We start from the raw sequence: 72089 nt of genomic DNA on the forward strand, positions 1-72089 counted from the left end.
CTAGCCAGGGGAAAGCAGCTCCTCACCACCACTGTTCCCGATCTTTGCCGTGGATTGCATCTCTTTGTCCCTGTCCTCGGATCTGGGAAATCTCACTCCTCTTCCACCGCCTGCAAGCCTCCCTCTGCTCAGCAGCGGACACCTGCTTCTTAGTACTCCTTTGAGCTGAGATGCCCTGTGCCTTCAATTCACTCCACTATCTCGGCATGCCCAGCTCTCAACCTTCTGCCTAGACCTCCCGTGCCAGCCGTTAACACTCTTTTGTCCAACCCAGTCTATGAATGACCAGAGAGTGATTTTTGGCCTGCTAGGCACATCTCTATTTCAAAACCATCCATCTTCCTCATGGTTGATGAAACCGAATATTCTGTCCCTGGTGCAGGCAGGTAGGGGCCTCATTTAATGCTCTCCCCCTAATCTTCCACAGTCAAATCCACATTCCCCCCCCACACACACTCACCAAATGTGCTTCATCCTTTCTGCCTGGTGTTTTCACAGGCTTCTTTCTCAAATCCAGTGCTGTGTCTAACTTATTTGTTCTTCAGGCTTAGCTTAGCTTGGATTTCTCCCCTTTTAGGAAGGCTTCTCTCATTTCCCTGTCTGAAATAATCCCAGCTTAGCCATCTTTTTATCTGTGTAGCAGATGTCTGAAATAAGTCAACTTTTAAGGAGAAAGGGTTCACTTTGGCTCATAGTTTCAAAGACTCAGTTCATGGCAACATGTAGCTGTTAGTTTAGCCCACCAAAACATAGCCAGCCAATCATCACCGAAGAGCCGGTGGAGGAGTCCCATGTGTCTCCCGGCAGCCACAGACAGGAAAAAGAGGAGCACAAACCCTTTGAAGACACCCCCATTGACCTGATTTCCTTCTTCCAGAGTCTACTCAAAAGATCCCACCACTTCTAAGTAGCCCCAAGGCCTTGAAATTTAACCTGCACCATGAGGGCCTTTGAGGGACAGTTCTGATCCGAACTATAGCACACCCCTGAGAACGTCTCACTCTCTGACCCCCAAAGCTCCTTGGACTCCACTGGATGCTGGGAATAATTTAGCCCAATGAACATCTATTGACAGAAATGTAGAGGAGGAGTTGTCCCTGGTTACTGGGGGAAGAAGATAGGTCCCTGACTCATCAGTCAACTCTAAGACCCAGCCAAGCCGGCTGGAATGGAGGGAGTGAACGGTTAGTACAAGGTGGCAGTGCCTATTAGCCTGCAGAAGGCTGGGCGCTTGGGGAAGAGCACAGAGGCATGCGGGAGTCCTGGCTCCACCCCTGCTGGCTGCTGGCCAGTCACTTCACCCTGGGAGCCGCAGTCTCCTAACCTGTGCAGTGAGCGGGGTGGTAACGTGTGGTTACTACTGTGAGGGCTGTACGGGAGAGCGTGCGCGTGAAAGCGCTCAGCGCCTGGCACATCGGCAAATATTCACAAGTCACGTGACCTCAGGAATGTGCACCACGTAACCCCTTCAACCTGGAACAAAGTTGTTGTGAAGATTAAATGGATTAGTGTGTATAACACTCAGAGCAGAACCCGAAACAGGATTCAAGAAACACCCGCTCTTTGGAGGAGACGTTGATGACAATAAGGATGTTGGGTGTCGGGGAGGAGGCCACGTGGAGACAGGAAGCTGGCAGCTCCCACTGAAATTTCATGTGCACGACCTTTTCCCTCCTATGTTCTACATGTGAGAACCAATAATATTGTTATAAATGTATTAGTACATCCCCAGGTGTGACTAGTGGAGTAAATGGTGCTCTTTGTCAGGAGTCACCAAATGTGTCTGTAAATGGCCAGAGAGCAGATATTTTAGGTTTCCAGGCCACATGTCGAGAGTGTTCAGCTTGCCCACCGGCATGCAGGAGTGGCCACACACCGTATATTAAAGAGGAGGCCTGGCTGGGTTCTGGTTTGTTTACAAGACATGCTGAGAAAGCAAGGTTGCCCAATGTGCCGCAGTCTGTTGAACCTGGCCCTACGCAATACGTAAGCAAGCAAGCCAGGAATGAGTATACAACGGGTCATAATGGATCATAATGAGGTCTTCCATTTCTCCCCATTGAAGCTTTAGAGTGATCCCCAGCACACAAAGAAGCAGGATTCTTCCCCATCCATCCCTTCTATTCAGAGACACCTGGGCCTGGAGACAGAAAGGGAGCATGGATTCTACAGTCTGGCAAGATCAAGGCTGGTTGTGTTAGTAGGAGTCAGGAGACCTGCTCTCTGTCTGGTCAGTGTGGTCGTGAACCAGCAACGTCAATAACACCTAGGAGTTCATGGGCAACGCCTCACCTTGGGGACCACCCACATCAGTGCTGTGAGGCCAGGCCCAGCAGATGGATCCTTTCCTTCAATGAGACCAATTTCACATAGCAGCAATGCGCTTGACTCCATTCACCCCTTTCTAATGTATGAGACCACAGTGAGAAGGGCCGTGAGCTGGCTCTGTCCCTTTGGTTCACCGTTGGAGATGGTCAACAGCCATGCTGTTTGCAGTGGTAACGAAACTCTCTTTCAGTCATGTCATCTGGGGTAAGCTGGAGTGGAACCTTCGGTCTAGCTCTAGCCAGGCTCACACTTACCGGTGGCACCTTTTCTGCAAGGTGGTCAGCATCCATTTTGTCCTCACATCCCCAGTGCAGAGTCCTTTGGTCTCTCTTTTGCAAGCAGCTCGGATTTCTGTGGGAGTGCACCCAGGTTTCCTGGAATCATTTTGGAAATAGGCTACTAGGATATTTTGTGAGTATACTTTCTTATATTATGCTTTATATATTGCAATAAGATTATTTCTGAATCCAATTTCTTTCTCTGCCTTCATTCAAATTACACCCACAAATACCTAGAAAATGTTCATTTTCTCCCCAAAGCAAAGACTGGGCCAGAGAAATAACTGAACCAAACTGTCACCCAGAGGAGGAAAACGCATAAGATTTGTCACATTGTGGTTTAGGAAATAAACAATGGAAAATGAAAAAGAATTGCTATTATAACTTTTCAGAACTTCTATTCTTGGCTTTAATATATCGATATTTTATTTTTATCATGCTCTCCAGACACTCCTCCTTCTCATCCGACCAGCTCCTGACTTTTTGCCAGATTAACCACGACCCCCAGGATCCCTCAGAAAACACCCTGCAAGGCTCTTGGGAACCCAGGCAGAAGGGAGCTACTCACAGGCATACCTATGTATTTCTCTTCTCATGTTGAGTGTTAATTATTCCAATTAAATTTACGTATATTCACATGAACACCAGATAGAAAGATCTAAATGAATAATTAGAAAATGACCTTGAAGCCTTCTATGACAGCTCATTGCTAGAACCCAGAAATTCCCTGTGACCTTCCCAATGGCAAATCCACCCTCTCCCACAACCTCCAAGGTATATATCACCAAGAGATATCACAAGTTCTCTTTATCAGCTTTTTTTTTCTACTAAATGGGTCCTGCCTACATAGCTTAGGCTAGCCTTGAATACTTGAACCTCCAGCCTTAACCTCTCAAATTCTGGGATTAAAGTTGTACACCACCACATCTGACTTACTTGTTGCAAAATTGTGCATTGGAAATCATGTTTAAGTCTGCTTGGCAAGCCTAGCTACAAAGAGAAATAGCCAAAAATTGAACGAATGCACTTGGATGTTTTGAGCTAAACTGGAGAAGAATCATGTTTAGCAATTCCTCACTTTAATGTTTAAATGAAGTATTTAATGATCGGCTTTATTCATATAAAAGAGTTACAAGCTAGTGCAAATAATGCTTTACCAGCCTTATTTTGTGGACCAAATTTAAAATACTGGTATCTATAAAAGTTCCAATGTTTGCTTCTTTAATATATTTTTAATTTATTCTTTGAGAATTTCATACAAATATGCAATGTGTCTTGACCAAATCCATTCCTATCCCCTCCCTTCCAACTCCTCCCAGAACCCACCATCATACCTCCATTCTAACTTCATATAGTCTTTTTTTTTTTTTAACCATTGAGTCCAAATAGGTGCTGGTCACATGCACATTGGTGTAGGGCCATCTACAGTTGTGGGAAAACCTACCTAGGGCCACATCCCTAAAGAAAACTGATTCTCCCTTCCCCAGTAGCCATCAACTACCAATCACTTCAGCTAGGGGTAGAGTGTTTTAAGTCCCTTTTCCTGCCCATGTTGGAATTTTTTCTGACTTGATCTTGTGCAGTTTTTGTGCATGTAGCTACAGTCCTTATGCATGCAGGTGCACAATAGGCCTTTCATGTCTGGGGAAAAATGACTCACAGTCATCCTCTACAACCTCTGTCTCTCACAGTCTTTCTGTGTCCTTATATACAATGATCCCTGTGATGGGGGGCATGCATTGTGATGCAGATGTCTTATTTAGAGTTGAGCAGTCCAAAGTTTCTTGTTCTCTGCAGTTTCACCAGTTGTGGGTCTCTATATTAAGCACTGTGTACTGCAAAAAGAAGCTTCTCTGATAAGGGTTGAGAGCTGCATTACTCTGGATATAAAGATAAGTATTTAGAGAGCAATTTGATACTGTGTCCATTTAACAACATTAATGGTAGTAGGTCTCCTCTAAGGCATCTGACTTACCCAACCACATATTTTTGATGTAATTAATGGTAGCAGGTATGAGTTCTGGAGTGCCTCATAAAGCCAATCAGAAAGCAGTTGGTTACCCCCATTAACATTCAGGCCACTATTGCACTAATAAGCATGTATTGCTAAGCTGGTTGTTACCGTAGCTCTCAGCGTTCACAACTGGATAAGACAATTGATTACTATTCTCCCACAGCAGCCTGAATAGCTCCTTCTAGCACTATGAAGCCAGCCCAGAAGGAAGATGCTTCCAGGTTAGTGTCATCTTGATTTTTCCACGCCGTGTGACCATCAACTTCTGGCAGGCAATCGTATTGTTTGAGAGGGCTTGTGGAACCCTTTGACGAACAACCTGAAGGTGAGCATCCCAAACCTGGCACCAGTACCCCTAACATAACATTTATCATGTTAATTTTTCAAGTCTACACTTAAATGATGAATTCACATTTTTGTGCAGCCATTGCCACCACCCAGAACATTTCCATCTCCTCAAGCTCAAACTCTGCACCCCTTAAACAGTAACCCCCCCTCCCCTTCCCTATCCTGTGCACGCCACCGTTCTATTTCTTGCCTCTAAAAATCTGGCAGCTCACAGAAGTTGAGCTAATCAGTATTTGTCCTTTTGTGTCTGACTTATTTTGCTTAGACTAAAGCTTTCAAGAATGGTCCATGCTGTAACATGTCAGGACTTCTTCCCTTTTTAAGGCTGCATGTGCCGTTGTGTGCACACACTCCATCGTCTTTACCCATTCTCTTCAATGGAATCATGGATTACTCCTGTCTATTGCAGAATGCTGTCCTTCAGGGATGGCAAAGCCACTTCCCTTTAGAATTGTCAGAAACTCTAATTATTAGGAGACCTGTACAAAATTGGACCCATTAATGTTCTACCATGGAGAAGAGAAAGGGATAATAAGGCCCAACCCATCCCCGAGGATTTATATACAGTTAATGACTGCTAGAGAAGAGGTTTTTTTTTTTTTCTTTTAGTGGTATGGCCACCCACAAGTTGTCTGTGTTCCTATACGTAACCACTGGTCTCTGCTTCTGCAAGAAGCACTGCTTAAACTATAGTTTCACCAAGATAGAGTTGAGTAGAATTGTTTCTTTGGTCTGTCCCTTGTTCTACCCTACCTAGAGTGAGGAAACTTCTCTTCATCTCCCTAGGAAAATTTCTTATCTCACCACTTTTTGGGCGCTGTGAATATAGCTTCTGTGAACAAGAATATGCAATTTTCAGATGGAGTCCTGCTTTGAATTTGTGTGTGTGTGTGTGTGTGTGTGTGTGTGTGTGTGTGTGTGTGTGTGGTACACAGAAGTAGAATTGCCAGATTTTATGATAATTCTGTTTAAATTTTGAGAAATGCCATACTCCAACACTGCTTTTTATGTGAGTGTACTAAGGTCTCAAAACATAAGTCACTGTTCCCCCGACTTCAGCCATATATGCATATATGCTGTATAGATATAGAAACTAGTTTGGATCATAAATCAGTCCCAGGCTAAAATGAAAGAGATTTTAGAGGTCACTAAGCCAACCTCATCAATTTACCAGAGAGTAAAGTGATGTGGATGATGTTGGCTACACTGGGGAAGAAAACTAGTTCCCAGGTGCAGAACAGCCTGCATAAGAGTCACCTGTAGTCCGGGCGGTGGTGGCGCACGCCTTTAATCCCAGCACTCGGGAGGCAGAGCCAGGCAGATCTCTGTGAGTTCAAGGCCAGCCTGGGCTGCCAAGTGAGTTCCAGGAAAGGCACAAAGCTACACAGAGAAACCCTGTCTCGAAAAAACAAAAAAAAAAAAGAGTCACCTGTAGGGGCAAGTCTCCCAACCCAAACCCTGCCATTAGACAGGAAAGATGACCTCCAAAGAACAAGGTGTTCTGGACCTCTCCCAGGCTGATTTCATGTAGCCTGGGGGCTGGACATTATGGATGCCCTGATGGCTCTCTTGTCGCCACACTTCAAACTCTCCCTAGGTTCCTGCTGACACCCCATCAGTCCAACCAAGGAGGCTGGGCTCAGTTGCACACAGCCTTTCTTTGTCCTCCCTCAGTGTCTCCAGTGGCACTTTCCCTACCCACTGCTCAATTGTGGAGGCCCAAGTTACTCAAGGTCAGAGAATCTGAGCTTGCTTTACCCAGCAGGGCTGCATAATGGAATGATTTGACCATAATGGTTACCAGGTGTTTTAAAGGGTCTACACTTGGCTGTACATTGTGCTTTGATCTTGAAAGGGGGAATATCTTTTGCTTCTCCCCTTGGCATTGTATAAAAAGCCCTTTGGAATAAACCTTGAGGTGACTGGGTATTGACCCAGGGCCCTCCCGAAGCTATCCTGTGTCTCTTTCTTATCCTCTCCTTCTATCTTTCTGTCTTATACTTCCTCATTCCTCTCTCCTTCCTGCAAGAACCCTTCAAAAGGTGGGAGCAGGTGGGAGCTAGTCTCCCACGGATTCCCACAGAGTGGCTTATATGTAGTTTTCTGTTTGTTTGTTTTTTTTTTTAATCACCTGTCAGTGGTCAACTAAACTAGCCCCTGATAAAATTAACAATGAATGATGTTATCTTCTATTCCCATTTAATTGTCTTTCCTCCTTAATTTGACTATCTTCTTCAGGGGCAGCCTCAGGATATCATGAGCTTCCTATATCAACAACCCAGGTCCACCTGACCTCCATGGACTGCATCTCTTCTAACTGGCATACTGGTGGTACCCTTTGCTCTCAGTAAGCTGCCAGGTTGGAAAACAGACCGACACATGTCTTCCCTTGCTGCAATAATGAAACGAGCGTCTATGTCATCAAACAGGCTTTTCTGTACAAACATCAATTTTTTACCTACTAACTTACATGATCCCAGCAAGTAATAGAAATATGTGAAAAGATTAAAATCTTCATTTCATTAACAAGAACAATGACACTCAGGAAAGGAAACAATTTGTCCCAGAGCCCACAGCTAGGTCGCCAGACCTGAGAGCACTCCAAGGACCTTCAAAAAGCTCCAAAGAGGGTAATGTTAGATGATGGGCACATGGACGAACCTTCACAGACTATAAATACTAGGGAGCAGAGCTCCTAAGGATGTGACAGTGTGGCAAAGGAAAGGTTCTCCAAAGGTGGGAACTTTGGGGATCTGATAAGTAGACTCAACATGGGGTTCTTTTCTGCAGAGCTTTTTCCAATCGCATCAAGATATAAGCTGTCTAAGACCCAACAAGTTGAGGCCTTCTTGGGAAGATCCTGTGTTCTGAGCTGGATAGATGTGAGTGCCCATTCAGCCTCGATGTGAAGCTTCGGCTGCAGAATACACAAAACTGCACTGCAAAGGATCTTGGGAATTGCATGCTCCTATGAGCTGCAAGATTGTGAGCCTCCAGCATCCCTGAGGATGTACAGAGTGTGGATGCTGCTACTATGAGATAAGGAGGAGGCAGGAAAGTCCCATTTCCTCTCCCACCTCAAGAAGCCCCAGCCTGAAATAGCAGGATTCTGAGGTAGATGGCAGGTATCCCCCTGACCACAGCCTGGCAGAGATGTCATGGTGTCTTCCAGGAGATCTCCGTGTTCATTTGTAGGCACTGCACCGGGCTTGGGAGGAAGTGGACCTGGCTTCCATTTCAAACACATCGCTTCTCCCCTGTGCTGCTGAGAATCTAGCTGAGCCCCAGAGTTCTCAGAGGCAGCGGGGGATGGCTACACCCACAAGGAACATCTCAAGATGGATGGAGCCAAGATTGTGGGCTTAGACAGAATGCACAGGAACATCCATGAAACATTGCATTAAAAAAAATCTTTTATTCATTCTTGAAAATTTCATACAAGTATCCAATTAAATATGACCATATTTACCACCCCAAACTCCTCTCCTATTCCCTCACACACCCCTCAATATATCTCCATTCCAGTTTCATGGGTTGTTCTTTTTTAATCTAAATCCAATCCATGCTGCCATGTGTGCGTTGCGGGTAAGGCATCCATTGGAGCATGGGAATTCTATCAGTGGACATACCCCTCCCCCAGAAAAGTGATTATCCCTCTCCAACTATCAATAGCCACTCAGCAAGGGGTAGAGATGGAGATCATCTACCCCATCTATGCTGGAATTCTGACTGGCTTGGTCTCGTACAGGTCATGTGTAGGTAACCACAGCTGCTGGGGACTCATGAGTGCAATAGCCATACCACGGGCTGAAGACAGCACTTCACAACTTCCCACCCATCTTTTAGCGCGTGCATCCTTTCCATCTTCCCTTCCTTGTTCCCTGAGCCCGGAGCTGGGAGTTTCATACAGATGTGCTATTTAGTATTGAGCTCTCAGTCTCTTAGTCTCAGTTACGCATCTCTGCATTGACTGCTTGCCCACAGCAAAAAGAAGCTTCTCTGACCAAGAATGACAGCAGCCCAGGTTTATGGGTATGAACATAGACATTCAGAGGTACCGACAGCATGACCAATTAGCAAAATAACAGTAATAGGTTCTACCCTTGGGCCTGTGACCTGCTCAGCCACTGGCTTTGGGTGAGGCTTACCGTACTAGGCATGACGTTCCCTTCTGTGAAGCAGGCCTCAAATCTAACCAGAAGGTGCTTAGTGGCCCCATCAAGAGTTGTGCCACCAGAGCATGAGTGAAATACCTTCCCCGGCAGATGAGTATTACAGCATGCAGTGCAGTGTTGGGTAAGACCATTGACGCCTTTTATCCCTCAGCAGCCTCGATAGCACCTTGCGCTACTACAGAAGCTTGCCGGCAGGGAGGAGGTCTGAGATTGATTTTTCTATGCCAAAGTGGGTGGTATCTTCAGCAGTAGGGTCCTACAACATAATGATTGAGGGTAATCGAGAGCAATGGTGACCATTGGTGTTGTTTTAGACAACCCTAGGGCCTACATAATCAATAACTCATAGACAGGCATCCCATACCTTTCATTGCAGTTTTCACTTAATAGCCCATGCAATCTGGAAGCAACATTGTCTACCCATGTAACAAAGATGTAAGATGAGTAAGACACAGCAAGAGGATCCCTCAGTGAGACAACAGAGTCAGTCACTGGCTCACTTTTTTTTTTTAGATCAACTTTCAGGCAACACAATGCTTTTTTTAAGGTGCACATTATAATTAATGGGTGTATAAAACACTGCTGGCTAGGCCTTCCAGAGGTTTTAATGTTATCATAGGGAGGTTCCTGCATTGGATCCCTGCATCAGGACAATAAACATTTTCCTTAGTGGTTCCAATGAACAGCTGTGGATGCAGACCCCTGGCCTGGGAGGAATGCCTAATGGTGAGCATTGTGAGAGAGAGTGGAAGCAATTTCATGCCTAGAGAATGGGGCATGTGAAAGACACCATGGCCAAAGAGAAGACAGGACCCAGGACAAGGACACTGAAGAAGGAGGGCAAATGGAGTATCCTCTAGGCTGTTCAGACCTGCTTCCTGTGACCTAGCTGGACGTTTAGCAAAGGGGGCATTGGTCTTTGCTTCCATGAGGGAGGAACTAATGGACAATTGTCTTCCAGTAATGCAAGGTGATGTGATGAATGTATGACCACTCTGAACCTGCCTCAGGAGACTCAGCCTCCTTCTCTGGCTATGATCACCCAATGTGTTTGCAGTTCACATTATGTGTGTCCCCATCTCACCAGAATCTCCACAGAGCCTAAGAGAGGCAGTATACCCACAGAGCCTCCTCTTTAACAAGTAGGAACGTGGGGTTTAGAAAATCCAGGCAGGTGCCTGCTGCATGCCAGTTCAGTGGCCAACCAGGATGGAACTCCACTTTCAAGAGGCCAAACTGCTCTCGAAAGGGTCACACTTTCTGTGGAGCCTTTGGTTACCATGATTGCCACTGTAATCATTCATAAAGCTGAGAGATTTAAAGCAGGTGTCTGAAGCATCCAGATTTTCTCAGGACTTCATGGTTGTCCCAGGACAAGCCATGTATCCTCAGAACCCCCTCAGTCTCAGGAAAACCCCAATTTAAAAAATACACTAAGCTCCTTGATACATGTAAACACATTCAAAGAAGAATATATTTTCTAGCAAATCATTCATATACTCATTGTCATACAATTTCCAAATCATACTCTCCTTTGTAGACACAACTTTGCTTGATACTGATAAAGAATACAAAGTGGCCATTGAACATTTTATTATAGTAGATAACTCATTGTGCCTATATGAAACTTATAGTTACATTTTGCCTGATTGAGCACTTAACTTACAAGTGAAGTATTTTATAATACTAACCTGTTACTTGAGACATTTTAGTCAATGATAGATCTCATATCCTACAGTGTTCTCATATGATGGTATTTATTGCCTCCATATGTCACACGGTCTTAGTCTGTGTGCATAAATCTATGATGTTCACACAGCTACCAAGTAGCCTAAGGATGCATTTCTCAGGATGTGTCCTTGTCATTAAGTGACACACAACTGTATCTGTTTTTGGTTTATTTATTAATCATATTTTAATTGTGAAAAATGGAGAAACTATTCATGGCAGGGTAAACCCTCCCATAGGAAGCTGAGGACTTCAGCCCTCAGGGGCCATAACTGGGAACGGCGGCTCTTCCCCTTTTTGAGCCATGAACAAGTACTTGGACTGTTGGAGCCTGACACTTCTTCAGAATATCATTTTCAAATGCATAAAAGAAAACACAAAGGATTGCAAAGGAGACCAACGATGTTGGAACACACCTACTGGAGTATTAAGACAGATTTGTGCTACAGTGATTCTTGTGTTTTCTCATTAACGCTGTGAGATGAAAACAGCTGAGATTTCTGTCTGTGACAAACCCACATGTGCTCTGAATATTTTCATGGCTTACTCCTTCGTAATGAAGGAATGCTGTTTTTAAAGATTCTTCTCCTCTAAAGCCAAGCACCTTTCACATCACGAAAAGAACCCCTGACTTAGTGGTTTGGAATATTGCTAATCCAAATCTCTGAAATCTAAAATGCTCCAAAATCTGAAATGTTGTGGGTACCAATATGACACCAAGAATGGAAATTTTCATATCAGAGAAGTCACAATCAGAATACAAGCACATTGGAAGTATTGTATAAAATAACCTTCAGGTTTTGGGTAAAAGATAAGCATGAAGCATAAATGCTTTTGTTTGTACTGGGTCCCTCCCTCAAGATATCTCATTATGAGCACACAAATTTTCCAAAGTGTTTATAATTTTAAATGATATTTATTTTATGTGTATGGGCATTTTGCCTTCATGTATGTATGTGCAGCACATGTGTGCAGTACCTATGGAAGCCAGAAGGAGGCATTGGAGCCCCTGGGACAGGCGGTTATGGTGACTGTGTGGGTGCTGGAAATCAAACCCAGGTCCTCTGCAAGAGCAGCTCTTGAGCACTGAACCATCTCTCCAACTATCCAAAAGTTTTTAGAAATCAGAAACCTGAAGCACTTCTAGTCCTAAGCACTTTAGATAAGGGATACTCAGTCTGAACTTAATTAGTAAATCCCAATTACAAAACTCACTTACCCAGGGCCCTAAGCCAGCACAATTACTGTCCCTATAAGAAGAAAGAGACAGAAACACAGAGGAGGACCCCATGGGGCAATGAGCAGAGAGAGACGGGGGAGGGGGGGTGATACTTCTACACTCCAATGAGCCCCAGGGAATCCTGGCAATGCCAAGAAGAAGCCCTTCAACCCTCAAATTTGGACTTCCAGCCTCCAAAACTATAAAAAAAAATAAAAAATAAAAAGTATCTGTTGTTCTGAGCCACCTGGCTTATGGCACCTTGCCATGGCATCCCTAGGAGACAATGCAGTGTTCTTTGGAGAGAACAGATTTGAAGTTAGCTTGGGACCCATGAGCACTGTTCTCTGCTAGACCATACAGCCTAGAACAGCAAAGATCTCAAATAAGCCTCAAACTCCTAGTGTAATCTATGGTCTCCCTAAGTTTGTTAGTCTATATATATATATACTATTTAGCGCAGCTAAATAGTGATGCTCAGTGGGACATTAAGTGTCCCAGAAGTATGAAAACCAGCAGGCAAACGATAAAGGAACTGGGACTCTCAGAACAGTGTGGAGAAATGAGAGCCATGGGTATCTGGGAAGCCCAGCAGAGAAAACCATGTGTAACACTAGTTCATTTCTGCCCTTCATTTTTTGCACGTAAGAAATTTGAGGTCCAGATTTCAAAGTGGGGGATGGGGACTGGAGAGATAGCTTGGCAGTTCAGAGCACTTCCTTTTCTTCCAAAGGACCTAGGTTTGAGTCCCAGCACTCACACTGACGATCACAACCTTCTGTAACTCTAGTTCCAGGGGAAACTGATGCCTTCTTCTGACCTCTGTGGGCATTGTACATATGTTAGTGCACAAACATACATACAAGCAAAACACCTGTACATATAAAATTTTAAAATGATATAAAAGCATATTGGTCAAAATGCAGATACAGTCCTACACCTTGCATGCCTGGAAGAAGACTTTATTATTGGCCACCGAATTCTTCTAGTTGCAATCACAGGAATTTCTCATGGCATAAGCCCATCTCATAGTCCTGGAAAGCCACACAGTCTATACGCTGGATTCCACCTTCCTAACGGGTGAACTGAGTTGCTACTCTATTGGGCATCTGTTCTACAATATTCTTGGGCCCACTTCTGGATGCAAAACCCTCCTTGCACAGGGACAGACCCACCCTCACCCCAGCAGTTTCCCTCCAGGAGACCAGCAGTGTGGTCCTCCAGTCGCTCTGCCTGCCCAGTTACAGCAGGCAGCTCTGCACCCGCTCTCACGACAGGCACTGTGACATTTGCAGCGGTGAGGCTGGAGTAGTTTCCAGAAAGACACAGGCTCTGGGTGCTTTTAGAGCAGCGACAGAGAGCCCGGTGTTTCCAGTCAGGGTATCTGGACCTTGATCTTGGGCCTGGGAGAGCCAGCCACATATAAATGGGTTGAGAGAGGAGAGGATGGGGCCTGGACCTCCCAGAGATATTCACTTCTGGCCCAAATCCTTATATTTCAACTTGTGTGGTGCATTTGCCCTGTTTCAGTGTTGGAGCCCCTGAGATAGTACACTTAGCTGACACGTGCTCTGCAGAGATTATCAAACACCCAGAAATTCTGCAAGCCAGTTGTTAAATTAAGGCACTTCAAAATTGGCCACAATGGGATTATTTTGACACCATGGAAAATCAGCAAAGGCCACAACTGGAGGTTGGGTTTTCTTTTTTCCACAGGGCTGGCTTCACACTGCTGTCTTCTCACTGATTTCAGGAATATTTTGCATCCCTCCCACATGCTTTCCAAAATTCTCACCAGAACCCTGGCCAGCTATCTCTGTAATGTTTTTTGCAATGTTAGCCTGGGGTTCTGCTTTCTTTCTGAGAGATGCTGGTTTTCTGTCCAGGCCTTCTGTGAATTCCCTCTGCTTAGAGTGCAAATGGAAATCAAGTCCCCACTTCAGAGCAAGATCACTGAGGCAGACCTCAAGGACAATTTCCAAGTCGGCAGTACCGGAGGGCTCCCAGCTTGATGTATTTTCAGGCCCCACATCAAGTGGTTCACAAAAATATCATGTAACCCGAAAACACAGAAAGAGGGCACTGTCCTCATTTCTCAACCATCTGCAGGAAGCAGGCGGCTCTACCATCTTGCAGTGGTGGCTGTGGCCCTTCTGCCAGGCAGCCCCCAGCCCTTTTGCCAAGCAGCCCTCACTTGGCGCTTGTCCGTTCCTGCTTTCTGGTGAGCATACCCTGACTTCAGTCCAGATGGTGGAAGCCAGGCTGGTGGAGCAAGACACGAGCTTCTGCCGGATGGCGAAAAGGAATGACTGACGCTAATAAATATGTCTTTGGTCACTTGAATAGCCTAGCACTCAGCCAAGATGTCCTCCTGAGTGCTGAGACCCCCTGTAACGGCCTCAGAAGTGTCCCACTCCCCAGCACGCATTATTCGGGTCAGATAAACAGCGGAATACTAATCGAATTCCTTTCCCTGCAGAACCAGAACAGGCTAGACCTGTTGAAAATTCTCGCCAACTCTTCAACTCCGTGAGTCATATTTGTATCACCCTGAGTGACTGGGTTTGGGGTTAATTGCTAAGTTTGGCCAGCCGCCTCTGCAATTGGCTCAATTAGTTATGGAGGCTGCTAAAACAATGATCTGAGGTCACCGGCAGATTCAGACCAAGGGGCAGCAAAATTGAAAATGAAGAAACCAGCCAAATTATACCCAAGAAAAGGCCAGTTTGCAGCTATGTGGGAAGTGTGCCCAGCATGAAGCCGGGGAGAGCAATTAGTTAGAAATATATCAAGTTGTTGATAATTGAACATCTTAATTTTTAAATGCCAATTTTATATACTTTGGCCTGATAAGATGACCCTATTGATTTTCAAGGAAGCACTGATTTCACTTTTCTGTGTTGCCAGGGCTGCAGATGGGAAATGCAGCCCAGCAGGGGGAAAAAAAGCTACATCATGTCTCACATCTCTTCCCTGATTCTGACATGCTCTTTACAAGCATGGCTCAGGGGAAGGAGCTCTGGTTTAAGGCTCAGGAGACGTATATTTTCACTTCAATTGACTCGCTATATGGCCTTAGTCGAGATATTCCCTTTAAGTCTCTTTCTTTTCAACTGAAGTGATATCACAAACACTCTCGTGACGCCCCAATGAGCTGATGGATGGCAACGCGGTGTTTCCAGGTGGCAAGTTCCGCATAGATCATTTATAAAGGATGCACATATAATGGTTATCAGCCCCTATTGATATGTGAGTGTATATGCTCCCAGGGGAGAGAGTAAACTTTGAATGCAATTGTAACTGATTGCCCCTGTGTTCCAGTGTCGTTTCTGATGTCAAACAATGCCAACACAGTAACAAATTGCCATAGAGTTTTTCATTAGTCATCAGAGTGTAAAAGATTTGATAAATAACGAGAAAACATTGACTCTTTGGGATGGGAAATCCATGTTATTGGCATCAGCAAATTACATTTCTTTGAAAAAGATGGTGTCACGGTTCTTAGAGATTATTTGCCTTGCTGCCGGGACAGAAGAACACTCCCTAGGAGCTTGTAAAGACTGTTTCCCCAGCCAGCCCCACCCCCACATTGTTCCACCATTTGTGTGACATGGCTGAGCAGCTGCCTAGTGCGGGCCCTGTCTGTTCAACAGGAGACAGAGAAAGAGAAGAGAGACTCAACACAATGGCAGAGGCGACACTGTTTGAGAGGTCTGCACAGAGGTCTGGGGCTGTTATGGCGTCCTCCGTGCTTGTCCGGTCTCCGGTTCCACAGCAGCTGCCCCCTGCTCTTCAGCTCTGGCACCGGGCCGGTCCATGCCTCTCTCCAGAGCTGCTGCCAGCCCCACTCCCCCAGCAGCTGTTGCCACAGCCCCGGGAGAGCAGCATGGCCGCTGGCACCAGTGTGAGCGGGGCACATCTGCAGAGCGTCCCCTGCCCTTGGCTTCGTGCCTGTGGCTCCGCGCCCTGCTATGCAGGAGGTTCCCAGATGGTGCCACTTAACAGGACCCTCTTCTTCTCCGCGGAGGCTGCAGTGCCTTAGCTTTTTCACCCCTGCGATGTTCCGCTCTGCTGGGAGCAACGTGGTGTTTTTTCCCAGACACATGTTCATCTTTAACATTTCCGGGCTTAGGGGGTGAAAAATTCCGCTGGTGACCTTTGCAGAGTTTAAATGGGTTAGCCCTCGGGTGTTAAGAGGAAATGGTATTTTAAAGACCCAAACACCAAACACATGAGGACATTATGCTAAGTGAAATGAGCCAGTCACAGAACAACAAATATGGTTATGATCCACTTATACGAGATAGCTAGATAAGTCAAACACACGGAAATAAGATGTAAAGTGGAGGCTGCTGCAACTGAGGAGGAGGGGCTTTGGGGAGTTGGGGATAAATGGGAACAGGTCCCTGGCTCTGCAAGGTGAAGCCACACTGGAGCTAAGCAGTAAGGTTTATGTTACTAACATAAATGCCACAATTAAATTTTTGAAAAAAATTTTAAAGGTCAACAAGATGCCTCAGTGTGTAAAGGTGCTTGCTACCTACCCTGATGACCAGGATTTGATCCCTTGGACCCACATGATGGAAGGAGAGACTCCCAAAAGTTGTCCTCTGACCTCAAGTGTCCCCATGAAGTACCTACACATAAATAAACAAACAAACAATAAATATTTTTTTTATTTTGTAAAGACATTTTTAAACAGAACACTAGATGTAAAAGTCATAACATCCACAGAGTGACAACCATAAGGGGAGTTACAATTATAGTGTCATTAAAATAATAATTGAAAAAGAATCTTTCAAATAGAAACACATAAGGTTTTTAAAAATTAAGTCTTGTTTTCACTGGTTGGAAATTTTCTCTCGGAAAATAGCTATTCCTAATTACATTTATAAAATAATTACAGGAGCTGGAGAGGTGGATCCATGGTTAAGAGCACATTGTCGCTCCTTCAAAGGACCAGAGTTTGGTTCCCAGTATCCACATCAAGTTTCTCACTATCATCTGTAACTCCAGCTCCTGGGAATCTAAGGATCACTTATGACCGCCCTGGAAACCTACACACAAACACACATAAAACAGATATCTAATGTTATCTAACAACATTTGGATAAAAGTATATAAATCCATGTCTCATGGTTCCTTCTCCTCATCTACAAGGCTTTGTAAAAATGAGACCAGAAATGGAAGTTCAATTTATAGTACCTGTCCAAAATGTCAGAGGATGTGCCTCACAGATAGACTAAAGGCTACGCTGATTTTTTTTTTCAACTAACTGTACCTCTCTCAGGATTAAAACCACAGCTCTTAATACTGAGTTGAGTCTTCCTATCCCTACTTTAATCAAAACTGTAACCAGACTCATAAGACTCCTCAAAGGCTTTTGCCTGCTCTTGCCAAAGCCTCGGAAACAGCCCTCTATCCATGGCTGATTCCATGTGCCTGAACAAATGCCACCTCCTACAATATTTTTTCAACAGAGAAAGACAATCCCTGATGAGACTCTAGATGAAAGCTTGCCCTTGGCTCAGCATCAAGGAGACACCCTGGATATTCTGAGCTTCACTCCAAAACCGAAGCCCTGTAGAAGTTAGCAGGACTTCCTGTTTGGAGCAACACACTAGGAAATAGACCACAAATGGCCTGGTCTAAATTCAGCCATGTGTCAGATTCACTCTGACTTCTACAGTGACCCCTCAGAAGTCCTCTCTTCCAAGTACCTACCTGCAGGCCTCTAGAAAGCTCTGTTCTCAGGCCACTCTTGCTGCTAAGAAGTTAAGTGGGTGAGGAGTTGTCTGGCCTGCCCATCCAGGAGGCTGCCTAAGTATCCAGGAGGTTTTGTTGGGTGGCATTTCTAGGCTCTGTATCTGCTGACTTCCAGGCTTCCTGCCGCTGGCTAACTTCTGTCCTGCTACCTTTGCAGCCTGGTTTCTGTCATGGCCCACTCAGGATCCTTGTCTCTTCCTGATGTCAGTTTGGGGCTTTTCCAGACTCTACTTTCTCCATGCCTCTCAGAAGTCCTGGGTGTGCTCTGTCTTGGTCCCTGATTTGAGGGACAAACTTTGAGAAGACCGCTGCTCATAGACTATTGTTGCAGGAAGACAGAGAAAATGAAGGAAAGGTGAGGAACATCTACAAAAGAAGAGAGAAACTTAGCTGATGTTTCCTCAAAGTGCACAGCTAAGTTCTAACTTACAGTATGCAGTATATATGGAAGAGCAATCATCAGAGTCCCAAAGAATGAGCCCAAGTAGCTGACCACGCCCATTCTTGCCTTTCCCATGGTAGACAACCATCCTCTGTGTTGTCAAAGAATTCTGGTATACCCCTCATTATACCACTTATTCAGTAATCCTGTGCTTATTAGAGAGGTTTATAATGTTAGGAACTGTACCCCAGCTCCTAACACAGGCAAAGGCATGGAGGAATCTGTTAAAAGCTAGTTGAATGAGTGAAAGAGTTCAAAGGCCCATAGGGTCAGTACTGTGGGTAAGCCATACAACTTCAGTCAGCAGAGTTGGGTTTTCCCAAGAAGAGCTATGGGCTTAGAATGCAAATGCCTACTTCCTATATTGGGGTAAGGCTATGATTCCCATTTTCTTGAACAATAAAATACAGGGCATTAGCAGGTCTGTGTGGCTGCTAACCTGCTGTACATGGACAAAGTACTCATCCCCCTGCCTTTCCTCTCCAATCTCACCCACCCTGCTCCCAAGGGAGCCATCAGGTACAGTGCATATGACACTAAATGGTGTTTATAAATTGAAATTACTTTCTAAGTGCAGAAGCATATTCCCAAGTGCTACTTGGGCAGGGTATAATTAATAAACTGTTTTTTGAGCCCACCAATTGCCAGAATCAGTCACTCAGACCCACAACTCAGATAAACACAGTGCTAGATAAAGAAGTAGGCCTCTCAAAGCTCACAACATCACAAAATACAGGTCAGAAGAGCTAAACATACAGTCAAGTTTCCATTGATTCTCCTTTTCCTTTCAGCCTTAACATTTATTTTGAGAAATTCTGTGCAACCCAGGTTACCATGTTTGAGTTGGCATTTGTTACCATCCACTTTAGCAATCATTTAAATAGGTCTGAAGTTTGCAAAACACCACTGATGTAGTGGCAAGGTGGCTTAGATGCTACTATAGGAATAAAAATCTTCTTCCTTTCAAAGAATCACTAGAAACTGAGAGGAAAATGAGGAAATCCAGGAAGAGTAGCTTTGACCACAGTAGTGGCGCCATTTCAAGATCATCAAACTGTAGAAAGCATGAAGAACTCCAAATCTCCCATAGATTGTATCTCATGCAATGAGTACTTGGATTAGCCTGTTGATGATTTGATGTTTTCAACAATCTTGAGACTATTCTGTGATGCTTTGAATACATTAGCCATCATCACAGTACATGTGACCTATCGTCCAAGTTCACATGTTCCCAGCACATTCTACTTAAGTTGAGTAACCAGCTAGAAAACTGCTTTGACACAGAAAAACTCCCACAATGTTATTAATGGGGAAGATTCAGTTGTTGAGTCAAGAAGGATGACCTCATACAAGGTGAAGGTAGGCCTTGCCTGTCTCCCAGGAATGTACTCGGTTGACTAGTCAGCAGCATTATCACACGTGCTTTGCCAAAAAGTTGGGCCCCAAACTACTCGCTTCCATTTAGAAATTTTGATGTGACCTGACCATTTCCCTCACCTACTGTGCAAATCATGGCTGAAAACAACTTTCTCACTTTTCATGGTACATCTCTGAAAATTTTGCTTCTGGGAGCCCAGGCTGGGTATACAGAATCCTGCAAAGCTGTCAGCTCTGGGTTTCCATGATTCTCCAAGCTATGCTAGACCGTGGATCTACTTCCCACTAAGGAGTGCCTTCTCATCTTTGAATCCAACCAAACAAGTCATACAGTTATCAAGAAAGAAAACAGTAACACAATAACAGGCTGCCCCTTAACCATGGAATGCTGGTACCTGTGCTGACCTCAAGTAGGTCTGAGAACCTATGAAGCCAGAGTTCTCACCTGAATTTTCACAGTTCTCACCTGAGGTTCTCACATGGTTGAGAACCCCAAACATGACCCTACCTATGGTGATATTCTATTTGTATTAAAATGTTATTTGTATGTTAATAAATAAAGTTGCCCAGGGGTCAGAGCTATTAGCAAGCCATAGGAAAGCCGGGCGGTGGTGGTGTACACTTAAAATCCCAGCACTTGGTAGGCAGAGCTAGGTAAGTCTCTGTGTGTTCAGGGATACAGCCAGCATTGGATACACACGCCTTTAATCTCAATACCAACCATAGAAGACCTGGAGGTCTGTACAGACAGGCAGTGACGAGGCAGTCATGTGGGTGGGTTTACAACCAATGAGAAGGCAGAACAGAAAGTCTATATAAAGACTTTAACACAGGAAGTAGCTCTGGTTCGGAGAGGTAGGACCACCACAGAAGGAAGGGTAAGGTTTTAGCTCTTAGCTCCAACTTCTTGGCTTTCTTCTTTGCATTGGTTCTGTGCTTCTTATTTAATAAGACAGTTGGTTACATCTACACCTACCAGCTTCTCAGCTCTTCCTGGCCCTGCCCAAGTTCCCCAGAACACCTCTTATGCAGAAGGCTAGACCCTATTTATCACTGTGGTACTGGAGAACCCAGTACCAGATATGTGCCTTCAAATGCCCTGATGTAACTTTGGACAGCCTGAAGTATCTCTCCTCTGGCTCCCAACAAGACTGTGCAGCACGAATCTGCTAAAAGCCCCCAGCTCAGATCCTTGTCCTGTGTCTGTACTGGTCAACATTGCATCAGCTCTTGGGTCTGAGTCCTTTCCCTCTTTAGCTCTTCTTAGGTTCCCATGTTATGTGGCTTTCTAGTACCTTTGTACCAGCGAAAGAACACTAGAGGTGGACAGAGGCCTCAATAGTCTTGGGTAGTCACTATACCCCACTCATGGGGCCCTCTATGCAGGCCCAGCTCCCTCACAGCCGGTCTGGCCTGATTCCTGTTCTTCTAAGTACCCAGCTTCTGGGCTTTGGCTAATCTCACCTCTGATTGGCTAATCTCACCTCTGATATTTCAGCTGGTAGAGGCTTCCTGCCTTCTTCAGCTCTGCCATGGCTCACCAACTCCTGTGTAGTTTCTCATCTTCTACAGCCATGTCTCTAATTAAATCTTCTCTGCTGAAATATCTTAAAAGACTTGTGCTTCTTGGCTGAGCTATGAGAGACAAAGTCTCCCTCTGAATTCTACAGCCAACCTCAATTCCTGAGAACACTGCACACCTGAGTCCTCCTCACACATACTGAATCCCCTTTTGACCACAATGGACCACCCTCCACAGCTCATGAGGTCCCTTCCAAACTCCTCCTTGACTTCTCTGACAAGGGGAGCCACAAACATTCTGTGGGGAGAAGACTCCGCTCTGGCATTGGCTCACCAGCCCCAAAGATGGAGTGAGCAGGTGAGGCAGAGCGAGGTTTCAATAAGCAAAGATTCACAAGGGCTCATCCTTTGCAAGCACTTGTTAGGGTGTGTATCAAGGTGACTAGAAAATCTGCCTGGGAAGGGGGTCAGGATAAACAGTAAACCCAAGATCCAGTTGGAGTTATTCCCTCAGAGAATTGATATCTGCTAGCTCTAGGAGCCTTGGATTTTGTTGAGTAAATTCTCTCACATCCAAGGCTTTTGTCCATCTGATACTATGAATGTCACTGAAACAAAGGCTAGGTGATGATGCTCCTGAGTAATCTCATGGGAGTCCCCAGGCTTTGTAGGACAAGGATGCCTTTCTTTCTAATCAGATTCAGTAACATTCTCTGAGGACTCTAAAATGTCTCCATGTCCATATGGCTTTGGTCAACCTCACTGTTGTTTAGAACTACATTCGATATCTACTCTTTAGTTATCTGCAAGGTGTGGGATGCATATTGTCACTCCCTGTGCCTCACATCTAGAAATATCCCACCGAAGAAGGAAAAAGATTCCTTATACCCAGCTCTCAACATGATAAAACAAATAAAGAAACCTGGTAAGTGGCGACACATGATACAAACCCCACATCTTTAACATAAGGAGGCTCCATAACTCCATCCCAGCTGTCTTCAGAGAGGTAGATTAATTACTTCCCCAGCTACTGGGGACCAGGAAACTGGGGCCTTGTTTCCTGACTCTGGGCTTCACAGAGACAGAAAGCAGGCCAAAAATACATTAGCACGGTTAACAAGAGAGCATCGGAAAAACACAGCATTCAAGGGCTGTGTTCTCTTTTGCTTTTAGGAGAATCTATTCCAGATACAATGGGTGCCCATAGATGCCAACTTCTGAGGCCCAGCCTCAGGATGGGTTTGTTCATTCCACGACTGTAAAGAGAAGTGCAACAGAGCTACCACGGACATTTTTGGTAACTAAACTTTAACTCTGTATTCCTTTTCTCTGTGTCTTAGAATTTTCTCAAAATAGACCTTAAACAACATCAAGATAAAGACAAACTTTGGGCAAGGAGTTCTGTGCCCAGAAAGCTTTGAACCCTGTCAAACCTGTATTAGTTTGCTAAACCACCTCAACAAAGTACCACAAACAGGATGACTTCAGCACAGAAATATATGTCCCTACAATTCCAAGCACTCAGAGTCCAGGATGGAGGTGTCAGAAGGGCACTGGGGTCCAGGTCCCTTGATTCTTCGTGTGGTTTTCTGACATCTGTGCCAGTCTGCACATGTAGATATAAAGCCCCGCTCTCTGGCTTCATCTTCACTCTGTGTCACTCTGGGTTTCTGGGTTCGTAGCTCTCCATCTACAGGGACACCAGTCACTATGTTAAAACCCACCCTACTTCAGTATGACCTCACCCTAACTAGCTCCATTTTAAACAATCCTATTTCTGCATAAGATGATATGTGAAGTAGTAAGAGTTAGGACATCAGCATATAAACCTGGGGAACACAAGTAATAAAGAGTTTGACTTTCTCAAATGCATGTCCTCCTCGCAGCAAAATATAGTCACCCACTCCAGCCTCACACAGTCTTAAACCAATCCAATGGCAGGTCTAAGTCCAGAACCTCACCCAAATTCCTTAAGTTAGATGCAGGTAAGACTTAGTATATGATTCACCTATTCCTGGAGGAAAGCCTTCTTCCCTGTGAACCCATTAAAGCAGGTTTATTGACTTCTGGAGCAGGAAAGCCTGGCCTACCATGGCCTAGGTGAGAAGGGAGAGAGATTAGAAGGAAGCAGCAGCCCTGGCTCCCAAGCAAGTCTAACGCCTAGCAGGGGAACTCCATTTTTACTTGTTGTTTGTTTGGCTGATTTTGAGTTTTTTTGAGATAAGACTATGCTATGTAGCCCAAGCCAAACTCAAATTGCAATCCTCCTGCCTCAGCCTCCCTAGTGCTGAGATTACAGGTGTTTGCCGCCACATCTTGCTTAGCTAGAATTAATACATGAGAATATTCCTCTCTGACTCAATACTATGTGATTGGTCTCAATATAAAGAAGGCAGTCTCCCGCCATGGCCCTAAAAGGGCACCTTTCCAGATTTCCCTTGCAGGGTTTTGCAGATATAGGTCAAAAGGCTACTTATTCTGTCTCCCCAACTGCTGGCTGAGTCTGTGGCTCAGCAGAAGGAACTCTAGGCTTGGACGCAACTAGTCCACCATTGACTGTTGTCGCCCTCTGTTAAAGCTGTCAGGGAAAATCAGTCTCCAAAGCATTTAAAGACCTAGCCTTGGCCAAGCTGTCGAATCTCACTGTGGAACCAAAACTTTCAACACTCTTTCAGAAACTTGTTTCAGTTTCAGCTCCAGACGCAGAGTGGGAAGAAGGTCTGCCCTGCAGAAGCAGATGGCTGTTTCCACTGACGGGGGGAGTTGTGTGCACTGTTTCTCCTCCGTCCGCATTCAAGACTCTGGGCTTCTCTAGGGTGCCTTGGCTGTGTTTGCCCTTGCCACGGCAAATAATATGTATCTCATTCTCAACAACATGCGAGAAGATGCAGGACACTGTGCACAGTGGCATGATTACTCACAGAAGGACAGCCACTGAGTCATCTTGCTTGTGTGTGAAACCTAAAAACATTAAACTCATCAAAGTGGACAGTTTAGAACTGGGAAATGTTGGTCAAAGGGTAGAGATTTTCAGTTAGATGGGACAATTTATTAGACATTCTGGATAGCTGTTGCACAGTGTGACTACAGTTAAGAACTGTGTTTTTATGCTTAAAATTTTCTCAAAAGTAGATTTTAAATATACTCATCACAAAAACAAGAGAAGTTACATGAGGTGATAAAATAATTAGCTCGACTAGATCATTTCACAACGTCCTACAGGCACACCGCAGAGATATCATGGGTTCAATTTCAGGCCAGCACAGTAAAATGAATCTCACAACAAAGTGAGTCACATACAGTTGCCTTCTTCACCACCGCATGGGAAAGTTGTGGTTGGGGCTGGCAGGGTGACACATGCCTTTAAGCCCAGTACTCAGGAGATAGAAGCAAAAAAGATTACAGGTTCCAAAACAGCCTAGACTACAAAGAGAATCCAAGCCCAGCATGGTTACCTAGAAAGACTCTCATTCCAAAAACATGGTATTTGTGTGTGTACTACACTTCAGTGTATTATATATATATATATCATATCTAAATATATAGATACCTTGATTTTAAAATGCCTTACTTCTAAAATATGCTAACAATTATCTGAACCTTCAGCATATCATAATCTTTTTAGTGATCAAGGCTCTTCCTTCTCTATCTGTGTTTGCTAAGGGACCAGCGTGACGGTGGACAGGGGTGAGAATGGTACCAGCAATTTCTTAAGATAACAATGAAGTCTGCCGCACCGACGGACCTCTGCTCACAAACAGCCGTTTCTCTATAGCATGGGATGCTGTGATAGCATTTCACCCACGGGAGAACTTCTTTCAAAATTGGAGTCAGTTCTTTCAAACGTGCCGTTGCTTTAGCAACTAAGTTTATGCAATGCTCTAAATCCTTTGCTATCCTCTCAACAATGTTCCAGCAACTTCTGGACAGGAATAGAATCCATCTCAAGAAAGCACCATCTTGCTTATTCATAAGAAGCAACGAAAGTGTTGCAGTTCTATCATGAGATTGCAGCAACGCAACCACATCTTCAGGCTCCGTCTCCTGTTGCTGCTTCCACCGTATCTACAGGTACTTCCTCCACTGAAGTCTCAGGACCCCCAAGTGAGGAGTTGAAACTGACTTCTAAATTCCCATTCACGCAGACATTTAATCTCCTGCCCCAAATTCTCATGGGTCCTTAATGACATCTACAAGGTGAGTCCCTTTCCAGAGATGTTCAGTTTATTTTGCTCACATCCACCAGAGAAATCATCATGAGCTATAGCCTCATGAATGTATTCCGCTTTTTATTAAATAAATTATTTATTTTATGTGTGCGAGTGTTTTGCCTACACATATCTGTGTACCACATGCATGCCTGGTGTCTGTGGAAGCCAGAAGAGGGTACTGAATACCCTGGGACTAGAATTACAAATGTTTATGAACCATCATGTGGGTCCTAGGAATAGAACCAGGGTCCTCTACAAAAGCAGCCAGTGTTCTTAACCTCTGAGACATCCCTCCAGCCCATACATGTGTTTCTTAAATAGGAAGATTTTTAAAGTCAAAATGATTCCTTGATCCATTGGCTGCAAGTTGGTTGCTGTGTTAGTGGACCCTGTCACCATGCTGTATGTCTCTATCAGAGCTCTTAGATGACCAGATGAAATGTCAACGCGCAGCACAATTGTGTAAGGAATTTTTGGTCTGAGTAGAAGGTCTCCACAGTGAGCATGAGTCATTCAGTAAACCATGATGGGAGTAAATGGGCTGTCATCTGAGTTCTGTGCTTCCACGTTAGAACACAGGCAGAGTGGATTTAGCAGAATGCTTAATGGACCTCAGGTCTTCAGAATGGCAAATAAGTATTGACTTCAACGTCTGTCATCAGCTGCACTGGCCTCTGTCATGCTTTGAGAGGGAATATCCCTAAGGGCTAGGGTGTTGAAGGTCCAGTCATGCAATGGTGTTCAGAGGTAACAACTGCTTCGTGAGGATGCTAACTTCAGTGGACTGATCCCTTTACAAGTTCATGGTGGAACGGAGGAAGGACTAGGAGGTGGCACCTAGTTAGAGGTAGGCCACTGGGGATGTGGATGTGAAAGATGTGCCTTGTCTTGTGCCCTCTTTGCTTGTTCTGTGTCCTTGCTAGTCTAATGCAAGTAGCCCCTTCCACCACATCACACCACGCCGTGACACTCCGGGTGAAACCAATCCACAATCAGCCATACACAAACAGTACGCTGATTCCTGTCAGGCATTTTAACACAGTGACAATGATCTAGTACAGTCCCAACAAGATAGCCTGTCATTTGACGCTTTAAAACCAGGCATTGTTTTTCTCCTCCAGCTAGGAAAGTCCTGGAGGGCATCTTCTCCCAGGGGAAGGCTGTGTCAGCCACATTTGGATTCTGGTGTGCAGCACTGCGGCCAGTGTGACAGTTTGTTTCAATGACAACTTGTCTCAAATTAGAATCCCCTGGGTAGGGAGCAATTGTCCTAGCGGCCTTAATTGATGTGGGAAGAGCCATTCCAAAAGTGGGTGGCAACTTCTGGTATCCAGTTAGATAAAAAGGGTGTGGCAGAAGGAAGCTTATTTGCCTTTTTGACTCCGCCCTCCCTCTTACCACCTCTTACCCTGTTGCTGAGGATGATTCCTCTGCTTATGTCAAATCCATCATTTCCAGGCTTCCATTCTTGACTAAAGACCAGTGGCCTCCAGGAATCTTCCAGGCAGGGTTTTGGCGTCAAAGTGGGACTGCTGTGGCACCAGCCACACAGGTTGAGCAGCTACCCTGCTGATTTCATGGCTTCTCCAGTGTTAGGCAACCATCATAGGACTTCTGTGACTGCTAGACCCAAGCAGCTACTGGGTTCTCAGCTTCTCGGGTGTGAGACAGCTGGTGTGTGTGTGTGTGTGTGTGTGTGTGTGTGTGTGTGTGTGTGTGTGTGTGTGTGTGTTCTATCACTTCTGTGCTTTTAGAGCAGTGGTTCTCAACCTATGGGCTGCGACCCCTTCAAGGGTCAAACAACCTTTCACAGGGTTCGCCTAAGGCCATTGGAAAACACCAATATTTACATTATGATTCATGAAAGTAACAAACTTATAGTTATGAAGTAGCAACAGAAATAGTTTTATGGTTGGGGAGTCACCACAACACGAGGAACTGTATTGAAAAGGTCATAGCATCAGAAAGGTTGGGGACCACTGATTTAGAGCCTTGCTAGCTCTTCTGGGTACTTGACGAAGCCTCTCCATTGGCACTGATCACACCGCCTTACACATTATATTATGGAGACAGCTTCTTCCTGGAGCCTCATGAAGCAGCTTCAAATATTTCCTCTGCTGCTCCCTCACCTCTCTCAGCATTCATGGAGTTGAAGGAGTCGCCTCCTTGCTCTGCATCACACTCTGACTTGCGAGAGTTTTGCAGCGGGCTTCACCTTTTGCCCAAACTACTAACAGTTTCTCCGTGTCGGCAATGCGGCAGCTCACACTCTAATAATCCCAGTGTTTCTAAAGCACCACTTTAATTTCCTTCAAGCACTTCCCCTTTGCATTTACAGCTGCACTGATTGGCTCGAGAGTCTTCCATTCTTTCTCAGATTTTGACATGGTTTCTTTATTAAGTCTAATCACGGGGAGAATTATCAAATTAGCATTTGACTTACAGTGAGAAAACATGAGACTTGTCCTTTCACCAGAGCCCAGAGAGGGCTATAGGGTCACCAGCTGGTCTGGTTTCAACATTGTGTCACAGAGAACAGAGGGGTCTGAGGAGAGGAAAAAACAGGAAATGGCTGGTTACGGGGCCATCAGAACATGCAATATTTCTCTGTGCTCCATCTTGTATGGGTGTGGTTCACAGCTCCCCATGACAATGACAATTGCAATATCACAGACCACAAAAGAAATAGTAACACAAAAGTTCATGAAAATTACCAAAATACCACACAGAGACATGAAATGAAGCCATGCTGTTGGGAAAGTGAATGCAATACCTTGCTTGAGCACTGTCCAGGTCCAGAGGATTCGATGCTGGTATACTCCCATTGTGGGAAGTCCTGGGCATCAATTTATTTTTTAAAAACTGCTAAATTTCAATAAAGCAAAGTACAATAATAAACTTATGAATGTCTGTACCCCATAAATACATACAGTATTCATCCATTTAAAATAAATAAATTTCGGGGCAGAACAACGGACCAGGTAAAGGGACTTGCTGAGCAAGCCTCAGAACCTAAGCTTGGTACCCTGAGTTCAATCCCCAGAACCAAAATAAGAAAGAAAGAAAGAACCAACTCTACAAAATTGTCCTCTGACCTCCACACACACTGTGGAACATACATGGGCATCGTGCACACATACAATAATAAATAAATAAAATTTAAAATAAGCACCTGTAATCTCAGTACTCAGGAGCTGAGACAGAAGCTCAAGGTCCCCCTGGTCTACATTGTAAGTTTCATGTCTACCTGGACTGCATAATGAGACCAGGTCTATAAATATAAATAAATAAAATGTTCAAGTAGGCAAGAAAATAGGTCCAGATGCAGCCATGTCCTGACCTGAATGCAGAGGAAGAGGTCAGTATGGTCACCAGACATGGGGAGGGGGTTCTTAAAAACAGCCCCTCTGAAGGCCTGCAGTAGTCACACCCGCATTATGAAGACATACTTCAGCCATGCCCCATTACTGAAAAGTCTCCCTGATTAGTACTCATTTGATCGTATTGATCCCAGGGACTGATAATCCATAAGGGGTGACCACTCTCGGCACCACTGTCTTTTCAGACACAGCCTTTGTTGCCATACCTACTGAGACCTGAGCACCAGCCCTTATCAGCCAAAAAAAAGTGGGGTGGGGGTGGGGGCTCTGGATTGAATGTTCCTGATTAAGAACACCAGGAGCTGGTATGCTCTGACATAAAAAAAAAAATACTTCCTGAGTGCCAATGTTGTGTCACAAATGGAAAATTCCATGCCTATCCTCATGTGACAGGTGGCAGTCAAAACACAGGTGCAGAAAAATTACCTCCAGGCTATGGATATAGGTGTAAATAAAGTGTGTGTCTATACCTGTGTCCCATCAGGTAGATGTAAATATTACAAAATCTAAAAAGAAAAGAAGAAATCAGAAATCCAAACACTTCCATCTCTGAGCATTTCTGATAAGGGTTACTTGACCTATTATAACATCTACCAGAGAGTCCTTGAGACAGCTAGATGAGATAAAGCATGTGGAATATTGGTTAAAGACACATATTAAGAGCATTAGGGATGCACCAGACATTGTTTTGTAACATATACCTCCTAGGACTGTTCTTAGTAAATGAGATAAGGCATGCAAAGCCCTTCAGCCACGCGAAGGTTGACCTGTGGTAGAACTGTCTCAGAACTGTTCTGAAACATTGGGCAAAGGTCTTGGCTCACTGCATATTCAGAAGTCAGTAAATGTAAATTATCACTACATAACCATGAGCCCCAGAAGGAGGCCAGCCAGTGTCTAACTCAGGAGTGGAGTGAGAACAGAGTTGAGTGGAAAGTCAAGGTAGACAAGAAGGACAAATTCGGTTCCCAGCACTCACATCTAGCAGTTCACAGCTGTCTGTAACTCTGACTCCAGGGGATCAGACACTCTCTTCTAAACTCTATGGGTGCTTACCTGCATTCACATGTGCACATGCGAGGCAGGCACACACACACACACACACACAATTTTTTTAATAAAAAGATGGCACGTATGAGAATGCTTTATTGTAGAAAATGCCACAGATTAAAATATGATGGACAAGCCAGGTGGTGGTGGTGCACACCTTTAATCCCAGCACTCGGGAGGCAGAGCCAGGCAGAGCTCTGTAAGTTTGAGGCCAGCCTGGGCTAGAGAGTAAGTTCCAGGAAAGGCACAAAGCTATACAGAGAAACCCTGTCTGGAAAAAGAAAAGAAAAGAAATATGATGGACAATGACCTCCGGGCAAATATCTATGACCCACTTCCTTGTCAGGCTGCCTGCCTTTAGCTTATGGTGATGTCAGTCAACGAATACCTTGTCATCACAGTTACAGAATGCACAAGGAAACATGCTCTAGCTGAAGTCCTCACTCTGCGTGATGATGTTCCCACGGCCAGGGATTCTTGAGTGTGCCAGGAGTGACAGCTCCTGCCTTCAAAGCTGGCAGCCTAACAAGGAGGACAAGCACAAACCTGCAAAACCCCAAGAGGCAGGGCTATGGTGGGGCAGATAGAAAGGTGGCTATAGAAGAGATTATGTGGCTGGCAAAACAGAAGAGAGTGACCGTCTGGGGCATTATGGGAGGTTTGCCTGTGCAAACCTGTGGATCAGTTTTCTTGAGGAAAATCAGTAACTAATTTGCGGTCCCTTTCCTACATGGTTCCTGGATAGACACATCCCAAGGAAACTTGACCAGAGGGCTGAGAGGATGGAGGGTCCGTTCTTTTCAAAGGAACTCATAGAAACAAAATGTGGTCTAGTAATATAATTCAGTCTTTAAAAGAAAAGAAATTCTGGCACATGTTATTCGTGGATGAACTTGAGCACACAACACAATGAAATAAGCCAGCACCACAAAACAAATGCTCCGGTTCCACCCTGACATGTAACTCTAATCAAGTTCCAGAGTCACTGGTGATTTCCAGGAGCAGGGGGAGTAGAGCAGTGCTTGATAGGAACAGTTTCAAATTTGCCAGATGAACCAACATGGAGATGTTTCACAGCATGCAAGTACAAATCACGCGGTTGAACTCCATGCATAAGAATGGCAAGCTTTATGTTATGTGAGATGCGTTATATTTTATTTTTAATTAGCGTACAAAGCAACAGTCATCTTTATGGCATTTCCATACCTATGGAGGGACTAATCCTCCCTCTCTCAGTACTGTCCTTTGTCTCCCTGCCCTGTCCTTGTGCCCCTCCACCTCCAATGTCCCCACTACTCTCATAGCCCTGTGTTCTTTTGTCCTTCCTAAGCCCTCCCTGAAAGCTTCCTTTTCTCCTCTCACGGATCCTTTTCTAGTTTCCTGGCATCCACCTCTACTCTCACATATAAATACACACACAAAAAAAATAGAAGCTAGGATCCATATTTGAAAGAAAATATGAAGTGCCTGTCTTTCTGTACCTTGGTTGTCTTACTTAATATGAAATTTTCCAGTTCCATTTATTTTACTGCTAATTTCATAATTTCATTTCTGTTTATGACTGAACAAAATTCCGTTGTATATATGTACCACATTTTCATTGTCCATTCATCAGCTAATGGTCATCTAGGCTGATTCCATTTGCTTGCTATTATGAGTAGAGCAAGAACAAACAAGAATGTCCATATGTCTCTGTGTCAAGATATAGAATCCTTTGTACATATGCCCAGAGTGGGATGTTGCTGGGTCATGGAGCACTTCTGGTCTAGTTTCTTGAGAAACGTACACAATGGCTCACCAGTTTACACTCCTACCAATTCTGAATAAGGGTTCCTTTTCCCGGCATCCTCACCAGCACTTGTTGTCAGGTTTTCTTTATGGCAGCCACTCTAATGGGGTAGTTTTCATTTTTATTTCCCTAATGGCTAAAGATGTTGTGCTGGCTGATTTTATGTCAACTTGACACAAACTAGAGTTATCTAAAAGGATGGAACCTCAGTTGAGAAAATGCCTCTGTAAGATCCAGCTGTAGGGCTCTTTTGATGGAGGAGGGACCGTCCACTGTGGACAGTGCCATCCCTGGGTTGGTGGCCCTGGGTTCTATGAGAAAGCAGGCCGAGCAAGCCATGAGGAGCAAGCCGGTAAGTAGCATGGTCTCTGCGTCAGCTCCTGCCTCCAGGTTCCTGCCCTATTTGAGTTCCTGTCCTGACTTCCTTTGATGGTGAGCAATGATATGGAAGAGCAAGCCAAATAAACCCTTTCCTCCCCAAGTTGTTTGGTCATGGTGTTTCATCACAGCTACAGAAACTTTAACTAAAACAGATGTTGAACACTTTGGAAAATATGTCTTGACCATTTGTATCTCTTCTTTTGAGAAATGTCTGTTTAGTTCATTGGCCAATGTATTAATTCACAGTTTGGGGATGTTTTTGAAGTCTAATTTTAATTCTAGATATTAACCACAAGTATGAAATGTAGCTGGGAAAGATTTCCCCCCATTCTGTGGGCTGTCTATCCAGTCTTTTAGCTTCCTTTGCTGGGCAGAAACTTTTTAATTTCGTGTAGTCGCATTTGTCGGTTCCTGGGACTGTTTCCTGTGCTATTGTGGTTTGTTCCGAAAGTCCTTGTCCACACATATGTTTTGAATTGTGTTCCCTATGTTCCTCTTTGGCAGTTTCAGTGCTTCAGTTTTTAAATTAAGGTCTTTGATCCACTTCAAGTTGATTCTTGTGTGGGATGAGAGATATGAGTCTCATTTCTTATTCTGCAGGTAGCTAGCCAGTTTCCCGGCACCATTTATTGAACAGGATGTCTATTTTTTCAATGTATGTTTCTGACAGCTTTGTCAAAAATGAGATGTGTAGGCTTATTGCTGGGCCTCTGTTTTGTTCCATTGCTTTGTAAGTCTGCGTTTATGCATACATCACCTCTCCCCACATATGGCTATGAGTTAATTTCATGGCCACATGAAAATGCAGTCCTATGTCAGTTAAATTCTAGATTTCCTGCTGAATGGATAAGGGGACAGTGCCTATTTATAGCTAAGTCAATTATCTCAAAACTGACACATCCCAAACCAAAATGATGGTCAGTCTCTCCAGAGTCCACACTCCTGTCAGGGTTTTATCCTGGTGAAGGAATCATTATACACCCTTCTACTGCTCTTCAGACACCTCCTTCACTGCTCTCCAAAATCCATCACTAACCCCTAATTTTTAACCATGAACAGCTTTCTCCCCACTCAGAAGCCTGATCAACACAACCATCCACTAAGCCTCACTTGAACCACCAAACTGATCCATAACTGAGTTTCTCACCTTTAACCTGCACCCTCCCATCTAAGGTAATAAGATAGTGGTCTTTCCAGTGCCAATCAAATATTACAACCCCTTACATTCAGACATCCAGTGTTTTTACAAAAACTGCAACAAAAAAAAATCCTTCTATAAATGGTCCTGACTCAAATGCAGCCCTTTCTGTCCCAATGCCTCTTCCTCTCTGCACTGGGGTCACATTCATCCTCTACCCATTCTTTGACTTTTGTCTCTTTAAGTGCACAGAATCTTCTGCGTCATTCACCATCTCCATCATCCCTGCTTGACTTCTGACTTTATGCTTTCCACCATGCAATGGCTACCTCTTTAGGGAAGCCCTCTATCAGCACCAGTTGGGACTACTTACAACATATCCACCACTGTGGCATCTGCACTCTCTGGATGGTTCTTGGACAGCTTCTGTTCCCAAACAAGTTTAGCCATCTGACACCAGGCACCTGGTTTTGCTTATTTGTTTGGTTGGTTTGCTTTTTGATGTGTTTTGTTTTTTGCTGTTGTTATTTTGATCACCAGTTGTAACTGACTAAAGCATCATATGCTGAGGTCCAATCACAAAATCGATAGTATGAGGAAGTGGAGCCTGTGAGGGTGTGATGGGGGTCATAGATGGCACAGTCCTTGTTAATGGGATTAGTGCTCTTATAAAGGGGCATGAAAGAGCTCTCTCGTCCATTTCTACCATGTGACAGCCAGTATATGAGAAGGTAACAGCTGTGTCTCAGACAGAGGGCCCTCACCAGATACTGCACCTGCCAGGACCTTGATCATGGACTTCAGTCTATAGACAACTTAACTGTGTGAAATTGCTGGCCAGGTGGTCCAGTTCTGATAGTACAGCTATTCAGAAGGGAGATGCAGGAGGATAACAAGTTCTACCTGCACTACAGAGTGAGTTCAAGGCCAGTCTGTTTACCTCAGTGAGCCCTGTCTCAAAACGAAAAGTAAAAATAGGGCTAATGATATAACCCAGTGATGGAGCCTTTGTCCTTCACATATGAGACCATGGATTTGATTACCAGTAACACATACACACAAAGAAAGAGAGATAGAGAGAGAGACAGAGAGACAGAGAGAGAGAGGGAGAGAACAAAAAATAGACTTCTGTTATTTAGAGGCTGCCCTACCCAGCTCATGGTATTTTGTTATTGCATTCTGAATGGACTAAAACATCATTGTGCCCCCCACCATACACAGCACAATGCTTTGCAAATAGCAAGTTCTGAAAAAGAAAGGATGAATGAATGCAGGAATTCAGAACAACTAGAAGCAAATGACTCTAAATTACTTACTCTGAATCACAGCATTTTAATGAGGAAATTCTGTGTTATTGCTAGCAAGCACAGGCATGTAATTTGATGAAACAGGTCTTTGTGGAGCTGCTTCTGTGTGCTCAGCGTCACTGCAGCACAAAGGACCAGGAGGGAAACAGAAGGGACATCAGACATGACCTCTGTCCCCAAACGGTACTCAAAGGTCATGTGCAGGGCTCCAACAAAGAAAGAGGAGAGCAAGTGCTCACAACACAGTAATTCCCCAAAGACAACACATGATGTAAGACCTGCAGACTGATCACATGGCTTCCAGAAGCAGCCAGTGCAAGAGAGATCAGGGTAGACTAGAAAAATGAGACATCTTTGTGAATGAGCTCACATCTGAATTAGACCTCAAGGCAAGAAAGGAGATGAGGGAGAGAAGGATCCTCCTGGCAGGAGGCAGGACAGTGAGTTTGTGGGGGAGGGACCACCCTGCCTACTGGAGCAGAATAGGAGCTGAGGGGAAACCTGAGATAAACTCCAGAATACATTTGTTCTTCATCAGGAAGTCAGGAGGACATTGCAAACAACTCAGGGTAGACGTGATTGAGAAAGGGGCTCGGGAAAGACTGAGGTGATCGCCTGGAGTTTGTTGCTGTGAATGCCACTCCATCATGAAGGTGGTGTGCGCGCACCTGGCCTCATCCCCAAGAGGATAGAGAAACTGAAGAGGCTCCATTCCGTGGACTGTCACAAAGAGCTGGGGCAAGGGAGAAAGGGCTTGTAGGCAGATGGAGAGATCACTGCTACAGTCACCCAGCTTCCAAGCACTGGACCTGAGGGAAGCAAGCCTGAGCGCCAGCATCTGATGCTTTCTGGGCCTTCATCAACCAACAAGCAAGACTCACTCCTTGCTTACCAGGAAGGGACTGTGCTTAATCCTCAGTCTAAACTCAGGCGTCTTTACTTCTAATCTTAGGATGCATCTACATTCCACTGAGATTCTTATGGATGAGTTTGAAGAGCCATTGGATCCTCTGATGGGTTGGACCAACATGTTTTGTTAAGAACTTGCTCCACTGAATAAAGTTCCTGAACCTGCTGATGTTCCCATTCAAGCATGCAGAAAGACTTACTGGGTTTGTGGGGTAGCAGAGGCAAAAGCAAAGCCTAGTGTAATAACCAAATCTTTCCTCTACTGATGAACAGAATTTTCCCAAATGCATTGCAGCGACTTCCATCACCACATCCGCACTAAGTGGAAATGGTCCTTTGGTTTTTATTTCTAAAATAAAACATAGCTGGGCAGTGGTGGTGCACGCCTTTAATTCCAGCACTCAGGAGGCAGAGGCAGGTGGATCTCTGTGAGTTCAAGGCCAGCCTGATCTACAAAGCAAGTTCCAGGACAGGCTCCAAAGCTACACAGAGAAACCTTGTCTCAAAAAACAAAAATAAAATATGATGGCTCACGAAACTCTACTCCTGGTTACAGTGTTAGACCATCATAACCTAGGTGATGTAGCTTCAGCTTTTGCTGAATACATATTTGAATTATCAGAAATTCACTTAAAATCAAAAGTGAGACTTTAACTTCTGAAAACTCAAATGTGTGCATTTCTTGTCTATTGAGGAATGCTAGATTTTAGTGATTGGTTCACATAGGTCCAACCACTGGCTACATTGTATTCTTTAAATAATAAGAGCAATATAATAAGAGAAAGTCAACTATAAGAATTTTCTGACAATAAAATAGGCAACATACAGAGAACTCCACTAAGATGCGGAGAAGAAATACTTCATTTTTGTAACAACCATCCCACTGAAAACTTGACAAACAATATGAACCTATAACTTACTGAAAATGAATATCCAATCATCCTGAAAGAAAAGGAGGGGAGAGGAAGGATGATGGTGGTGATATTTTATTTGTGCTGTAATAAATAAAGCTCGCATGGAGATCAGAGGACAAAGCCAGCCACTCTATTAAACACAGAGGTCAGGCAGTGGTAGCACACACCTTTAATCCTAGCATTCAGGAGGCAGAGATGCATCCAGATCTCTGTGAGTTCAAGGCCACACTGGTAACAGAGCCAGGAGTGGTGGCACACATCTTTAATCCCAGCACTAATTAACCATAGAGGTCTGGAGGTCTGGACAGACAGACAGGAAGTGACAGAGTTGGGCAGAAAGAGGAAGTGATGTAGCTGGGCAGAGAGAGGAAGTAAGATGGCAGGGCACAGAAAGGTACATAGGTGTGAGTACAGGAAGTAGCTCTCTCTTGGCTGAGGATTTCCTAGCTGTGAGAACGTAGCTGGCTTCTTTGGGCTTCTCTGATCTCTCAGTTTTCACCCCAATATCTGGCTCCGGGTTTTTTATTAGTAAGACCATTAGCAATTCATCTCACAGATGGCAATGGGTCTCTCTAGGAGAAGTGCAAACGGAAACAATGGGATACACGGCACAAGGAGTCGGAATACGAAGCGCTATCCAGGATATGTAGCAAGTGTTTTCGTGTGTTGTGAGCGAGTGTTTTTCTTTTAGGAGTTTTGACAACTTCTGTTAAAATTTAAAGGGCTCACAGTTCTTTGAATGAGCAATGAAACTGTTGAAAACCTTTCCTTTATGAAATAAAAGCCTGGGCCAGTGAGATGTGAGATATTTTTTGTTGTTATTTTTTGTTGTTGTTGTTATTTTTTTTGTTATTTTTTTTTTAATTTTACTGTGGCGAAAGGTGCCTGCCATCAAGCCTGACAACCTGGGTTCGATTCCCAGTACCTACATGGTAATGGGAGCCACATGATAGGCAAGAAACTCTCCCCCAAGTTGTCCTCTGACCTTGCACATCTGCTGTGGGCACATGTACACACACATACACTCAAAGAGAGAGACAGAGAGAACTTAATGCAATAAAACATCTTAAGACCTAAACGCTCCAGTGTGCAAGGGCACAAATACAACCATGGCTTGGGTACTTTCCATCTCTCCAGGGATTGAATGCTGACACCGTGGCCCCAGTCAGTGGAAGACATCAGGTATGGGGAACACTGCCATCAGAAGCAGTTAATGTTGCTCTTAGTTCTTGTGAAATGAAATTTTCATAAAAGACTAAAACTGCCCCCTCCTCTCTCCCTAGCCTTCTGTCTCACCATGTGCTCCCCGACCCTCCCACATGCTCCCACCATGACCCCATCTGCCATGAGGTGAGGCAGCCATGCAATCCCAACATCCCAAGGCTGGATCAATAGACCCCTGGGCTTGGACTCTGACCTTCAAATTTGAATTAAATGAATCTCTTTTTTTATAACATACTTAGTTTCATGTATTTTGCTATAGCAACAGAAACAGACTAAAACATATTCTTTGATGCTTGTAATAGCCATAGTTGTTTTAAAAGTCAGGGGCCATTCTAAGTTATCCATCAAGACCCTCTAAAGCAGTGGTTCTCAACTTTTCTAATACTGTGACCTTTTAATACAGTTCCTCATGCTGTTGTGACCCCCAACCATAAAATTATTTCTGTTGCTACTTCATAACTGTAATTTTGCCACTGTCATGAATTGTAATGTAAACATATGTGTTTTCCAATGGTCTTAGACTACCAATGTGAAAGGGTCATTTGTCCCACCCTGGGGGGCATGCCCCACAGATTGAGAAATACTGCTCTAGAACAAATGGAAAGGAGAGAGAGAAAATGAGAGAGCTAATAATAAGAACACAACTAATTCACAGTATGAAATATTATGTAACAGTTAAGCAGAAATGGTTAGATCCTCATATATCAAGCTAGAACAGTGGACATTATACATTGTTAAGAAAAAACACTGACATCTATGTCATGTTCTGGCACATACAATACACACAGAGACTTCACTGAGTTATAATTTATATACAGTAAAATATACTTATTAAAAATTATCATTCGATGAGTTTTAAGAAACATGCACTCCTGTTCCCCACCACTACAGCCATGGTATCAAACACTTCACTCATCCCCAAAATGCTCCTTTGTACCCATTCATAAATTTGTTCTAGCTTTCTCATCACTGTGACAACATATCTTAAGGGAGGAAGGATTTCTTTTGACCCACAGCATCAAGGGTATCGGTCAGCGGTGGTGGTTGGAAGGGAGCAGAACAAGGTGCTTGCACTGAGGCTTCGGAGAGAGAGAATGGTGAATGGCAAGCCTCCTCCGTTGTTCCCTTTCTTTCCATCTGGAGCCCTAGCCTATTGGATGGCACCACAGATACTCACAAACATATCCAGAGGCTTTGCTGATCTCCTAGGCCCTTCTCAATCCCATCGAATTAACTGTCTAGTTCAACCATCACACCCCCTACTCATCCCAGACAATGGCTGAATTCTCTGTCCCTCTAGATTAGTTTTGCCTATTTTGAGATTTCATATAAATAGAATCAGAGTGTGTACTATTTTATCTAGCTTCTTTTGCTCAGCATAATATTTTGGGGTCATATAACAATCCATATAACAATCCATACCAGTAATTCACTCCCTCCTATTTCTGAGTATTATTCTGTTGCATGAACATTTTATTGTGGTGATATTTTATTTGTATGTTAATAAATAAAGTTTGCCTGGAGTTCAGAGTTAATAGCAAGCCATCAACACAAAAGTCAGGCAGTGGTACCACATGCCCTTAATCCAATCCTATATAGACCAGAATGACCTCGATCTCACAAAAATCCTCCTGCCTCTGCCTCTCGAGTGCTGGGAATAAAGGTGTGTGCACCACGCCCAGCTCACTTTTGCCTATTTTTAAATTAAGTAAAAAATCTTTTATTAAGTTATTTTTTATTGTTGAATTGTGAGAACTCTGTGTTTCATTAATTGATGGCATGTGTGTGCACATCTGTGTGTGTGTGTGTACTGATTGTCAATGGAGGTTTCAAACAGAGGCAGAAAGAAAGCATCAAATTATCTGGAGTTCCAGGCAGTTGTAAGCTGAAGGATGTTGTGCTGAGAACCAAGCTCAGGACCTCTGCAAGAACAGTACATGCTTTTAACCACTGAGCCACTTCTCCAGCCCCTAAGATTTCTTTCTATGTTCTACGTGTGTGTTTGTGTGTGTATACACTATGCATACTAATTGCATATTTTCTTAAAATGTTATGCGATATTATGGTATTTCCCATAGAGCAGTTTTTAGTTTTGATGACAAAACAAAACTCGTCAGTTGTTTATGTCTGAACTTATTTTTGTCTCATAGAGCAGTTTTCCATTTTGATGACAACTAAATTTTTGAATTGTATATGTCTGATGCTTTTTGCATTCTAAACACTCAGTTTTTATCCCAAGTTGCTAAGATGTCTTCTTGTGTTTTCTTTTAGGAATTTGAAGTTCTGGTGGGGTAAAAAGATCACTCAACAGTTAGAAGTGATTACAGAAAATCCTTGGTTCCCAACACCCACATCAGCTTACAACCACCTGTAACTCCAGCTCCAGGGGATCTGATACCCTCTTCTTGCCTTTTTGGGTACCTACACACATATGCACATACATGCACACAGACACATAAATAAATAACAAAATACCTTAAACAAAATTTAAAGTTGCATCTAGGTCTATAGTCTACTTCATTTTAATTTTAGTAACTACTAATATACATGCTTGCACTGTGCATATGATGATTACTGCTGTCATGACAGGTGACATTCATGTATTTCAGCCTCATTTCTGGAAGCAGCTATCCTTTCTCCATTGAACTACTTATACTGCATGATCTATTTTTTAGATCATATTTATAAAAGCACATAAAAAAGAAAAATGAAAAGATATGTATCAAACTGTTGACACTGATCACCTTTAAGCACAGGAATTGGAGGGGAATTTAGAGTAAATTAATATTTTTCCTTGTGTCTCTTTGGGAATGTTCAACCTTTAAATGTGGAAATAACAGAAAGACAATATTTTATCATCTGAAATAAAAGTAACATAGGATGGGGCTTTTCTGCCAAGGAGAATAGGATCATGTCAGTAAGGAAGTGTGGTGAGGGACCAGGCTAGACAGTATCCGGTCCTGGGAGGAAGAGGCCAAAGGAACAGAAGATGCTTTGAAGGCAGAACAGAGCACTTGATGAATGATGGAATGTGAAGGAAGGAGGGAAAAGAGGGAAGTAAAAGAAATTCCAAATTTGAGCCTAGAAAAGTAACTGTTCCAAGAAAAATTAAGAAGCCAGAAATTGATTTTATAATATGAAATAATGCATTCAACTGAGTTTGAGAGAATTGCAGGATGTAGGACAAGAAATGTCTAACCAGCTTTCAAAGACAAATTAATCACTTGATCTAGAAAAAGCACATGCCCTTTGGAATGTTTTTGCTATTTCCATGTACATTTTTGAGCAGCCCCATTGGCAGTAACTCACACCGAGTTCAGAGGTAGATGTGTGGGAGATGACCTCCATCTCACACTGAGTGGGTACAGAGGCCAGTGCATGGTGAGCTGTAATAACTAGTTCATGAGTGGGCATGAACAGGACAGAGATGGCAGACAAAGTGTGCTTAAATAGTACTGCTTAAGTGCCCAAGCATGTTTGGAAATAGTTCCCTTAATTATTTTCAGCGCTCTTCCTAAGTCTTATTTACACTATTAATTTATTTCACAAACCCTTTCTTAGCAAATAACACCAACAGATCCGGTGGGACTTAGTGAGAAGAAGTGCAATCTAAATTAAAGTAATCTGCCAGCATTGGTTTTTATTTCTGCTTTTTCAGCTAAGGTGATATAAGATAATCAGATGTATAAGAGTGTATCACTGAATAGAGGGTGGCTGAAGGACCAACTATGCCTGATTTTCTTGGGGAGGGGAATAGTCTCCTGTTTGTAGCTGAGGAGCTTGTGGTGGTTTGAATGAGAATGTCCCTCATAGGCTCAGATGTTTGACTGGTCCCCAGTTGGTGGCACTGTTTAGGGAGATTCAGGAGGGATGGCCTTTCTGGAGAAAGTATGTCACTAAGGGCAGACTCAGAGATTTCAAAGCCATGTGCCATTCCCAGTTTGCTCTCTCTGCCCCTGTTTGTGGCTCAAGACGTGTGCCCTCAGCTTCTTCTCTAGCCACCATAGCTGCCACTTACCACCCTGACAGACTCCTAGCCCTCTGGAACCATAAGCCCAAATAAACCCTCCTTTTACAAGTTGTGTTGGTCATGGTATTTCATCACAGCAATAGAAAAGTAACTATTATATAAAAATAATACACGGAAAAGTTAACCAATGGAAAATCGCTTATTAAGGCTAAAATAGGTCAAAGGGGTAGACATCCTATATGACCTCATTCAACTATCACAATACTCACCTTACATATGAAGGAATCAACACTTCACAGAGATAATAAATAAGAACTTCAGGTCTGCCTATCTGTTTTCAGTAATATTTCTAACAAAATAAATGAGAAATAATAATATTTCTAACAAAATAAATGAGAAATAAGACTAAAACACCAGCTGTCTTAGTTACTTTTCTACTGCTGCATTTAAACACCATAACCAAGGCGACTTAAAAAAGAAAGCATTTAACTTGGGACTTCCAGTTTCAGAGAGTTAAAGTCCACGGCCACAATGGCAAGGAGCGTGGCAGCAGGCAGGCAGCCATGCATGGCTCTGGAGCAGTTTCTGACAGCTCACATCTTTACACAACCCTCAGGCAGAGAGAGAGAGAGAGAGAGGTGACTGGGAATGGCATGGGCTTTTGAAATCCCAAAGCCCACCACTCCCAGTGACACACCACCTCCTGCTCTTCCCCAAACGGTTCCACCAACTAGGGACCAGGCACTCAGATATATGAGCCTGTGGGAGATAATTCTCTCATTTGAACCACCACACTAGCTGTCCTTTACTGAGCTGGTGCTGTATGTAAAGAGCTGCACCCCGCCTTTCTCCTGCCACCACGGAAAACCATTACCTCATTCAAAATTCCCTGATGGTAACTGACTCATTTGAGCATCTTAATTGGATTTAAGGAAAACACCAAAGAGAGTGGGTACATAAGAACTATGTGGATCTGAGTCGTTGATTAGACTACAGGAGTTGGATTCATTTTGTCTAATATACATATATTAGACGTGTGTGTGTGTGTGTGTGTGTGTGTGTGTGTGTGTGTGTCTCAAAACATCAAATGTTTTGTTGTAGGTCCATGTTTTGTTGCCAGAAAGAGTAATGGGCCGGTAGGTGGTGGCGCACACCTTTAATCTCAGCACCTGGGAGGCAGAGGCAGGTGGATCTCTGTGAGTTCGAGGCCAGTCTGGGCTACAGAGTGAGTTCCAGGAAAGTCGAAAAGCTACACAGAGAAACCCTGTCTCGAAAAAAAAAAGAAAAAGAGTAATGGTTTGTTTAGCCCTCATTCTACAACACTGGGCAAAAGATCATGAGCAAAAGCTGCTCCTTCAGACCCTCAGCTTCCTCCTCCACACCACTGGGACATCTCTGCCACCCCATCTCCATGGTATTGAAAAATCAAGTAGGAGGAATGTTTGCAAATGTGCCTGAGACACTTTTTAAAGCTAAGTGTGCATGCCTAGGGTCACAGCTGGCTGGACCATACTGTGATGTTTGGGTGGGCTTAGCCACACAGATGCTGTAAGCACCATGGGAAAGAATGGGCACTGATAATTAAACAGCTTGGTGCTGGCACGGGTGTATAAAGACACAGATGGAGCAACAGAGAGACTAGAAATAGACCACCCACATGTGGGAATTTAGTGTGTGATAAAGGGGAACTTTAAGTCACTGGGCGAATAAGATGTTGCAGTGTATGTCAGAGAAACTGGGCAGTCTGATGGAAACACAGTGAGGCTGGAGATGACTTTATCATGTACCTAACCATTTCCAGATGTTTCAGATTCAAGCATAAAAAGCAATCAAACTATGAGTCCCTACAAGATAACACAGGAGAATTTGCTCAGTTATTTTAGAAATGAATACCTTGTTAACTAAGACATAAGGTACAAAAGCCACAGGGAAAATATTTCTAAATTTGACTTTACAAAACTTAAAACCCCTTGCAAGGCAGGGGTGTGGTGTGCGATAATCCAATTGCAGTGATTAGTGGGTGTCCCATTTGCAGTATTCATCATGCCATTGTTGTGAACCACATAAACAGGAACGATCATTGTAGGTCAATTATAAAACCTACTCGGTGCAATGGATTGGATCTACTGAGTTCCATTTTGAAAGTAGAGAATGAAGCTGAGGGCAGTGGTGTGAAACTGCCGTTCTAGCACGTGGAAGGTAGAGGTAATAGCGTCGGTTGTTCGCAGTCATCCTCAGTTACATATAGAATTACAGACTACACACTGAGTCCAAGGCTAATCTGGGTTATATGAGTTCCTGCCTCAAAAGAACAAAACAAAACAAAAACGAAGTGGGAGTGAGCTCCCTCATATTCCTTTTAAAGGGTGCTGTGAAATGTGTCGAGTTCTGCTTTAATGCTTACCTGACGGTAAAGTTGCTGCCTATCACCTAAAACACAGAGCAAGCAAAACACTAATAAAGTAAAAGGCAAAAGACAAACCATAGAAAATATAAGGACATTTATGACAGCAAGAAACTAAATCACTTAATAGTCATGAATTAGCTACCAAACATTTAAGGAACTACTATAATATGCCAGGCATCATTCTAAGCATTTAACTATTCAAAGCAACAAAAACTTCCTCTTGGAACAGTCATATTCTACCAGAGGACATAAGGGGATTTGTATGTTAGAAAAACACAATTTTTCAAATGAGTGAAGAATGTAAGTAGCTTACAAAACTGATAATACAGACGGCATTTAAACATGAAAAAGTATTCGCTCTCAAAAAGAATGGAATGCAAATTAAATTCTAAGAAAAAAGAAAAAACTTCTTTCATCATATTTTCTAAAATAAAAACATGTGATAAGTACTTTAAAAGACAACAAAGAAATAAAATGAAGAAGACACCAGAAGATGGAAAGACCTCCATGCTCGGAGACTGGAAGGATTAATGTTGTGAATATAGCCTCCCTACAAAAAGCAATCTACAGATTCAATGCAGTTCCCATAACCATCAAGCCAATTCTTGACAAAAGTTGAGGAAATAATTTCAAAATTTTTATGAAAACACAAAAGATCCATAGTACTCCTGAGCCAAAATTATCCTGGATAATAAAAGCACTTCAGAAGGTATTACCACCCCTGATTTCAAGTTATGCTAGATACCCACAGCCACACACACAGCACAGCACCAGCACAAAAACAGGTACATTGATCAGTCGAGTGTAACTGAGGACCCAGATATAAGTCCAGATCCTACAGCCACCTGCTTTTCACAGAGACCAAAAATACACTTTGGGGGAAAAAAAAGACAGCATCTTCAACAAATAGTGTTGGACAAACTGGATACCTATACATAGAAGAATGAGACTTTATATCTCATTCACAAAACTCAACTCCAAATAAATCAAGGACCTCAACATAAGACCTGATAACATGAATCGGTTGCATGAGAAGATAGGGCATGTACTTTACAGGCACAGGGAAGGACTTTATGGTTAGACTATGATAGCACAAGAATTAAGACCAACAATGGATGGACGGAACATTATGATATTGAAAAGCTTCTAAACAGCAAAGGGCACCATCAATTGAGTAAAGAGACAGCCTACAGAATGGAAAAAAAAAATCTTTAGCAACTGTATGTCTACCAGAGGGTTAGTGTCTAGAATATACAAAAAATTAAAATATTCAATCACCAAGAAAGCAAACAACTCAATCAAATTTGGGGCATGTGGGGCTGGAGAAATGATTCTCTGGGCTAAGAGCACATACTGCTCATCCACAGGACCAGAGGTCAACTCCTAGCACCCATGTTGGGTGGCTAACAGCTACCTGTTTATCTGGCACCCCTAGCTTCTATGAGCAACTTCATGTCACACACATACACATGTAAATAAAACATTTTTAATAGGAGCATGAAACCAAACAGAGTTCACAAATAAAGAAATGCGGGTGGCTCAAAAGTATTTTGAAATACCGAGACAACAAGGAAATGTGAATTAAAAGTGCTTTGCTATGTCATCTTACGCCAGTCAGAACAGCTACGATCAAAAAGCAAATGATGACAAATGCTGGTCTGGATGTGGGAAAGGGGGGACATTTATTCACTGTTCATGGGAATGAAAACTGGTTCAGCCACTATGGTAATCAGAGTGGCAGTTCCTCAAAAAGCTAGAAGTAGATCTACCATAAAATCCAGCTATACCACTCCCCTGCACATGCCCAAAGGACTCTATGGCTCTATACCCTACTACAGAGACACTTGCTCATCCACGTTTACTGTTACTCAACTAATGATGTCTAGGAAATGGAAACAGGCCGCGTGTCCTCACCTGATGAATAGATAACAAAAATATTTTTTCATTAGATATAAACAAATGAAATTTTCTCAGGGACAAAGAACGGTGAAATTAGGAAAATTGCAGGCAAATAGGTGGAGCTAGAAATAATCACTCTGATGAAGTAACCCAGACCCACAAAGACTAACACCACAAGTTCTCTCTCATAAGTGGATGCTAGGTTGGAATCTCTAGATGTGTGTATGTTTATATTGAAATACTCATGGAAGTTGGGAAATTACTAAGGGGTTATTGGGAGGTGAATTTCCATGGAGGGAGGATAGAACACAGGTGGTATGAAGGAGGATGAGAAATAATGGGATAGGAAGGGTTAAATGGTATGAGGGATGGTAGAACAGGAAGAGGAGTTAGGGAGGGGTAACTAACACTAAGGACCTTTGAAAAATCCACATGAAAACCTACTTCTGTAGAAGCTGACTAAAAAATACACACACACACACACATATATATTATAAGCTGTTGAAATTCTTAGTTACCTTCTAGAACTTGACAGTAAGACCATATTGTTGAAGACACCACACATTTGGGTGAGTCATGGCACCTGAAGAAATCAAATAGGTACTGACCTAGAAGTTTCACAGTAACCTAGAAGTTACTGATCTAGAAGACATATATACATCTACCAGAGCTTTCACAGTAGTGGAAGGTGATATGCACACTACAGGGGGAGAAAAGTAAGCCACAGTCTTAACCATCTGTGCATCCTGAGATCTACAGTGACTGACCTGGAAACTGTGCCCGGTGGGTGTAAGAGTGACACAAATATTATGGGAGTAACCAACCATTTTCTGATTGGTCTTAAGGCCTTCTCAGAAAGACAAAACTCATGTCTGATACCTTTAACTGAGGAAGAGCCCGTGGCAGGCTGGTCATGGGTACTACAGGAGAACCTACTACTACATGGATTGCTGATAAATGGACACAGTATTAAACTGTCCTCTAAGTATTTACCTGTATACCCCTAGATACGTACATCTTTCAAGCTTCATCAGAGAAACCTCTTTTTGTAGTAATTAATACAGAGACCCACAATTGTCAATGTGCAAGAATAAAAACACTAAAGAGTGCTCAGCCTTAAATGGAATGTCTATATTGCACTCCCACCCCCCTTTACCCAAGGCTCAGGGATCATTGTGGAAGGAGAGGCAGAAATATTATAAGATCCAGAAGTAGTGGATGACTGAAGCACAGCAGTGCTTCATGGACACGGTAAGGCAATTGCATACATGAACTATAGTGGTTGTGAGTCCATGTGCAAGGTCTGCATAATATCAAGCCAGACAAGAGTCACCCACGAATGAGTCATGAAGTCCTACCCGCAAGCTGAGGAGCTCTTGGAACTAATGACTACTGGAAGAGAAATAGTCAGTTTTCCACAGGGATGCTGCCAGGCCTCTGATAGATGATCCTATACCCATGCACATACTAACAGCACTAAGTGGACTCAGTGATTTGTTTGAAATAAAAGAACACATGAATTTGGAAGGGAATAGTTGGGGATGTCAGGAAGAACTTGGAAAAAAAATAATGGGGTTAGATCTGATAATTTACCTTTTTTTAATATTAAAATTAAATTTTAGAAAATTTAATGTAATACATGGATGAGTGTAATGGCACATGCTTGTAATCCCAGCATTTGGAAGGCTGAGGCAGGAGGATCAAAACCCAGCCTGAGTTACATAAACAAGACTCTATGTTATAAAAACAAAAAATTATAATGTGCCAGATTTGCAAAGGCATGAGGGGGAAAATGACTCATTTCCATTTGAACTATAGATTGGTTTGAGATCTCTGAAAAACAAGTTGTCAATGTGGATCACGACTATAAATCCTTATGCTCAGTTTTCAGTAAGTCTGGTGCTGAGGGCTTATGCTACTGATGGGGTTGAGCATTACACAATAGGAGATATACAAGAATATTTACTATAGCAGAGGCTGACAGCAGCATTCACCGACCAGAAGCAAATCCAAAGTATATCTAATATGATGCAATTTGTTGAAAAGAATAGAGTTGTTGAAAAGAATGAGGCAGGTTCACACTAAGGAAAAAAAATCCCTCAATATATATTAAGTGAACAAAACAAAATTTCTCAATAGGTGTATGCTGTGCTGTGCTGGTCAACGTTTAACATAAAAATATTATAAGTATGTATATGTGTACAAAAATATAATTATAAATTGTAGTAATATAAAAGATATTTAATACATGATTTACATATAAAAATACAATACTCAGTATAGTAATTTCCATCCCATAATATCACTGTGACTCATTATTTTAAAAAAACATTGTTAATTTTTAAAATCATTCTATCACCCACAATCATGTCACAATTTGTCACAAGTCCGACTATGAATAATCTCAATTGCTATTCAAGGGAAGGCCACACTCACTGCTGTCATTGACAAATGGGCATGGTTCATACATGAATGCTGGCTACAATTTCATTGTATCCACAAGTGAAATGAAGGTGAAACAATAAATATGTATGCTGCACATCTCCTGTTTATGAGTAACATGAGCTCAAATAAGAAGTTTGAGACTGTATTCAAAAGCACAGCTCCTCAAATGTTTAAGCTCCCCACAACACAGCAGTTGTTAGAAGTTTACTCCACTTCACTGTCATTTTCTCCACCACTTTCTTGAGTCTAGACCAAAGACAACAAACCATGGTCACAGTCTGCCATCTGGTTTTGTAATCACCACCGGGAACGGGGCCATGTTCAGTTATTTACATGGTACGAATGAATGTATGCCACTTGGAGACCAGGCATGTGATCCACAAAGCCCAGGGTATTTACTATCCAGCCCTTTCCAGAAAAGGTTTGCAGATCCCTGGAACTGACACTCAACAAAATATAAATCAAGTTCTGCTCATTTTTCAAACCTAAACACTGTCACCTTCACTGGTCAGAAGCCACCATACAACCCCATTGAACGGAACGCAAACAGCACTCCATGGTACCTGCCTTCACCCCACAGAACAACAGAGACAAGGCACTACAGGTCTCTGAGAGACAACCAACCATGAGAAAACCAAGAGTGGTAAGATGTAGAAAAGTAATTAGAAAGCCATGAGTGTGGACTGTTTGCTTTTAATATGATTGATTTTGTTAAAAGGTCATAAAATGTAGTTTTAATAAGGCCTATGTTTAACAACCAACTACAGATTTCCTGAAAATTGAACAGTTGGCTCCTGTGAACTGAAACAGGAGGCCCCAGCACCTTGCTGTCAAATGTGTGAGGAACGTGTCAGAGAGGGCATTGCTTAGACACGCTGAGGACACACACAGGGCATTGCAAGACGATGCATAAGAAACAGGGAGCATCCATAGCTCCTGTACAGTGGGAAGTGCAGAACTGGGAGCCAGTGGGCTGTAGGTTTACTTTGCACTGCTTGTTCCTTTGTCTAGAGTGTGAATATGTGAGCTGTTTCCATCATAGGCCTGACTTCTAACTCTCACAGATCAATCAGGCCATTAAATCCTTTTCTCCCTTTGGCCCTGCATGTCTCAGCAATGCTAGTGAAGTGGCCTGGCACAGACCCCCTTATCCCTGGCCCCCCTCCAGCTGGACATAGCTCCTGAAACTGTGGTTCACCAGGGCGAGGAGCCCCAGAGGCTGAGCAATGAGCCTGAGAGTCAGTGAACCTTTCAGATGAAAATGCTGGCCCAGAAGCAACCTCAAGAGCCTCGGCCTGTGCCCCACCCACCTCCCACCCCACAGTCTTCCTTCATCTCTGCCCGCTCATCTTTCCTGGGAAAACCAAGTCAGTTTTTCCCTTTAAGCAATTTCTCTGACTTTTTCAAGGGCAAACCACCCCAGTTGCCTACCAGCTACTCCTACATGCCAAGCCTTCCTGACTATATTTACCTCTGTGCTCTTCTTGCTTCCCAGGGCTGTGATCACAGGATCAGCTAGCTGGGGGTCGACCAGCCAAGAGCCATACATCCCTTCCAGCTGGTGACCCCAAGTATGCCCTCCCTGCAGATCAACTGGGACCATCTAGAGAGATGGTAGCCAAGAACAGAAATTGTTACCTCACACAAGAAGGCCTACAAGTGTCACGGAGTCTCCACTGTCTCTCTGCTGTGGTGTCTGCTCCAACAAACTACTTCACATGCTGACTATCCCTGGCGGGAGGGGAGGGGGACAGTTCCCTGGTGCTGGATGCTGACCTATGCCTGTGTGCTGATATATTGTGCACCCTAATAAAGCTTGCCTGAGCATCAGAGGACAGAGCCAGCCACTAGAGTAGACATAGAGGTCAGACAGTGGTGGCACATGCCTTTAATCCCAGGACTGGGAAGCACACAAGCCTTTAAATCCAGGAAGTGAAAGCTGGGTGGAGAAAGGTATGTAAGGCTGGAGGAAATGGGAACTAAAACAGTTCAGCTGAGACCCTTTCGGGTGAGGACTCAGGATTTCAGTCAGAGGATTCATGGAGCTGGTGAGGTAAGAGGTGGTGGCTGTGGCTTGTTCTGCTTCTCTGATCTTTCAGCTTTCACCCCAATATCTGGCTCTGGGTTTTTTATTGCAAGACCATCTAAGATTTGAACAACATGCCTGATCCTCATGTATGGCCTATTTCATTCTCCCAGCATGGTGCTGACCTGAGCCCTAGCTCCAAGAAGCAAATCCTCCACACATAGGCCAGACATCTGCCCAGGTGTCTAGATCCAGCAGGGGACTGCCAGTTCAATGCCTTGTCCTCCAATCTTCTTTGTCCTAGCTCTTCTCCTTAAATCCATTGCCAAACAAACCCACAGTCCTCCAACAGACTCCAAACTCCACTTCTAGATGCCTGAAGCTGAGGGGATGCCCAGTGGCTGTGCTGTAGGTGACAGGGAGCAGCAGTGAGCTATGCTCATCTTATACCTGTCCATCAGGTTCCTAACAGCTCCCTTCCCCAGTCCCAGTGTCCAGGCCAGATAAGGAGAGAGGGTGACTCAGGAGGGTCTCTGGGGCAGTACCCAATTCCTTACAAAAGGGATTGGAATGTGTTCTCAGGAAATACTGACAGAAGAATGGGAAAGGATGTGATACTTACCCTTCTAGTTTTCTATTGCTTCAGTTCCAACCTATAGGCATAAATCAACCATCATCTGAATTCTACCCACAGAGTCGTCAAGTCTGAAACCAGAAGGCTTAGAACTTGGCATGAGGCAAAGATGACCGCTGTTTCTGTCCCATTGTGTCTGGAGCATTTCTTAGAGAAACCTAAAGCCAGAGTGGACACATCCCTGGGATGACATGAAGTTCAGACTGTTGACCTTGGATGCACATGTGGCCTTCCATGTGGCTCAGGCTTTTCCTCTTGTGACCACTGAGAACAAGCATTCCAAGAGGCAGAGTCTGGGGACAAGAATTTCAGAGGCCAAACAAAAGCTGCAGGACTTGTCCTGACCTAGTTCAGAAGCCAGCACTAAGTTCTCCAGACTCAACTGACTGCTGTTGACTATTCTCACTCACCTCAGTCCAGATCCAAGAAGAGAATTCTCTCTCAAGCTTTGTGGACATAGAGCAAGACAGCATTGTAGAAGTGCACATATAATAGGAGGGCCTGTGTGGCCAGCTTTGAAAACACAACCTGCCACGTAAGTAAAGTCCTATGCAGGGTATCTTTGTGGGTATGATACATGAAGAGTTGAGGAGAGTGTAGGGCACAGGAACTTGACTGGCCACAGCCACACACTCATTCATCATTGGCCACAAGCTACCGTAAGAAAGCTATAAATTTCCAGTTTTCTTAATCTTCTCTCAGACTGCAGACTAAGCAGGTTCTGGCAGGCTGGGGCAACACTGTGAGAGAAATATGGCTCTAGGAATTAAAATAATGTAAGGGCTGCTGGAGGCAACACTGGAATGGGGTCCTGAGTAATAAGCATCCAAAGACAGAGCATCCAAAGGCCTGCTCTGGGGAACTTGAGAACTTAACCAATGGATATCCTATACCCTTGCCTACTGCTCATTTGTTCATTCATTCTTGTGGAGCAGATGCCAAGACACATGCCGAGTTAAGACATGACTAAATCATCCCAAAGCTCACAGGCAGCAGGGTGCTAAACAATACACTTGGGGCTGGGGATGCAATTCAGTTGGTCAAACACTGGCCTATGACTTAGCATGACTCAGCATGCTTAAGTCTCTGGGTTCTATCCTCAGTACTACATACTGAGTTTGAGGCCAACCTGAACTATATGAGATCATGGTCTCCAAAACAAAACAAAACAAAAAGTTATAATTGTCATCCACTGCAGTAGCATCTGGCATCTCTGTCTGTGTGTCACTTAGGAGGTCATTTGGAATGGATGGTTGTGCCCACCCACTGTAAAGTCAAACAAATCAAAATGCTGTATAGCCTCTTAAATCAGAGACAATAAGAACACTTGTTCTGCAGGGCGGAAGTGAAGATTGAGTGAAGCTATGTAGGAAAACCATCAGGGCAGAGCCTCTGGCCCACGTTAAGTATTGCATGGGAGAGCAATGCCCACAGTCGTTATTTGGTAAATGACATGGAAGCCCCCACCTAGCTGCTGGTGGAAAGGAGGTGGCAGGGCACAGGAACTTCTCAGAAGACCTGACACCTGAACTGGAACTTGATCCTCTGAGGTCCTTGTGTGCTTAGTAGGAAGGAATTCATCCGGATTGACAGGGGGCTGCCACTGCACAGCCAGTGGTCTTAACACACACTGCATGTTCAGTGCAATCAGCACTGTTCCTGGTTTTTTAATGAGCCCATTTCTCAGACCTGCCATCTGCTCTCTGCATCCTCCGTTACTCCCTGGTTGCCATGAAACAGCTCTTGGGTACCCTTCTGATTTTCTGGTTTCACTTTTTCTTAATAAAATAGCTTTCCGGTAGATAGACAGATGCATGCACATATAAAACTGTTTTTTTTTTTAATAATAATGAAATGAATAGTCATGCGCTGGCTACCCAGATTACAAAGAAATGCATCCTCAGGGCTGGTGAATGACTCAGTAGGTAAATGGACTTGCCACCAAGTATGACAACATGAGTTCAAACTCCATAACCTACCCGGCAGAGAGAGAATCAGCTCCCACAAATTGTTTTCTGACCTTGACACACATACTATGGCACATGTACACACACGTGAGTGCTCAAACACACACACACACTAGAAAAAAAAATCCCCGATACCTTTGTGATATGTTGCCCTGACGATTGCATTCTCTTCCAACAAGTACCATCACCATCTGGACATTTATGTTTCCTGGGCCCTTGACTTTTCTCTATTGTGCGTTGTATCCATTTTGAGTACTCTCTCAAATTTAACAACTTAAAATAAGAAATATTTCACAAGTCTTTGGATTGGGAACTTGGATTGGCCTCATTGGTTAATGCTGGATAACAATGACTCCTGGGGTTTCATGGTGAGTTAGGCAGAGGCTGTCTCATCTGAAGACTCTGGGTGGGGAGATAGGATTCCAAGATGAGGCAGGCACTCACATGGGCGTTGACAGAAGGCCTCATTTCCTTTCCAGCTGCTGGCAAAAGGTCGCATGTTTGTTTCTATGGCATGGTCCTCTCCGCCAGGCCATGAGAGTATCCTCCGAGTACAGCTTAAGGAGCTGCCACGAACACAGTAGGAAGGAATTCATCCAGATTGATGGGTGGCTGCCACCTGGTTTTTTTAATGAGCCCACTTCTCAGACACTGCCACCCCAGCCCCTGAAAACAAGTGACAGAGAGGGACAAGGAGCAAGCAGCACTGTCTTCCATTGGCTGGGCTTGAAGTCACACCACCAGCTGCACTGTATTGTATTCATTCTATTCATGATAAGTCATTCAGGAAGTCTGGCCACATTCAAGGGGAGGGGAATCAAGCACCATCTTTGGAAAGGTCAAGGAATGTGTGTATTTCCAGACTCCACGTCTTTTCTGAAACCCGTACTTAAATGGGGTCATGCCATTAAACGTTCTGTGGCTTGCAATTTCATCTGACATTCTACTTTAATGTCTACCACGTCTGTGTCATTTTGCTAAGGCTGCCATAGCTAAGTACTACAAAATGAGAAGCTTGAACAACAGAAACCTCTGTTCCCAAAATTCTACAAATTTGAAGTTCAAGACCAATGTATGAATGGGTCTAGTGTCTTAGTTAGCGTTTTACTGCTGTGAAGAGACATCTTAACCATGGCAACTCTTATAAAGGACAACATTTAATTGGGACTGGCTTACAGTTCAGAGGTTTAGTCCATTGTCATCATGACGGGAAGCATGGCAGTCAGTGTGTAGGCAGACAAAATGCTGGAGAAGGAGCTGAGAATCCTACATCTTGATCCACAGGCAGCAGAAAAAAACTGACTAGAGCTTCTGAGAACTCAAAGCCCAACCTCTGGTGAGACACTTCCTCCAACAAAGCCACACCTACTCCAACAAGACCACACCTACTCCAAGACCACACCTACTCCAACAAGGCCACACCTACTCCAACAAAGCCACACCTACTCCAACAAGGCCACACCTACTCCAACAAGGCCACACCAAGGCCACACCTACTCCAACAAGACCACAGCTGTTTGTTTGTTTGTTTGTTTGTTTGATTGATTGATTGATTGTTTTTCAAGACAGGGTTTCTCTGTGTAGCTTTGTGCCTTTTCTGGAACTCTGTAGCCCAGGCAGGCCTGGAACTCACAGAGATCCACCTGGTTCTGCCTCCCGAGTGCTGAGATTAAAGGCCTGTACCACCACCCCCTGGCAAGACCACAACCCTTAATAGTGCCACTCCCTGTGAGCTTATAGGGACCATCTTCTTTCAAACCACATCTAGTTTCTCCTGAGGCCTCTCTCCTTGGCTGGTTCATGGTCCTCACGTGGCTCCCTCTTTCTGAGTCTGTGAGCCAATCACCTTCACAGACAACAGTGATTCCTCTTTTTCCTCCTCCTCTTCTTCCACCTTCCTTTTGGGATATAAACAATTTTTTTGATATGCAATCTTTTATTTCAACTCCTGTACATCTTTGAATGTTTACACATTCTTACATTAAATTTGATTACTATTACAGATGTTGATTTATTCTTACATTTTACATTTTTTGTCTTCAACCTTTTTTTGTTCCTCCCTCAGCAGTATTAGATACTTTTTTTTAAAGTATGGACTGCATTTCTGGGTTCTGCTACATAGACAGTTTATATATACATCTATGCAGCTGTAAAGAAAAGTGAAATTTCATAGTAAATGGGTAAAATAAGAAAATATACTGAGTGAAGTAACCCAGACCCAGAAAGACAAACACGGCATGGTCTTCTCTCTTCGTGTGCTTCCTAGCTCCAAGTCTTTACATATAAGCATGCAGCCGTGAGTAACAGAAGAAACCAGGAAAGCCAAAAGTGACTGTAGGGTGGGGGAGGGGAGAAGAAGCTCTAGAGGGGAATAATAGGACACAGGTGCCAGGAAGGGGGAAATGGGAAAAGCAGGGGAAGGGGGCTTTAACTGGGGAGAAGGGAAGGGGGTAATACAGAGGCAGAGGTGGAGTGAAGGGAGAAAGAAGACTGAGATGTTTGAAAAAGCCTCAGGGAAATGTTATTTTATGTTTACTTAAAAACACATATATGGCCGGGCGGTAGTGGTGCACGCCTTTAATCCCAGCACTCGGGAGGCAGAGCCAGGCGGATCTCTGTGAGTTCGAGGCCAGCCTGGACTACCAAGTGAGTTCCAGGAAAAGGCGCAAAGCTACACAGAGAAACCCTGTCTCGAAAAACCAAAAAAAAAAATAAATAAAAAAATAAAAAAAAAAACCACATATACAATATATATGAGTGTGTACGTGCATGCGTATGTAGTTTAAATGAATCCATGCTAATTTGAGTGCTAACACTCCCTCCAAAGGCCATAGACCATCTAATAAAACTTGAGTTCTAGATGTGGGAACCCTCCCTTTGAGCTGTTTGTCTGGGACGTCTAAGAGACTCCCAAGTCAATATATAGGCTTCTGTTGTGTTGCCCTTAGTTTGTTGGGTGTTGTTGTTTTGCTTTGTTTTGTTCTGTTCTGTTTTTCCAGAACTTGAAAGTAAGACCACATTGCTGAAGACACCACACCCTTGGGGCCCAACACTTGGAGGAATTGAGACAGGGCCCAGCATCTAAAGCTACTATGCAAGCTGCTTATAGAGAAAGCAATCAATAGTCATGCTCACTGCAAAGCCTATGAGCCACAGTGACAACCAACCTGGCAAGATATCTCCAAGGATGCAATAATGGCACTGATATCCTGGGGGTAAACAACAGCTGTTTAGTTAGATTAAAGGCTGATCAATAGAAGGAAACTCATGCCTGATACTGTAATCCTAGCCTACTACCTATGGCTGATAAGATCATAGACTCTAAAAGAATTCTGAAGCTTTACACGTTGTTTTTTGAGGCAAGGTCTCACTATGTATCCCTGGCTGACCTGGAATTCACTATGTAGACTAGGCTAGCCTCAAACCCACAAATACCTACCTGCCTCTGCCTCCAAAGTGCTGGAATTAAAGACAAGTGTCACCATCCAGGCTACAGTACATGCTCTGAGCTCTCTCTCCAGCCCTGAGAGATGAACTTTTTAAAAAATAGAGGTCACTTGCATCCTGGAATCCTTGAACATGTAAGAAGAGCACATCTTTTTTTTTTTTTTTTTTGATTTTCGAGACAGGGTTTCTCTGCGTAGCTTTGCGCCTTTCCTGGAGCTCACTTGGTAGCCCAGGCTGGCCTCGAACTCACAGAGATCCGCCTGGCTCTGCCTCCCGAGTGCTGGGATTAAAGGCGTGCGCCACCAACGCCCGGCGAGCACATCTTTTTATTTCCTATTTACCAATATTTTTGCAAAGTAGTTGCACTAATTTATATCTCCATCAGCATAATATCAGAGTTCTCTTTACTCCACATTTCTAGTAATACTGGGTATTGTCAGGCTTCTTAATTTCTTTAATCTCATGAGTATAGAACTACATCTCTTTATGGCTTTAATTAGAATTTTCCAGATTATCAACAAGGAAGAGAGTCTTCCTTTGTCTATAAAACGATTATTTTTCTTTTCTCTGTCTGTTTTCACATTGTTCCCACTTTTTTTTCTGATTTATCAAAATTGATATATTGGTACTATAAATATTTTACCAGCTATTGTAGATGTAATCAACTGTCTTATTAAATAAGAAGCACAGAACCAATGCAAAGAAGAAAGCCAAGAGGTTGGAGCTAAGAGCTAAAACCTTACCCTTCCTTCTGCGGTGGTCCTACCTCTCCGAACCAGAGCTACTTCCTGTGTTAAAGTCTTTATATAGACTTTCTGTTCTGCCTTCTCATTGGTTGTAAACCCAACCACATGACTGCCTCGTCACTGCCTGTCTGTATAGATCTCCAGGTCTTCTATGGTTGGTATTGAGATTAAAGGCATGTATATCCAATGCTGGCTGTATCCCTGAACACACAGACACTTTCCTAGCTCTGCCTACCAAGTGCCAAGATTACAAGCATATGCCATCACCACCCTGCTTTCCTATGGCTTGCTAATAGCTCTGACCCCTGGGCAACTTTATTTATTAACATATAAATAACATTTTTATACAAATAAAATATCACCATAAGCTACAGCTTGTCTTTTTATTTTATCTTGTGATATGTGTGTGTGCATGTGAGCGTGTGTGTATGTGTGTGTGTGTGTGTGTGTGTGTGTGTGTGTGTGTATTTGCTTCAATGCTAGAGATTAAATATGGGACTTTATTCTGCACAAGTGTTCTATGGCTGAGTTCTAATCCAATCAGGCTCCTATTTTTATGACATGTGTTCTGAGGCCTGGTTCTCTCTTGGTTCTACACACTCTCACTAGTGAATTTGTCCAGTGAATGAATTTTTCACAGAAATACTTCTGAAACTTCCTAACAGCTCTGATGAATGTTCTCAAAGTTCACTGAGTTCCTCATGCTGTCCCTTAACTGCCTGTGAATTTCATGACACAAGCTGGCCATTTGCAAAGGAGTATTGCCTCTCATCCTCACCCTAACATCCCACTCACACATATGCAGTCTATAGATGTAACCAACCGTCTTATTAAATAAGAAACACAGAAACAATGCAAAAGAGAAAGCCGAGAGGTCAGAGCTCAGAGCTGAAATCTCACCCTTCCGCCTGCGGTGTCCCAGCTTCCCGAATCAGGGCCCTATTTCCTGTCTGTTAGTCTATTTAAAGAGACAGAACAAGCCACAGCTATCTCACCTCGCCAGTTCCTCAGCTGGTCCTGTTTCCTCAGACTGGAAGCTTCTGTGTCCTCATCCCAATAGCTCTCAGCTGAACTGTGTTGCTCCAAAGCCTGAAAGCTTAACCAGCCAAATGCTTCTAGTTTCTGGTCCTCACGCCTTATATATCTTTTTGCTTTCTACCACCACTCCCTGGGATTAAAGGCTGGCTTTCTGGGATTAAAGGCGTGTGCCACCACCGCCACACTCTTGCTATGGCTCTAATAGCTCTGACCCCCGGGCAACTTTATTTATTAACATACAATCAAAATCACATTTCAGTATAATTAGATTACCACCACATGACCAGAGACGCTGCAGCCGCCGCCATGACCAGAGACACTGCAGCCGCCGCCATGACCAGCAGCATGTGAAGACACTGGTAAGCCACCAGCCACGTGGCAAGGTATAGATTTATAGAAATGGATTAATTTAAGCTATAAGAAGAGTTAGCAAGAAGCCTGCCACGGCCATACAGTTTGTAAGCAATATCAGTCTCTGTGTTTACTTGGTTGGGTCTGAGCGGCTGTGGGACTGGCGGGTGATAAAGATTTGTCCTGACAGTGGGCAAGGCAGAAAAACTCTAGCAACAGCAGTCAACTTCTACTGTCCTTTGAGTCTTGAGTTTCAACGTAAGGAGTCTCTTCTCAGAAGTGTTTTCAAGGTACCCTGCAATGATCCCATCAGGCATGTGGCCCCAGGACTGTGGTCATTATTTCCAGTCATTCTTTTCCTCAGCAGTCTCTCCATTAGACTGAATTCGGGCAGTGCTGTACCCAGTTCCATGTTTGTAGAAAGTTGACATGCAACAAATTCTTGTTAGACACATTTAGTAAATGTTTTGTAATTTAAAATTATATTCAGCTTAAAAACTAGCCCTTGGGTGTGCGCATCATTTGGTATCAAAATGTCTCCAAACGCTGATAGCCAATACAAGTATATTTATTCTAAATTTGCAAGGCAATAGCTAATTCATCAAGAGCCTCCATTAGCCAAGACTGAAACCCAGGTCCCCTGTGATTCTCTTCGACCCCCTCCCTCTCCACATATACATTTCCCCCAGAGAGAAATAGTAACTGGAAACAACTGTCTAACACATTCATCCCTGAAAGGTGGGAGTCTTGGCACACTCAAGGAGAAACTAATCAAATTAACGGCTGTCTGTACTACTTGGCAGTGATTCAATACTATGTTTTCCTGAAGTCATTCGCTTGACATTTTACAGTCAGTCAAAACTGTCGGCTTCACAAGGAATGAGCAGCTCAAAGGGGGTGGGGGAAGTGGTAGCCATGGGGCAAAGGGGGTGGGGGAGGTGGTGGCCATGGGGCAAAGGGGGTGGGGGAGGTGGTGGCCTTGGGGCAAAGGGGGTGGGGGAGGTGGTGGCCTTGGGGCAAAGGGGGTGGGGGAGGTGGTGGCCATGGGGCAAAGGGGTTGGGGGAGGTGGTGGCCATGGGGCAAAGGGGTTGGGGGAGGGGTGGCCATGGGGCAAAGGGGGTGAGGGAGGTGGTGGCCTTGGGGCAGTGTGAAATGAGCTGAACTCCAACTCTCACTCCAACTTCATTTTGGTGGAAGCATTTTTAATTGATTTGTTCCTGTTCCCTTTATTCTGAGAGGAATCTGGTCAGAAATTTCCCATGTCTGGTACAGGAAAACTAGGCAACACCTACAGTCTCTACCCAGCAGGTGCCACAGCACCTCCCTTCCCCAAGTTGTGGTGATCCCAGATACCTCTGGACATTGCCCCTCGGCTCTCGGCTCTCCAGAGACCTCATTTCTGCCACCGGCTGCAACTGCCTTGTCTCCTCTCAGAGAAGAGGGCAGTACAGGGATGCATTCTTTTTCAGTCATTCTCATTTGTCCCAGGACTATACAGTAAACAGACGGTGCACATCCTACTTCACTGAGTGTTTAGACATTATTTTCTTCCCCTCCAGCCAGAGCAGTGTTAAATTTACATTTTACAATCCCATCCAAAATAGGCAGTAATCCCTGTAAATCCTCCCTTTTAAAACCACACATTCAAATTCCTGGACTTAGAAATTTAGGGAAGATTTGCAAAGTAGACATTGGCAAAGGTGTGATGTTAGGAGAAAAGGCATTGTTCAGACCACTTGGTCTGGAGGAGAGAGCTCCAGAATCCAAAGCTGACTTATCTGTGCATGCACAGCATCACCTCTTGTGGGAGGTGGCCCTTCGTCTCCCTAACCTGGGATTATGCCTTTGGTTCCCTGTAATTTGTGTCTCTCCACCTGTGATCACTGTTGACTACACTGCTTTGTGTTGTTAATGATTTTCCCCCCTGTGAGTGTATTGTCTCAATTGAATGGTAAATTCCTAAAGGACACTGACAAAATCTACTGCAAACATTTACACAGAGCAGGTGCTTAAAAAGAATAAATGACAAGATTGGCTCCTTGGAAAACAAAGAGAGAGAAGCCTGAATTAGATAGTTCCATTATGATCAATTTGTGCAATGAAAAATGGCAGTTGAATGAAAATTTCTGGTTGAAGCATCAGTCCTATGATTTGAACAAAATCTGAAAGTAAGGGAAGATTTTTGCAATGAGTTTTCTTTCTTCCTTCCTTTCTTTCTTCCTTTCTTCCTTCCTTTCTTCCTTCCTTCCTTTCTTTTCTTTTCTTTTCTTTTTCATACCATGCAGAACTCAGTATGTAGCTGAGGATGGCCCTGACCTGCTGATCCTTCTGCTTCCACCTCCCAAGTGCTAAGATTTTAGGTCTCTGCCACCACAGCTTTTTCAGTGCTGGAGATGAAACTAAGCAGTTTAAGTTTAGATGAAACTAAACTAAACTCTATCAACTGAGCTACATCCCTAGCCCCTAAATGACTTCTTGCAAGTTCTTTCTTTATATAGATAGAAGAAAGGGCAAACCAAATTCCTACACTGGTCATATATGCAGCATCGTGTTCATGTAGACCTGCTGCAGGCTGCAGCCAATGTTGAGTCCCCCATGATCTCATCAGTCATCTTTCCACAATCAGTGGCACACAGTGTGTGTTATTTTGAATTCTTACAGTGACCTTTGGAATTGCCTCATTTTGTTCCAGGAAGACTTCTGTCTTAGTTAGGGTTTTTATTGCTGTGAAGAGACACCATGACCACAGCAACTCTTATAAAGAAAACATTTAATTGGGGTGATTCCCTTACAGTTTCAGAGGTTCAATCCATTATCATGACAGGGAGCATGGTGGTATGCAGGCAGACCTGGTGCTGAAGAAGTAATTGAGAGTCCTACATCTTGTCGGCAACAGGAAGTCAACTGACAGTCACACTGAGGGATGCTTGAACAAAAGAGACCTCAAAGCCCACCCCACAGTGACACACTTCCTCCAACAAGGCCACACCTTTCAATAGTGCCACTTTCTTTAGGGTCTATTTTCTTTCATACCAGCATAGCTATTATGAGGCAAGAAAAGCTGGCTGTAAATGCCTCACTCAGGGGCCTAGGGCAAGTTCAAGTTGCTAACATCTTATCATATTGTTGGTAAAAACAAAATAATTACTGCTTGTGGCCACCTCACCATCCAAGAACCTTCCTTTGAACTCATAATGGGCCTTTCCAGTCAGTCTCATTATCTCTGGATTCAACTTCACCTAGACCAGTCTCTAGTCACAATTACACTGCCTCAAGACATTGGTGAGTAGGCCTGGCTCCCTTTAAAATAAAATAGTGCCTGTTTAAAGTAAATAAACATAATCATTTACATTGTGGAATGTAGTGGGGAAACAATGAAGAGACATCTTGAGGAAAATTCTATTGGAAATTTCAGGTGTATGATTACACTCATTCTTTTATTCATTTGTTTCAACTGGGCTGCCAAGCAGGATGTGCCAATTTGTGCAATAATGACACTACTGTTAGAGGGGTAACCAACCACTCTCTGTACGGATTTGAAGTCCACTGCACAGGAAGAATGGCCATAACCAGAGATGAACCCCACACGCTACAATATGACTGGCCTGGGAAGACATGTCCTTTAGTGCAATGGCGGCACAAACAGTGGGATGTTGTGATTGAATGTAACTCCCATATGTGATATGTAACCAGACATATCACAGGCCCTAGGGAAGAACCTACTACATACATATACACTATGTATATCTAGAAGACTATAGTGTTAAAATGAGTCCTAATGATTTGTCATTATATCCACAGATGGAAGTATCTATCAACCCTCACCTGAGAAGCTTCCGTTTGCAGAAGATGGTGATTAACACAGGGGCCCACAACTGACCAAAGTGCAGAGAATAAGAGTCTGAAAATGCTCAGTCCTAGAGGGACTCTATATTAACACACAACCTCCCAGGGCTCAGGGATTGTTGCCGAAGAAGGGTCAAAAGAGTCTAAGAGCCCGAGATGACAGGTACCTACAAGGAAACCCTTCTGAGCACAACAGGGCAGCAGCAGTACATATGAACTCATAGTGGTTGTGACAGCATGCACAAGACCTGTGCAAGCCCGAGCCAGATCAAACCCCAACACGGAAAGGGGAGTTTGGCACACATCCCACCCCAAGCCATGGAGCTATTGGCAATAGTTAGTTGCCAAGGGAGAAAGAATCTGTTTTCTCTGAGAGTGTAGCACCTAGTGAGTTGTGGTGGTTTGAATAGGAATGGTCCCCAGAGGCTCAGATAGTTGAATGTTTGGTCTTTAGGGAGTGGCACCACTTGAGAGAGATTTGATGTGGCCTTGTTGGAGGAAGTACATCACTGGATGTGGGTTTTGGGCTTTCAGAAGCCAAAGCCAAGCTGAGTGGCTCACTCTCTTCCTGCCATTCCAGAGGTAAAATTCTCAGCTACCTCTCTAGCACCATGTCGTCCTGAGTGTTGCCATGATTTCCACCATGATGATAATGGACTAAATATCTGAACTAAAATTCAACATTTTCCTTACTAAGAGTTGCCATGGTGTCTCTTCACAGCAATAAAACAGTAACTTAAGACAGAAGTCAACTACTCACCAGTGAAAGACCACACACTCAAGAATATTTAAGCAGCACAAATTTGTCTTGGAGGATTTTTTTTTAATTACACAAAGTTGGGTGGGTAGGGAAGGATGGGATGAATGAGAGATGAATTGGTAGAGGAGTGAATATTACTGAAACACATTGATTAAATGCTCAAAAAATTAAAAACCCGGAGTCAGATATTGAAGGTAAAAGCTAAAAGATCAGAGAAGCAGAGCAGCAGCCACTAGAAACTTCTTATCTCCACAAATCCTCAGACCGAATGGGGAAGGGGATCTCCTGTCTCCACTCACCTTATATTCCTGTCTCCACCTCCCTAGTGCTGGGATTAAAGGCACGCACCACCACCACCTGGCTCTGTTTCTCTTCCAGACCCTTATACTCTTTTGACCCTTCTTCGGCAACAATCCCTGAGCCCTGGGAGGGTGTGTGTTAGTATAGAGTCCCTCTAGGACTGAGCATTTTCAGACTCTTATTCTCTGCACTTTGGTCAGTTGTAGGTCCCTGTGTTAATCACCATCTACTGTACCATTATCAATCTTGTATAGCCAGGGTGGCCTTGAACTCCTGATCTTCCTGTTTCCCTCTCCTGAGTGCTGGGATTAAAAGTGTGTGCCACACTGTCTGGCCTCTATGGTTAATTAGTGGCTAACTTTGCCCTCTGATGTCCAGGAAAGCTTTGTTTGTCAGAATACAAACAAAATATCACACAACAACTATGTGCCTGTAATCCCAGCACTGAAGAGGTGGAGACAAGTAGGTCACTGAAGCTCACTAGCCAGCCAATCCAGCCAGTTGGTGAGCTCCAGGTTCAATATAGACCCTGTCTCAAAAAAACGTGGAGGCTGGTAAGATAGTTTAGTGAGTAAAAGTGCATGCAACCAAGCCTGACAACTTAAATTCAATCCCTGGAACCCACATGGTGAAAGCAGAGAAGTGAATCCCACAAGTTGTCTCTTGACTGCCGCAAATAAATAGACAGACAGACAGATAGATAGATAGATAGATAGATAGATAGATAGATAGATAGATAGATAGATAGATAGATAGATAGATAGATGATAGACAAAGATAGATAGATAAATAAATAAATAATAAATAAATAAATAAATAAATAAATGTAATAAAATATATTTAAAAATAAAGTGAAAATAACTAAGGAAGACACCTGACTGACCCCTGGTCTCCACACACACGCACACGGAAGTACATACACCGTTTCACACACACAAAAGAAATGTAGTGAACTGACTTCTAAATATTTATGTTGATGCCCACAGACCTGTGCTGCTCTCAACCTTGACCAGAGAAGCTGCTTTCTGCAGTGGGCAAAAGTCAATGAAGAGATAGAGAATCCATCAAAGAACAGAGACTAAGAGCCTGAGTGCTCATGACTGTCATTTCCCAAAGACAGCATTCCACAGCACTCTTCCCCAATCTCTGGCTCTTAACACTTTTTCTGCTCTTTCTTCTGTGATGTTCCCTGTGACTTGCTGGGGGATGGGGGAAGGAGCTTAATATAGATGCCCCATTTAGAGTTGAACACTCAATCTTCAAATCTCAGCACTTTGACCAGTTACGCATCTCTGCATTTGACTGTGGTCCACTGCAGAAAGAAGCTTCTCTGAACCTCAGTTGATATCATCTCCGGTCTATAGTATAAACCCAAATATTTATAAGGCAGTTTGCTAACAAGGTCACTTAGAATAATAATAATAATAATAATAATAATAATAATAATAATAATAATAATAATAGCAGATTCTACCCCAGGGGCTATGACCTCCCAATTCATGAGTTACAATACCAGGTATGAGGTTCCCTCCTCTGGAGTGGGTCTCAAATCCAGTGTAAAGGCAGTTGGTTTTATCCATAACTTCAGGTCACTATTGAATCAGTAAGTACACCTTTTCTGGTAGATTGGTATTGTAGCATACAGGGTCCTGTGCTGGCTAAGACCATTTATGTCTTTTCTCCCCCAGCAGATTTCAGAGCACCTTCTGGCACTATGAAAGCTAGCCAGAATGGAAGAAGGTTCCCAGACAGTTTGAGACTGTTCTCTTTATGTCCTTCAGGCAAAGTGCATTGTGTCTTAGCAACAGAGTCTTACCATGTAGTTATGATGGGTAACTAAGGGCAATGGAAATAATCTGTGTTATTTTGGAACCTTTCCTGTCCAATAATTAGTAAGGAGGTATCCCAAACCTTGCACTATGATTTTTGCTTAATAACCCATGTCTTCTGGGAGAGTATTACCGTTTAAAGTCTTTTTAAGTTACATATTGAAATCAGCTTATGAACCAGTTGGTTCCTGGAAGGGTTTTTCACACATTTTGGTTAACCCATGCTACCCCCTCCTCTGCCCTATTCCCTCAGCCCCATTCCCACTTAACCCTTTAGTCACAGTATTCCTCTCTACTTTCATGTCACGGTTTCTATTATCCCTCCAATCCTATTTTAATTGGATTGTATGGTATAGTAGGCTTCCACGTGGCTCCTCCTACAACCTTCCTTTGGGCTAACCTTCCACCCACCCTCTGATTTGTCCCATATCCCTTCCTGCTTCCACCTTTCTGCTCTTAGTATCCCATGTTTCTACATGTCTCACCTGTAATCTACCCTTCCCCCTTAACACATCCATCCCACAAAGGCCCATTTTACTTTGCTAGATTCCCTTTGTGCTCTAAGTTAAACACAGGACACAGGAGATTCGAACCTAGGATCTGCATATCAGAGAGAACATACAGCATTTGTCTTTCAGCACCTAAGTTACCTCAGTTGATATCATTTTTTCCAGTTGCATCTATTTAACTGCTGATTTCATGATTTCACCCTCCTTTATGCTGAGAACCACTCCATTGTGTGTATGGACCACATTTTCCTTATCCATTCTTCTGGACCTCTAGGTTAATTCTATTTCCTAGCTACTGTGAATAGCACCATGATGAGCATGAATGTGCAAATGTCTATTTAGAAGGATATAGTCCTTTAAGTACATGCCCATGAGTAGTATAGCTCAGTCATATGGAAGTGATGTTTTTTGGTTTGCTTGTTTGTTTAAGAAACGTCCATACTGTGCTCCAAAGTCACTGCACTAGTTTATCCTCCCATCACTGGTGGATGAGTTCCCTTTCACCACATCTACCCCGGCATCTGTTACCACTGGTGTTTCTGATGGCCATTCTAATAGGAGTGAGATGGAATCTTAAAGTAGCTTTTATTTGCACTTCTCTGACTATTAAAGTTGTTGGACACTTTCGAAAGAGCAATAGTAATTTATTTCTGTTAAATTCCATGGTCCATTTTTATTGGGTTGTTTATTTTCTTAATACTTGTCTTTTCAGTTTGTTGTATATTTCTAGATAATAATCATCTGTCAGATGAATAGCTGGCCAAGACTGTCTCCCACTTTGTTGGCCTCACAATTTCCTTCACTGTCCAGAAGCTTTTTGGTCTCATGAGATCACATTGATTGATTATTGATCTTATTTCCTATGCTCCTGGAGTCTCATTTAGAAAGTCCTGACCTGGGCCTATACACTGAAGTAGTCCCTGCTTTTTCCACTAGCTGTTTCTTGGTAGGAGGCTTTATGTTGAGGTCCTTGACCCACTTGGAGTTGAGTTTGTTCAGGATGAGATATAAGAATCTAGTTTTATTTTTCTGCATATTGAAATCTAGTTTTCCCAACACCATTTCTTGAAGATTCTATCCTTTTATTTGACATATATTTTTGACATCTCTGTCAAAAAATTAGGTAACTCTACTTGCATGGACCTATGTCTAGCTTCTCAATTCTATTGCCTTGATCAACTGGTTTTGTGAAAATACCATGTTGTTTTTATTACCATGACTCTGTAGTATAATTTGAAATCAGGTACAGTGATACTTTCTTCATTATTCTTTTTGTTCAGGATTTCTTTGACTATCCTTGGTCTTTTGTGCCTCCGTGTAAACTTTTGTATTGTGTTTTTATGTACCTGGGAAGAATGACCTTGGAATTTTGATTAGTATTGTATTGCATCTGTAGATTACTTTTCATAGGGTGGCTAATTTCACAAGATTAACTTTTCTGATCCATGAGCATGGGATGTCTTTCCATTTTCTAGTGTCTTCTTAGGTAGGTTTCTTTCTTTGGTGTGTTAAGGTTTTCACATAGAGGTCTTTCATTCCTTTAGCTAAGTGTATCCTCAGGTATTTTACTTGTTGTGTGGCTGTTTTGAATGGGATTGTTTCCCTGATTTCTTTTTCCAGAATATTTGTCATTGGTATATAGGAAGGCTACTGATTATTGTGGGTTAGTTTTCTACCCTGCCACTTTACTGAATGTGTTTATTATCCCTAAGAGATTTTGGTGGAGTCTTTAAGGTCTCTTACATATATAATCATATCTGCAAAAACATAAAAACTTATATTTCTTTTCCTATTACCTCTTTATTTCCATTTCTTCTTACACAGCTCTTGCTAAGTCTTCAAGCACTATACTGAATAGAAGTGGAAAGGTTTTTTTTTCTATTTAGTATGATGTTATCTATAATTTGTCTTTTATAGCTTTTGTTATATCAAGGTATGTTCCCTCCATCTCTAACCTCTCCATTAATGGAGACATCATAAAAGGTTGTTGGATTTTGTCAAAGGCATATAATAAGATGAGCACTAACTCCTTTTAGTTTACTTATGTGATAAATTACATTTATTAGTTTAGATTTGTTGAACCATCTCTGACTCTCTGGGATACAGCCAATTTGGTCATGATGAATGAATGATCTATTTGCTGAGATCCTGAGTTCCACTTGCAAGTATTGTACTGAGAAGTTTTACATCTATATTAATTGGGGAAATTAAGCTGTAATTTTCTGTTTTGATGATTTCTGGTTTGGACATCTGGGTAATATTGGCTTCATATAAAGAGTTTGGAAGCCACAGGGCGGTGGTGGCGCACACCTTTAATCCCAGCACTTGGGAGACAAGAGGCAGGCTGATCTCTGTGAGTTCAAGGCCAACCTGGTCTACAGAGCAAGATCCAGGAGAGGCGCAAAGATACACAGAGAAACTCTGTCTTGAAAAACCCAAAAAAAAAAAAATAGAGTTTGGAAGCCTTCTTTCCTTTCCTATCTTATGGAATAAATTGAGCAGTATTAATGTTAGTTTTTTTCTGAAGTTCTGATAGAATTCTGCAAAGAATTCATTTGGGAGCCTTTTTGTCACTTAAATCTTTTTTTTTATTTGTAGATCTGTTTAAGTTATTTGTTTCATTTTTAATTAATTTTAGCATGTCATAGTTACCTAGAGATTCATCAGTTATTTTAAGTTTTCCAATTAATTGAATATATAGGTTTCTAAGGTATATCCTCATGATTTTCTGGATTCCTCTGTGTCCATTGTAATGTCTCCTTTTTCATCTCTGATTTTATTAATTTGTGTCTTTTATCTCTTTCTCATTATTTGACTAACAGTTTGTCAATTTTATCTTTTCAAAAAACTCAGCTCTTCATCTTATTCTTTGTATTGTTTTGTTTCTTCTATTTTTTTTAAATATCTGCCTTGATTTTGATTATTTCTTCTCATCCACTTTTGAGTCTTGGTTTGCTTTTGTCCTTAAAAGACCTACAGGTACATCATTAATTTATTAATTTTAGATCTCTCAAAATTATAACACAGTGCTATAAACTTGCCCCTTAGGACTGCCTTCATTGTGTCCCATAAATTTTGGTATGCTGTATTTCCATTTTTAGTTTGATTCTAGGATTTTTAAAAAAAAATTTACCATATCTATTTTATTAAATTTCAGCTATATTATTTTTTGTAATATGAATAACATATGACATTTATAATCTCTTTTGTACCCAGTGGTTATTATATATTTTGAAATATGTTTTCCTACTTGAAGGAACATACGAAATATCTAGAAAAACTTAGAAATTTGGTGACAAGTGAAGATTCATTTCTGGTCTTGAGTGTTGGGGATTTTTTTTTTAATTAAGAAAATTTTTCCATTCATTTTACACACCAATCAAAGGTCCCCCTCTTCCCTCCTCCTGCCCCCCAGCCTTCCCCTCCTAATCCACCCCCCACAAGAAGGCAAGGCCTCCCATGAGGAGGCACATCCAGTAGAGGCAAGTCCAAGCCCCTCCCCCTGCCTCAAGGCTGCATGAGTTGTCCCATCATTGGTAGTGGGCTCCAAAAAGCTTGCTCATGCACCAGGGATGGATTCTGATCCTATTGCCAGGGGGCCTCCCCAAGCAGATCAAGCTACACAACTGTTTTGCCATGCAGAGGGTCCTGCCCAGTCCCATGTAGGCTCCACAGCCATTGATCCAACTTTCATGAGTTCCCACTAGTTTGGTTTGGTCATCTCTTCAGGTTTCCCCATTTTTATCTTGATGCACTTGCTCATAGAATTCCTCTTCTCTCTCCCCGACTGGACTCCTGGAGCTCTGCCTGGTATCTGGCTGTGGATCTCTGTATCTGCATCCATCAGTCACTGTAAAAAGCTCTGTGATGGCAGTTAGGGTATTCACCAATATGATCACTGGGGTAAGCCAATTCAGTTCAGGCACCCTCTCCACTATTTCTAGTAGTCCAAGCTGGGGTCATCCCTGGGGATTCCTGGGAACTTTCCTAGCACCTGGTTTCTCTCTATCCCCATGATTTTTCCCTCTATCATGGTATCTCTTTCATTGCTCTTCCACTCCATCCCTGTTCCAGCTCAACCATCCCATCCCCTTATGGTCTCCTCCTCCATCCCCTACCTTCCATTGCCCACCACTCATTCCCAGTTTATTCATGGAGATCTCATCTATTTCTCCTTCCCAGGGTGACCCATGTGTCCCACTTCCTTGTTAGCTAGCTTCTCTGGAGTTATAGGTTGCAGTCTGGTTGTCCTTTGCTGTACATCTAATATCCACTTATGAGTGAGTACATACAATGTTTGTCTTTCTGAGTCTAGGTTACCTCAATCAGGTTGATATTTTCTAGTTCCATCCATTTGTCTGCAAACCTCATGATGTCATTGCTTTTCTCTGCTGAGTAGTATTCCATTGTGTATATGTACCACACTTTCTTAATCCATTCTTCAGTTGAGGGGCATCTAGGTTGTTTCCAGGTTCTGGCTATTATGAATAATGCTGCTATGAACATAGTGGAGCATGTGTCCTTGTGGTATGATTGAGCATTCCTTGGGTACATGCCCAAGAGCAATATAGGTGGGCCTTGATGAAGATTGATTCCCAATTTTCTGAGAAACTGCCATACTGATTTCCAAAGTGGCTATATAAATTTGCACTCCCACCAACAGTGGTTGAGTGTTCCCCTTGTTCCACATTCTCTCCAACATAAGCTATCATCAGTGTTTTTTATCTTAGCCATTCTTACAGGTGTAAGATAGCATCTCAGAGTTGTTTTGATTTGCATTTCCCTGATGACTAAGGATATTGAGCAATTCCTTAGATGTCTTTTGGCCATTTGAAATACTTCCTTTGAGAATTCTCTGTTGAGCTCTGTAGCCCATTTTTAACTGGATTGTTTGTTATTTTGATGTCTAATTTCTTGAATTCTTTATATATTTTGGAGATCATCCCTCTGTCAGATGTGGAATTGGTAAAGATCTTTTCCCATTCTGTGGGCTGTCATTTTGTCTTATTTACTGTGTCCTTTGCTTTACAGAAGCTTCTCAGTTTCAGAAGGTCCCATTTATTAATTGTTGCTCTCAAACTGGAAATGGGGGGAGGGTAATGAAGGCCAAGGGTCAGGGGAAATAAAGCTTAGGAAAATGGGAGATCCCAGCTGGATCAAGAAAAGAGAGGGAGAACAAGGAAAGAGATACCATGATAAATGAAGACCCCATGGGAATAGGAAGAAGCAAAGTGCTAGAGAGGTCCCCAGAAATCCACAAAGATACCTCCACAATAGACTACTGGCAATGGTGGAGAGAAAGCCCGAACTGACCTACTCTGGTGATTGGATGGTCGAACACCCTAACTATCATTATAGAACTCTCATCCAGTGACTGATGGAAGCAGATGCAGAGATCCACAGCCAAGCCCCAGGTGGAGCTCTCCAATGAATGAGAGAGAGGAGGGATTATATGAGCAAGAGATATTGAGACTATGACTGGAAAAAGCACAGGGACAAATAGCCAAACTAGTGGAAACACATGAACTATGAACCAATAGCTGAGGACCCCCTGTAGCATGACTCTTAAAGATACTTATTAATAAAATCAAACCTGAGGTCAGGTATTAGGATGAATGCTGGAAGATCAGAGAAACAGAACAAGCCACAGCTACCTCACCTCACCAGTTCCTCAGATGATCCTGTTTCCTCAGACTGGAAGCCTCTGAGTTCTTATCCAAATGGATCTCAGCTGAACTGCCTCTCAAAAGCCTGAATGCTTAACCAGGGCCCTAGTTCGAAGTTTTCACGCCTTATATACCTTTCTGCTTTCTGCCCTCACTTCCTGAGATTAAAGGCTTACTTTCTGAGATTAAATGTGTGTGTTACCATGTCTGGCTGTTTCCAATTTGGCCTTGAACTCACAGAGATCCAGACAGATTTCTGCCTCTGGAATGCTAGGATTAAAGGCATGAGTGCCACCATTTTCTAGCCTCTGTATCTAGTGGCTGTTCTGTTCTCTGACCCCAGATAAGTTTATTAGGGTACACAATACTTTGGGGAATACAATACCACCACAACCCCCCCATGGAACTGGATCAGGTCCTCTGGATAAGTGAGACAGTTGATTAGCTTGAACTATTTAGGAGGCCCCCAAGCAGTGGGACCAGGACCTGTCCTTAGTGCATGAGCTGGCTTTTTGAAACCTAGGGCCTATGCTGGGACACTTTGTTCAGCCTAGGTGAAGGGAGGAGGGAATTGGACCTGCCTCAACTGAATCTACCAGGCTGAGCTGAATCCCCAGGGGAGTCCTTGCCTTGGAGGAGGCGGGAATGGGGGGTGGATTGGGGGGAGGGTGGGGGGAGGGTGGAAGGAGGGAGGACAGGGGAATCTGTGGCTGATATGTAAAGTTAAATTAATTATAAAATTTTAAAAA

The 72089-nt window shown here is 43.2% G+C and overlaps 1 long non-coding RNA gene across 1 annotated transcript; it reads right to left on the bottom strand.

The window, feature by feature from the left end:
- Positions 1 to 22487: 22487 nt before the first annotated feature.
- On the bottom strand, positions 22488 to 27955 carry LOC143273196 (uncharacterized). The gene is made up of 2 exons (XR_013051089.1): positions 27851 to 27955; positions 22488 to 22886 (listed from the first exon to the last, which is right to left on the bottom strand). It is a non-coding gene; the product is annotated as an uncharacterized LOC143273196 (long non-coding RNA).
- Positions 27956 to 72089: the final 44134 nt, after the last annotated feature.

This window comes from Peromyscus maniculatus, chromosome 5, assembly GCF_049852395.1.
Source record: "Peromyscus maniculatus bairdii isolate BWxNUB_F1_BW_parent chromosome 5, HU_Pman_BW_mat_3.1, whole genome shotgun sequence".
NCBI lineage: Eukaryota > Metazoa > Chordata > Mammalia > Rodentia > Cricetidae > Peromyscus > Peromyscus maniculatus.